Source organism: Hyla sarda, chromosome 3, assembly GCF_029499605.1.
Source record: "Hyla sarda isolate aHylSar1 chromosome 3, aHylSar1.hap1, whole genome shotgun sequence".
NCBI classification, from domain to species: Eukaryota; Metazoa; Chordata; class Amphibia; order Anura; family Hylidae; genus Hyla; species Hyla sarda.
In genome coordinates this window covers 424,137,098-424,209,186 of record NC_079191.1, presented here as the reverse complement: position 1 = coordinate 424,209,186, position 72,089 = coordinate 424,137,098, and positions in this window count along the sequence as shown.

The following is a 72,089-nucleotide window of genomic DNA, read 5'->3' as shown; positions in this document are numbered from 1 at the left end:
GTTGGGCAGACTGGAGGTAGGAGAGATTCTTGTGATCAGTGTATATGATAACTGGAAATTTTGATCCCTCCAGCAGGTGCCTCCATTCCTCAAGCGCCAATTTAATGGCCAGTAGTTCTCGATCCCCGATGGAATAGTTTCTCTCCGCCGGAGAGAAGGTCCTAGAAAAAAAACCACAAGTCACAGCATGCCCGGAAGAATTTTTTTGTAGAAGGACAGCTCCAGCTCCCACTGAGGAGGCATCTACCTCCAATAGGAAGGGTTTAGATGGGTCAGGTCTGGAGAGCACGGGAGCGGAAGAAAAGGCAGACTTGAGATGTTTAAATGCGTCTTCCGCTTGGGGGGACCAGGACTTGGGATTGGCATTTTTCTTGGTTAAAGCCATGATAGGAGCCACAATAGTGGAAAAGTGTGGAATAAACTGTCTGTAATAATTGGCGAACCCCAAAAAACGTTGGATAGCACGGAGTCCGGAGGGGCGTGGCCAATCTAAGACGGCAGAGAGTTTATCTGGGTCCATTTGTAGTCCCTGGCCAGAGACCAAGTATCCTAGGAAAGGAAGAGATTGACATTCAAAGAGACATTTCTCCATTTTGGCATAAAGTTGATTGTCACGAAGTCTCTGAAGAACCATGTGGACATGCTGGCGGTGTTCTTCTAAGTTGGCAGAAAAAATCAGAATATCGTCCAGGTAAACCACAACACAGGAATATAGGAGATCACGAAAAATTTCATTAACAAAGTCTTGGAAGACGGCAGGGGCGTTGCATAGGCCAAAGGGCATGTCCAGATACTCAAAGTGTCCATCTCTGGTGTTAAATGCGGTCTTCCATTCGTCCCCCTCCCTGATGCGGATGAGATTATAAACACCTCTTAAGTCCAGTTTGGTAAAGATGTGGGCACCTTGTAAGCGATCAAAGAGTTCCGAGATAAGAGGTAAGGGGTAGCGGTTTTTTACCGTGATTTTATTAAGTCTGCGGTAATCAATACAAGGACGTAGGGAGCCATCTTTTTTGGACACAAAAAAAAATCCAGCTCCGGCAGGAGAGGAGGACTTGCGGAGAAACCCCTTTTTTAAATTCTCCTGGATGTACTCCGACATGGCAAGAGTCTCTGGAGCAGACAGAGAATAGATTCTGCCCCGGGGTGGGGTAGTACCCGGGAGGAGGTCAATAGGACAGTCATAAGGCCAGTGAGGAGGCAAAGTCTCAGCTTGCTTTTTGCAAAAAACGTCAGAATAGTCCATATAAGCCTTAGGAAGACCGGATACAGGGGGAACCACAGGGTCACGGCAAGGAGTACTGGGCACCGATTTAAGACAGTCCTTGTGACAAGAAGTACCCCAGTTCTTGATTTCTCCTGTGGACCAATCAAGGGTTGGGGAATGGCGTTGAAGCCACGGTAATCCAAGAAGAATTTCAGAAGTGCAGTTGGAGAGGACCAAAAATTCAATTTTTTCGTGGTGAGGTCCCATGCACATTAGGATAGGTTCCGTGCGGTAACGCACGGTACAGTCCAATCTTTCATTGTTAACAGAATTGATGTAGAGGGGTCTGGCGAGACTGGTCACCGGGATGTTGAACCTGTTGATGAGAGAGGCCAAAATAAAATTTCCTGCATATCCGGAATCCAAGAAGGCCGTAGCAGAGAAGGAGAAGGTAGAGGAAGATATCCGCACAGGCACAGTAAGGCGTGGAGAAGCAGAGTAGACATCAAGAACTGTCTCATCTTTGTGCGGAGTCAGCATACGTCTTTCCAGGCGGGGAGGACGGATAGGACAATCTTTCAAGAAGTGTTCGGTACCGGCACAGTACAGGCATAGGTTCTCCATGCGGTGTCGTGTCCTCTCTTGAGGTGTCAAGCGAGACCGGTCAACTTGCATAGCCTCCACGGCGGGAGGCACAGGAACGGATTGCAGAGGACCAGAGGAGAGAGGAGCCGGGGAGAGAAACCGCCTCGTGCGAACAAAGTCCATATCCTGGCGGAGCTCCTGACGCCTTTCGGAAAAACGCATGTCAATGCGGGTGGCAAGATGAATAAGTTCATGCAGGTTAGCAGGAATTTCTCGTGCGGCCAGCACATCTTTAATGTTGCTGGATAGGCCTTTTTTAAAGGTCGCGCAGAGGGCCTCATTATTCCAGGATAATTCGGAGGCAAGAGTACGGAATTGGATGGCGTACTCGCCAACAGAAGAATTACCCTGGACCAGGTTCAGCAGGGCAGTCTCAGCAGAAGAGGCTCGGGCAGGTTCCTCAAAGACATTTTGGATCTCCGTGAAGAAGGAGTGTACAGAGGCATTGACGGGGTCATTGTGGTCCCAGAGCGGTGTGGCCCATGACAGAGCTTTCCCAGACAGAAGGCTGACTACGAAAGCCACCTTAGACCTTTCAGTTGGAAACTGGTCCGACATCATCTCCAAGTGCAGGGAACATTGCGAAAGAAAGCCACGGCAAAACTTAGAGTCCCCATCAAATTTATCCGGCAAGGATAATCGTAAGCCGGAAGCGGCCACTCGCTGCGGAGGAGGTGCAGGAGCTGGCGGAGGAGATTGTTGCTGGAGCTGTGGTAATAGCTGCTGTAGCATCACGGTCAGTTGAGACAGCTGGTGACCTTGTTGCGCTATCTGTTGCGACTGCTGGGCGACCACCGTGGTGAGGTCGGCGACACTGGCAGTGGGACTTCAGCGGGATCCATGGCCGGATCTACTGTCACAATTCGGCTGGCTGGAGGTGGATCCTCTGTGCCAGAGAGGGATTGGCGTGGACCGTGCTGGTGGACCGGTTCTAAGTTGCTACTGGTATTCACCAGAGCCCGCCGCAAAGCGGGATGGTCTTGCAGCGGCGGTAGCAACCAGGTCGTATCCACCAGCAACGGCTCAACCTCTCTGACTGCTGAAGATAGGCGCGGTACAAGGGAGTAGACAAGAGCAAGGTCGGACGTAGCAGAAGGTCAGGGCAGGCAGCAAGGATCGTAGTCAGGGGCAACGGCAGGAGGTCTGGAACACAGGCTAAGAACACACAAGGGAACGCTTTCACTGGCACAATGGCAACAAGATCCGGCGAGGGAGTGCAGGGGAAGTGAGGTATAAGTAGGGAGTGCACAGGTGAGAATACTGATTAGGCCTGCTGCGCCAATCAGTGGCGCAGCGGCCCTTTAAATGGCAGAGACCCGGCGCGCGCGCCCTAAGGAGCGGGGCCGCGCGCGCCGGGACAACACAGACGGGGAACGGGTCAGGTACGGGAGCCGAGATGCGCATCGCGAGCGGGCGCGTCCCGCATCGCGAATCGCATCCCGGCTGGGAGTAATATCGCAGCGCACCCGGTCAGCAGGTCTGACCGGGGCGCTGCGAATGAGAGAACGCTCCGAGCGCTCCCGGGAGGAGCGGGGACCCGGAGCGCTCGGCGTAACAGTGTGCAGTGTTCTATCCCCTATGGGAGCTATAACATTGCAAACAAAAGTGAAATAAAAAAAAGTTAATAAAGATCATTTAAAACCTTCTCTAATAAAAGTAAGAATCATCCCCCGTTTCCCATAAAATAAAAACAGTGTAAATAAATATAAACATGTGTGGTATCGTCGCATGCAGAAATGTCCAAATTATAAAAATATATGATTAATCAAACCGCATGGTCAATGGCGTACGCGCAAAAAAATTCCAAAGTCCAAAATAGCATATTTTTGGTCACTTTTTATATAATGATTTTTTTTTATAAAAAGCGATCAAAAAGTCCAATCAATACAAAAATGGTACCGCTAAAAACTTAAGACCACGGTGCAAAAAAATGAGCCATCATTCCGCCCCATACGCAGAAAAATAAAAATAAGTTTTAGGGGTCAGAAGATGACAATTTTAAACGTATACATTTTCCTGCAAGTAGTTATGATTTTTTTCCAGAAGTCCGACAAAATCAAACCTATATAAGTAGGATATCATTTTAATCGTATGGACCTACAGAATAAGGATAGGGTGTCATTTTTACCAAAACAATGTACTGTGTAGAAACGGAAGCCCCCAAAACTTACAAAATTTAGTTTTTTCTTAAATTTTGTCGCACAATTATTTTTTTTCTCCGTTTCGTCGTAGATTTTTTGGTAAAATTACTGATGTCATTACAATGGCGCAAAAAATAAGCCATCATATGGATTTTTAGGTGTAAAATTGAAAGAGCTATGATTTTTTAAAGGTGAGGAGGGAAAAACAAAAGTGCAAAAATGTAAAAACCCCGGGTCCTAAAGGAGTTAAGACCTCTGAAAAGAAGCGATCTGATTGGTTGCTATGGGCAACTGGTGAACTTTTCCTCTCCACAGGTTTTGATAAATCTCCCCGATTGTCTTCATAACTAGGCTGAGAATCTATTGACAAAGTGAGTAGCCAACCATTTATGGGCATAAAACTCTGTAAGAGACAGCAGTCTGGGGGGCGTCTGTGGTGGCCATGAAGGGGTCCAGGGAAATTTGTTTGCATTGGGGTCCGGTGGTTTCCAGCTACGCCCCTGCACAAACCCCACTCCGGATTATACACTTAGGCAAGGGCAGGACTTTGGAGACTCTTACAAACTTCAGGGCTACCGATCTGTCCAGTTAGGAGGCATAGGCTCCCATCTTTATCATACTCACATGAAGGTTTGCGGTGTCTCCCAGGTAGACGGCATGCGCTTCATTCATTTCTATGGGAGCGCCAATGATGCCTGAGAGCTCTACCCATGTCTTTTCAGCACTCCCATAAAAAATAATGGAGCGAGTACTGTCTGCAGCACGCACTTCTCACTGAGCGCTGCGTCTCATCCCAGAGATAGCAGGGGGCCCTTAGCGGTCAGAACCCCCCGCATTCAGCTACTTATCCCCTATCCCATGGATAGTGGATAACTTAATTATTTCCATGTATCTCCTTTAATTGGCCAGAACACACCCAAAATTGGTCCCAGCCAAACTCTGATTTGCATCCTTCCATTTCTCCCATCTGCTCTTTTTCTACCTGTAGGCATGCCTACAGTCCCTTCCTAATTTCTTAAAGGGGTACTCCACCCCTAGACATCTTATCCCCTATCCAAAGGATAGGGGATAAGATGTCTGATCACGAAGGTCCTGCTGCTGGGACCCCCGTGATCTCTGTGCAGCACCCGGAGCTATAACCAATATGTTTAAAATGCTGGGTTCTTGCGGTGTGGGTCATGACGTCACGCAATGCCTCCTCCATTCATGTCTATGGGAGGTGGTGTGATATCATGACCCCTGCCATGGGAACCCAGCGTTCAAAACATACTGTTTTGAATGCCGGGTGCTGCATGGAGATCGCTGGGGTCCATGCAGCGGGAAGCCTGCGATCAGACATCTGATCCCCTATTCTTTAGATAGGGGATAAGATGTTTAGGGGCGGAGTGCCCCTTTAAGGGCAAGTGCACATACCCAAAAGTTGATCCTTTGCAACTGTTATAGCCTGGGGGAGTTGGGTGTAGGGAGTGTAGCTGTGCAGTTACTAAAGGGTGTCTGGTTAACCCTTTCTATTCGTGACGCCTGGGTGAGGGCTCCTCTGTAATGCTTGTCCTACCGCCACCCTTCCCAAGAGCGATAGGGAGGTATTGAATAATTGAATGTCCACAAACAGAGAGTTTGCTGAAAACAGTTGGAACTTTTACTGAAGATTTTATGCAAGCTTCATAACTGGAACAGTCTCTATACATGCAAAGTCTCTTAGGGATTGACAGTGGTTGAGACCTTAAGCGTTTTAGAGTCCGTAGACTGATATGCGCTGTTCCACTGGATTTAGGGGTTTTAGTTGTGGTCCAGCAGTCACGCAAACTTTAGAGGGGAACTTGCCGGTTGTGCTACGGTTGCCACGGTAACTGTCCCACCCAGCATCAGCTGCCTCTCTCCGCACCAAATTGTGCAGATCGCGCAGGAGAGCAGCTTTGGACACATAAAATAGAAAAAAACTCCTGTCATCCATTTTGCTAACCTGATTTTTCGCACACAGAAATAAATAAATGAGTCAAACAAGTCAAAGAATGGTTTAAAAAAGGGGGAACTTTATTTATTATTTCTTACAATGTTTGTGTAGGGATTTTATGTAACCTCCATCACTCACTAAGAGCGAACAGTAACTAATACTCAGGACAGGAAAAACCTCCAGAGGGGAGGAAACCTGTAGGGAATCCATGGCTACTGTACTGCCCTTCCTCTGGGCATACTAAAGGAGGTTACCTCTAGAATTTGGGCAAAGTGTCTGTGTATGTGCGTGATTCCAGGGGTTATGTCTTCATCCAACTTCTTGCTGTAGGTCCGGAAATGCGACTCCACATGCTGGAAATACTGCATCTAAGATAGGAAAAGAAAAGATAGATTATCTACATGTTTATTATCGAAATGCACATGGAACTGCACTAAAGACCTTTAGGACACAACAATATGACACTTACCGGCAGTCACAGTCATGTGTATGAGTCTCCATTCCCGGGTACAGCGTCCAGCATCGGCCTCTGACTGATGAACAATGAGCAGGAGCCGTGTTATTTCTGCTCAGTGCTGCTCCCTGGTGGACAATGGTTATGACATCACATGTGTGACACGCTCCTCCTCCTGGGAGTTCTATTTGAGTAGTGCTGCTCTCTGATTGGCTGGAAGAAAAAAGAAAAAAAAAAGCTTTTTAACATATTCTGCTGTTATCCAAGGGATTTTTGGCAATTTTTATTAAAATGGCGCTACTCCCTGTGGGTGCGTTATATTTGTTTCTCCTAACTAGACACTCAGTATATGTAATATCATTTGGTGGCCTCAACAGCCTGGGCCTTCAGGAGGCTCAATGAGCAATGAGCATCGCTGGCTGCCGGGACATCTGACAAATGACGCCCCTGACGTTGCGGAGCAGAAGAACGTCAGTCGTCAGACGTCCAGGCAGCGCAGCCATCCACAGGATAGGGGATAAGTGTTTGATCTCGAGGAGTCCGACCGCTGGGACACCCCTTGATCTCCTGTAGCGGGCCCTGGCTCTGCCGTTACTCTCCCCGTGTAGGAGGCATGATGGCCGTGCCTCACGACCCCTCCATGAGAGATGGAGAGGCAGCTTTCGCGCATCCCCGCCTCTCCCATAGAACTGAATGGAGGGGGCAAGTCTGTCGACCTCAGTGAGATCGACGACACAAGCACTAGACGCGCAGAGCCGCAGCAGTGCCAGGTCCTGTATGGAAGATCGCGGGGGGTCCCGGCGGTCGGACCCTCAGCGCTCAAACACTTATCACCTATCCTGCGAATGGGGGATAAGTTATATGCCGCTGCAGTACTCCTTTAAAAAACACCACACGTAAATTGTGTTTAATCCCAGCCTAGGAACAGACACAATTTTAGTTTGAGGTCTTTTTGGCCAAAAAAAAAAAAACAAACACCTTAAAAAACTGCCCCCTCATTTGTTTTCTTCTTTAATTTTTAACCTCTTGGGGATGCAGGGCGTATGCATACCCCCTATCATTCAGGACATACCTGTACGCCCGTGGTAAATCTGGTCCCCGCTGCTAATTCAGCAGGCATCCCGTGCCAACGCCTGGAGGGGATTGTCGCAAATCGTCGCTCAATTCAGACCAACGATCTGCGGCGATTCTGGGTCATACGGGTCTCCAGTGACCCATATATAAGGAGGAACGTTGCTGTCCAAGACACCCCAGATTCCCCTGAAGGGATAGGAGTGAGGTGGCAGGGGTGCCACCCCTCCTATCCCTGCTATTGGTCGGTCAGAAGCGACCGACCAATAGCAGATCGGGGGCAGGGGGGGGGGGTTAAAGTTTGGTTCCCCCGCTCTGCCCACCCACGGTATTCCGGGCAGAGCGGGGGAACTGGGCTGGCAGCGGCGACGATCGGCGGCGGGTGGCTCCTCTGCATGCGGCGGCAGCGATCCTGCAACGGACGCGATGAGTTGTTGCCTAGCAACATTTGGAAGGCCACAGTTTGGAGACGACTGTACAGTGGTCTCTAATCTGTAGCCCTCCAGAAGTTGCAAAACTACAACTCCCAGCACTCTTACACAATCGTTTGCTGTTTAAGCATGCTGGGATTTGTAGTTCTGCAAGATTTAGATTTACTTCTTTACAAATTCGTAGCCTTTAACGACTTTGCATTGGTGTTTTCAGTCCAGCAGTTTGCTGTCTGGGCATGCTGGGATTTGTATTTTGGCAACATCTGGAGGGCCACAGTTTGGAGATCACTGTGTGGTGGTCTACAAACCGTGGCCCTCTAAATCTTGCAAAACTACAACTCCCAGCATGCACATACAAACGGCTGTCTCGGCATGCTGGGAGTTGTAGTTGCGTGCCTCCAGCTGTTGCATAACCACAACTCCCAGCATGCCCTTCGGCGATCAGTACATGCCACACTGGTTGGAAAATACTGAGTTAGGTAACAGTACCCAACTCCAGGTTTCCAACCAGTGCGCCTCCAGCTGTTGCAAAACTATAACTCCCAGCATGCACGGTCTGCAAGTGCATGCTGGGAGTTGTAATTTTGCAACAGCTGGAGGTTTGTCCCCCCCCCCCCCATGTGAATGTACAGAGTACAATCACACGGGTGGGTTTACAGTGAGTTTCCTGCTTTAAGTTTAAGCTGCGGCAATTTTTCCACTACGGCTCCAACTCCTATCAGGAAACTTACCGTAAACCCCCGCAGGTGTGAATGTACCCTAAAAACAATACACTAACACATAATAAAGGGTAAAACACCCCCCAATAAAAATGAAAAACATCTCGTACGGCACTGTTTCCAAAACAGAGCCTCCAGCTGTTGTAAAACAACAACTCCCAGCATTGCCGGACAGCCACTGACTGTCCCGGCATACTGGGAGTTTAGAGCAAAAGCTGGAGGCACCCTGTTTGGGAATCACTGGCGTAGAATATTTTTGGTAGTGGTGGCAATTGTAACGCTTGCATCCGAGTCCACCCCTATGTAAATCCCTAATTTAGGCCTCAAAATGAGCATGGCGCTCTCTCACTTTGGAGCCCTGTCGTTTTTCAAGGAAACAGTTTAGGGACACATACAGGGTATTTCCGTACTCGGGAGCTATTGAGTTACAAGTTTTGGGGGGCTTTTTCTGCTTTTACCTCGTATGAAAAGGAAACTTGGGGTCTACACCAGCCTGTTAGTGTAAAAAAAAGAAAAAAATGTTACACTAATATGCTGGTGTTGGCCCATACTTTTCCTTTTCACAAGAGGTAAAAGGAAAATTTGTAACACAATTCCTCTTGAGTACGGAAATACCCCATATATGGACTTAAAATGCTCTGCAGGCGCATAACAAGGCTCAGGAGTGAGAGCGCACCATGTACATTTAAGACCTAAATTGGTGATTTGCACAAGGGTGGCTGATTTTACAGCGGTTCTGACATGAACGCAAAAAAATAAATACCCACGTGTGACCCCATTTTGGAAACTACACCCTCCACAGAACGTAACAAGGGGTATAGTGAGCCTTAACACCTCACAGGTGTTTGACAAATTGGATGTTGGATGGGAAAATGAAAAAAAAAAAAATTTCCACTACAATGCTGGTGTTACCCTAAATTTTTCACAAGGGAAAATAGGAAAAAAGCCCCCCAATATGTGTAACCCCATTTCTTCTGAGTAAAGAACATACCCCATATGTGGATGTAAAGTGCTCTGCGGGCGCACTACAATGCTCAGAAGAGGAGTGCCATTGGGTTTTTGGAGAGAAAATTGGTCCGAATGGTGCCAGAACAATGAATCCTCCCAACCACACACACATGTGACCCCATTTTGGAAACTACACCCCTCACGTAATGTACAATGAGCATTTCCGCCCCACAGGTGTCTGACAGATTTTTGGAACAATTTGCTACTGTTCCAAAGATCTGTCAAACGCCAGTGGGGTGTAAATGCTCACTGCACCCCTTATTAAATTCTGTGAGGGGTGTAGTTTCCAAAATGGTCACATATGGGGAGTCCACTGTTCTGGCACCACGGGGGGCTTTGTAAACGCACATGCCCCCTACTTCCATTCCAAACAAATTCTCTATCCAAAAGCTCAATGGTGCTCCTTCTCTTCTGAGCATTGTAGTTTGCCAGCAGAGCACTTTACATCCACATATGGGATATTTCCATACTCAGAAGAAATGGGGCTACAAATTTTGGGGGGCATTTTCTCCTATCACCCCTTGTAAAAATGTAAAATTTGGGGGGAAAACAGCATTTTAGTGGGAAAAAAAATGTCATTTACACATCCTCTGACTTTAGCGAAAAGTTCTCAAACACCTGTGGGGTGTTAAGGCTCACTGTACCCCTTGTTACGTTCCTTGAGGGGTGTTGTTTCCCAAATAGTGTGCCATGTGTTTTGTTTTGTTTTTTGTTCTGGCACCATAGGAACTTCCTAATGCTGGATTCACACTGTGGAATTTCTGGGCAGAATTTCTGCCGGAGATCAAGGCGACGGCACTAGGACCGCGTGGACTACATTGCCATCCTCATAGATGTCAATGCATTTCTGAGCAGATCTCCCCAAAGATCCACCCAGAAATGCATTACCGTCTATGGGAACGGCAATGCAGTCCGTGCGGTCCTAGTGTTGCCGGATAAATCTCCAGCAGAAATTCTGCCCAGAGATTCCGTAGTGTGAACCTAGCCTAAATGCGATATGGCCCCCCAAAAACCATTTCAGCAAAATTCGCTCTCCAAAATCCCATTGTCGCTTCTTCTCTTCTGAGCCCTCCACTGCACCCGCAGAGCACTTTACATCCACATATGAGGTATTTCCTTACTCAAGAGAAAGTGGGTTACACATTTTGGAGGGATTTCTCCTCTTTTACCCCTTGTAAAAATTCAAAAAAATGGCTCTACATATGAGTGTAAATAATTAAGATTTTGAATTTTCTCCTTCCCTTTGCTTCTATTCCTGTGAAACACCTAAAGGGTTAACAAACTTTCTGAATGTCATTTTGGATACTTTGAGGGGTGTAGTTTCTATAATGGGGTCATTTGTGGGGTATTTATCACAGAAAGGCCCCTCAAATCCACTTCAAACTTAACTGGTCCCTGAAAAATTCTGATTTTGAATTTTTCGTGAAAATTTAGAAAACTGCTGCTATACTTTGAAGCCCTCTGATGTCTTCAAAAAGTAGAAACGTGTCAACTTTATGATGCCAACATATAGTAGACATATTGTATATGTGTATAAATATTACATTTATTTGGGATGTCCATTTTCCTTACAAGCAGAAAGTTTCAAAGTTAGAAAAATGCAAAATGTTCTTAATTTTCATGAAATTTGGGGATTTTTCACCAAGAAAGGATACAAGTAATGACAAAAATGTACCACTATGTTAACCCCTTAAGGACTGAGGGTTTTTCGGTTTTTGCATTTTCGTTTTTTCCTCCTCACCTTTTAAAAATCATAACCCTTTCAATTTTGCACCTAAAAATCTATATGATGGCTTATTTTTTGCGCCACCAATTCTACTTTGCAGTGACATCAGTCATTTACCCAAAAATCTACAGAGAAACTGAAAAAAGAATCATTGTGCGACGAAATTGAAGAAAAAACGCCATTTTGTTTTGGGGGCTTTCGTTTCTATGAAGTAAATTTTTCGGTAAACATGACACCTTCTCTTTATTCTGTAGGTCCATATGATTAAAATGATCCCCTACTTATATAGGCTTGATTTTGTCGTACTTCTGAAAAAAATCATAACTACTTGCATCTTCTGACCCCTATAACTTTTTCATTTTTGGCATACGGGGGGGATATGAGGGCTCATTTTTTGCGCTGTGATCTGAAGTTTTTAGCGGTACCATTAATGGATTGATTAGACTTTTTCATCACTTTTTATAAATTTTTTCATGATATAAAAAGTGACAAAAAATACGCTATTTTGGACTTTGGAATTTTTTTGCGCGTACGCCATTGACCGTGCGGTTTAATTAACAATATATTTTTATAATTCGGACATTTCCTCACGCGGTGATACCATATATGTTTATTTTTATTTACAGTTTTTTTTTTAAATGGGGTTTAATGATCTTTATTAACTTTTTTTTGCACTGTTATAGCTCCCATAGGGACCTATAACACTGCACACACTGATCTCTTACATTGATCAATGCTTTCTCATAGGAAACCATTGATTGATGATTCTGCCGCTTGACTGCTCATGCCTGGATCTCAGGCACTGAGCAGTCATTTGGCAATCGGACAGCGAGGAGGAAGGTAGGGGCCCTCCTGTTGTCCTGTAAGCTGTTCGGGATGTGGCGATTTCATCACGGCGATCTCGAACAGCCCCCTGAGCTAACCGGCAATGTCTTACTTTCACTTTAGAAAGGGTTAATGGTGCGCAGCACCGCGTTCAGTGCCGCGCGCTATTAGCCACGGGTCCCGCCCGTTGTTAGACGTTATAGAAAGGGAGTGGGCGGAGGGCGTATAGGTACGCCCTCCGTCCTCAACAGGTTAAGGTGAAAATTCTGGTATGGTGGTGTTATCCAGTCTTGGTATGGTGGTATTGTTCAGCCGTTATGGCGGTGTTATCTAGTCTTGGTATGGTGGTATTGCTCAGTTCTGGTATGACGGTGTTATCCAGTCATGGTATGGTGATATTGTTCAGTCATGGTATGGCATTGTATCCAGTCATGGTATGGTGGTATTTTTCACTTCTGGTATGGCGGTATTATCCAGTCTTGGTATGGTGGTATTGTTCAGCCCTGGTATGGCGGTGTTATCTAGTTATGGTATGGTGGTATTGCTCAGCCCTGTTATGGTGGTATTATCCAGTCATGGTATGCTGGTATTGTTCAGCCCTGGTATGGCGGCATTATTTAGTCTTGGTATGGTGGTATTTTTCAGCCCTGGTATGGCGGTGTTATCTAGTCTTGGTGTGGGGATATTCAGTTACAGTATTATTTAAGGTAGGGTAAATCTTTGTATACAGATTGGGGTACTGGAGCACAGTTCACATTAATGACCACCAAGAGGGGTTTGTGCGGTATATATATATATATATATATATATATATATATATATATATATATATATAGATACAGTGGTCCCTCAACATACGATGGTAATCCGTTCCAAACGGACCATAGTTTGTTGAAACCATCGCATGTTGAGGGATCCGTGCAATGTAAAGTATAGGACAGTGGTCTACAACCTGCGGACCTCCAGATGTTGCAAAACTACAACACCCAGCATGCTGGGTTTTGTAGTTTTGCAACATCTGGAGGTCCGCAGGTTGAAGACCACTGTTAGGGGAAGTTGTACTCACCTGTCCCCGCCGCTCCGGACCGTCACCACTCATCACTGCTGCTCGGGATGTTGCCGTCCATCGCTGACGCCGCGTCCCCAAGGTGTCCCCGACGCTCCGGCAAGGCCTCTGCTTCCCCGGCATCCTCGCTCTCCGTCGCCGCCATCACGTCGCTACGCACGCCGCTCCTATTGGATGACAGGACGGCGTGGACAGCGACGTGATGACGACGATGGAGAGCGCCGATGATGCAGGGGATCCTGAAGAGGACGTGCCGAAGCCCCAAGGACAGGTAAGAGACATCACCGGAGCTCACGGGGCACCGTAAATGGCTATCCAGTGGCAGCTGAAGCAGTCTGCGCTGCCGGATAGCCGTTTATGCGATGGCCCCGACATACAAAAGCATCGTATGTTGATGCTGCCTTCAACATGTGAAGGCCTCTGAGAGACCATCGTATCTTGAAATTATCGTATGTCGGGGCCACCGTAGGTCGGGGGGTCACTGTATATATATATATATATATATATATATATATATGTATTGTGTCAGTGTGGCAAGGAAAGGGTGTATTTCCCTTGCTAACCCTGGAGAATCCACCTGTGGCCTGATTAATGAGGTATCAGGAAGGGGAAGTGTGTTTAACCCCTTAAGGACAATGGACGTACTCCTACTCCCCCGTTTCCGAGTCCTTAAGGACCGAGGACGTAGGAGTACGTCCTGTCCATTCCCGGCCCCCCGCCGCTAGCCGGAGCGGAGCCCGTGCCCGATGCCTGCTGAAATTGTTCAGCAGGCATCGCGGCATATCGCCCAGGGGGGTAATTATGCCCCCCCATGTCGGCGATGGCCGCAGATCGCTGGACAATTCAGTGACCCGGTGACTCGGAATTACTGGCTGATCGGGGCCATCAGAGACGGGCCCGAACAGCCATAGCCAGCAGGGGTGAGGTGGCACTGGTGTCACCTCACGATCGCCCTGATTCGTCAGCCTGTTTACCAATCAGGGAGCCTGCTGCGGGTGTCACTCCCGCAACCCGCTCCGCCCCTCTTCCGGAGGACGTGAGCAGGAAGAAGACCACGGGGGCTGGGGACCCAGATCCATGGCGTCAATGTTGGGATCGGGGCCCCAGGAGCAGCGACGACGGCGGCGAGGGACTGACCTGCACGGCGGCGTGGAGCAGCAGCAGGAGGTGAGTGACAGCCTCCTGCTGTTGCTTAGCAACAGCTCCCAGCATGCAAAAAGGGCATACTGGGAGCTGTAGTTATGCAACAGCAGGAGGCAGACCACCACAACTCCCAGCATTCCCTTATGGGCATGCTGGGACTTATAGTTTTGCAACAGCTGTAGGCACATTTTATCTATGGAAAAGTGTACCTTCAGCTGTTGTATAACTACAACTCCCAGCTTGCACAATCAGCTAAAGTGCATGCTGGGAGTTGTAGTGGTGCATCTGCTGGTTGCATAACTACAACTCCCAGCATGCCCGTTGGCTGTCGGTGACTGCTGAGAGTTGTAGTTTTGCAACAGCTGAAGGCACACTGAGTTAAGTAGCAAACCAGTGTGTCTCCAGCTGTTGCATAACTACAATCCCCAGCATCCCCAGCCAAAGTAGTATCCCTCCAGCTGCTGCATAACTACAAGACCCAGCATGCCCTTCCGCTGTCCGTACATGCTGGGGGTTGTAGCTTTTGCAAAAGCTGAAGACACACTGGTTGCAAAACACTGAGTTTGTTACCAAACTCGGTGTTTCACAACCAGTGTGCCTCCAGCTGTTGCAAAACTACAACTCCCAGCATGCACTGATAGACCATACATGCTGGGAGTTGTAGTTTTGCAACAGCTGGATGTTCCCCCCTCCCCAATGTGAACGTACAGGGTACACTCACATGGGCGGAGGTTTACAGTAAGTATCCGGCTGCAAGTTTGAGCTGCGGCAAATTTTCTGCCACAGCTCAAACTGCCAGCGAGAAACTGTGGTGAACCCCCGCCCGTGCGACTGTACCCTAAAAACACTACACTACACTAACAAAAAATAAAATAAAAAGTAAAAAACACTACATAAACACATACCCCTACACAGCCCCCCTCCCCTCCCCAATAAAAATGAAAAACGTCTGGTACGCCACTGTTTCCAAAACGGAGCTTCCAGCTGTTGCAAAACAACTACTCCCAGTATTGCCAGATAGCCACTGACTGTCTAGGCATGCTGGGAGTTTTACAACAGCTGGAGGCACCCTGTTTGGGAATCACTGGCATAGAATACCCCTATGTCCACCCCTATGCAAGTCCCTAATTTAGGCTTTAAATGCGCATGGCGCTCTCACTTTGGAGCCCTGTCGTCTTTCAAGGCAACAGTTTAGGGCCACATATGGGGTATCGCCATACTCGTTAGAAATTGTGTTACAAATTTTGGGGGGTATTTTCTGCTATTACCCTTTTTAAAAATGTAAAATTTTGGGGAAAACAAGCATTTTAGGTAAAAAATATATATTTTTTTTACATATGCAAAAGTTGTGAAACACCTGTAGGGTATTAAGGTTCACATTACCCCTTGTTATGTTCCCCGAGGGGTCTAGTTTCCAAAATGGTATGCCATGTGGGCTTTTTTTTTTGCTGTTCTGGCACCATAGGGGCTTCCTAAATGCGGCATGCCCCCAGAGCAAAATTTGCTTTCAAAAAGCCAAATGTGACTCCTTCTCTTCTGAGACCTGTAGTGCGCCAGCAGAGCACTTTTCACCCCCATATGGGGTGTTTTCTGAATCGGGAGAAATTGGGCTTCAAATTTTGGGGGGTATTTTCTGCTATTACCCTTTTTAAAAATCTAAAAATTTTGGGAAACCAAGCATTTTAGGTTAAAAAAAAATGTTTTTTTTTACATATGCAAAAGTCGTGAATCACCTGTGGGATAGTAAGGTTCACTTTACCCCTTGTTACGTTCCCCAAGGGGTCTAGTTTCCAAAATGGTATGCTATGTGTTTTTTTTTTTTTTGCTGTCCTGGCACCATAGGGGCTTCCTAAAAGTGACATGCCCCCCAAAAACCATTTGTCGCTCCTTCTCTTCTGAGCCCTCTACTGCGCCCGCTGAACAATTAACATAGACATATGAGGTATGTGCTTACTCGAGAGAAATTGGGTTTCAAATACAAGTAAAAATTTTCTCCTTTTTACCCCTTGCAAAAATTCAAAAATTGGGTCTACAAGAACATGCAAGTGTAAAAAATGAAGATTTTGAATTTTCTCCTTCACTTTGCTGCTGTTCCTGTGAAACACTTAAAGGGTTAATACACTTACTGAATGTCATTTTGAATACTTTGGGGGGTGTTGTTTTTATAATGGGGTCTTTTATGGGGTATTTCTAATATGAAGACCCTTCAAATCCACTTCAAAACTGAACTGGTCCTTGAAAAATAGTGAGTTTGAAAATTTTGTGAAAAATTTCAAAATTGCTGCTGAACTTTGAAGCCCTCTGGTGTCTTCCAAAAGTAAAAACTCATAAATTTTATGATGCAAACATAAAGTAGACATATTGTATATGTGAACCCCCAAAATTTTTTTTTTGAATATCCATTTTCTTTACAAGCAGAGAGCTTCAAAGTTAGAAAAATGCAAAATTTTCATTTTTTTCATCAAATTTTGGGATTTTTCACCAAGAAAGGATGCAAGTTACCATAAAATTTTACCACTGAGATAAAGTAGAATATGTCACGAAAAAACAATCTCGGAATCAGAATGATAACTAAAAGCATTCCAGAGTTATTAATGTTTAAAGTGACAGTGGTCAGATTTGCAAAAAACGCTCTGGTCCTTAAGGTGTAAAATTGCCTGGTCCTTAAGGGGTTAAAAGGAAAGGAAACAGAATAGTTGGGGTTCTCCCTTGGAAACAGTATGCTGGCTGTTAGAGGGGGAGACACACGGACCCTGTTTAGGTAACACGCAGAAGGCGCTGCGAGTGGTCCAAGAAGTGGTGTGAACTGTGAGTAACAGGTTGCAGGAGTCATATGTTTAACTGGCTGAGGGTAGCTCACCAGTTCGTAGTCAGGGCATGCTGATATGTGTAGTCAGTGACCAGACGGTCTAGGACTTTATTTTGTTCCTGTTTATGTTTTGTTTTACCTTCAACCTCTGGAAATAAAGCTGGGAGGAGCCAGACTTGTATGCGGAACTGTGGTCTGTGGTGTTATTGTGAGGAACGTGTCCCGTGGCAAGTGACCAGGACGATCCCAGAGCTAATCCCCAAGACGCATCGTCACAATATATATATCAAACATTACTTTACAGCAGGGGAAGAACTGTGGTGTCACACTATGGTGGTATTGTTCTGTTCTGGTATGGTGTTGTTGTACAGTCATTTTGTGGTGTCCCAGTACCGCATTCTATACGGTACTTGTTTATTTATGGGTCCCCATAGCCAGAGTCCCTAGGACTTAGGGATCCCTATTAGTCAGTCTACCCCTAGTCGCCTCTATTCTAGTATATAATTAGTAATTTATGCATAGATTAATGTAAATAGAATAATAGATGTATATAAATGGTTAATTACTTGTTTCCATTAGCGTTGCAGGACCTGCGGATCATGTGACTAGGTGAACTCTATGGTATTTAGCTTAAGGACCTTTGGAGGCCCTGTGACGTAAGCAATCCCATCACACCATGTAATGGTGAATGGCAGACATTCGGACCAATCAGATTCGCCCTGCCCCCTGCCCATATAAGGGAGCGGCGGCCATGTTTCTCTCTCTTGCTCCTGTGCTCTTGATGAGAGAAGACCTGTACAGCAGTAATCGCAGTGAGTTAGGCCTGAGCCTTACGGCAACGGCTGAACAATATAATTATAGAGTGTATCAATTCCAAAAACACTCTGCAGCATCACCGGACCTAATAACTCCCCTAAATCCGGACGGATCTGCAAATCTCTTCCTAAATTCATAGACTTATTGTCTAGCTCAAGGTCCGCAACTACTGCCAGTCACTAAGCAACCAAAGGACTGTTTGTATGAGACTGTTACTGTGCCGTGAATATTGCAAGCACTTCAGTAAACGTTATTCAAGTTCAAGTTCAAATCTCCTTGTGGACCTTCAGTTATTTTATGCACCTGCCGTTACTGGGAAGGGCGGCGATAGGCCGGAACACTGATTCAGCATACCAGCCCTTAGCCTGGCGTCACAAACTCTTCTAGGGTTAACATTACCCCTTATATACCTCTACCATACCACCACTACCATACACCCCTCCAAGGGCTACCACAATGGTATGGCAGAATTGTTCTGTTCTGGTATGGTGTTGTTATTCAGTCATGGTATGGCAGTATTGTTCTGTTCTGGTATGGCTTTGTTATTCAGTCATGGTATGGCAGTATTGTTCTGTTCTGGTATGGTGTTGTTATTCAGTCATGGTATGGCAGTATTGTTCTGTTCTGGTATGGCGTTGTTATTCAGTCACGGTATGGCAGTATTGTTCTGTTCTGGTATGGCATTGTTATTCAGTCACGGTATGGCAGTATTGTTCTGTTCTGGTATGGCATTATTATTCAGTCACGGTATGGCAGTATTGTTCTGTTCTGGTATGGTGTTGTTACTCAGTTATGGTATGGCGGTATTGTTCTGTTCTAGTATGGTATTGTTCTGGTATGGCGTTGTTATTCAGTCATGATATGGCAGTATTGTTCTGTTCTGTTATGGCGTTGTTATTCAGTCATGATATGGCAGTATTGTTCTGTTCTGGTATGGTGTTGTTATTCAGTCACGATATGGCAGTATTGTTCTGTTCTGGTATGGCGTTGTTATTCAGTCATGATATGGCAGTATTGTTCTGTTCTGGTATGGTGTTGTTATTCAGTCACGATATGGCAGTATTGTTCTGTTCTGGTATGGCGTTGTTATTCAGTCATGGTATGGCAGTATTGTTATGTTCTGGTATGGTGTTGTTATTCAGTCATGATATGGCAGTATTGTTCTGTTCTGGTATGGTGTTGTTATTCAGTCACGATATGGCAGTGTTGTTCTGTTCTGGTATGGCGTTGTTATTCAGTCATGGTATGGCAGTATTGTTCTGTTTTGATATGGTGTTGTTATTCAGTCATGGTATGGCAGTATTGTTCCGTTCTGGTATGGCGTTGTTATTTAGTCATGGTATGGGGTATTGTTCTGTTTTGGTATGGCGTTGTTATTCAGTCATGGTATGGCAGCATTGTTCTGTTCTGGTATGGCATTGTTATTCAGTCACAGTATGGCAGTATTGTTCAGTATTGAAGGGCGGCGATAGGCCGGAACACTGATTTAGCATACCAGCCCTCAGCCTGGCGTCACAAACTCTTCTAGGGTTAACATTACCCCTTATATACCTCTACCATACCACTACCATACACCCCTCCCAAGGGCTACCACAATGGTATGGCAGAATTGTTCTGTTCTGGTATGGTGTTGTTATTCAGTCATGGTATGGCAGTATTGTTCTGTTCTGGTGTTGTTGTTCAGTCACGGTATGGCAGTATTGTATTGTCCTAGTATGGCGTTGTTATTTAGTCATGGTATGGCAGTATTGTTCTGTTCTAGTGTGGCATTGTTATTTAGTCATGGTATGGAGGTATTGTTCTGTTCTGCAGGTTACCTGGCCGTTTAGGCATAGGTAACCCTGACTGCGGGGACGGAAGGGTTAAGCTTGGGCAAAAGAAATATCCCTTCCACTCTAGCAGGCTATGGTGAGGGGTCAGAGGTGAACGCCCACAGGTTATATACATAGCCTCCCCCGGATATTCCCTCTCTTTGTTCACCAGTATTTGAGGTTAGCACTTACCCATAATGGCTGACGAGCTCTTTTGGTCGAGTTTCCGGGAGCGGGTGCTGGCTGATAGGTCCCTTATCCCCCGCATTCTAGCAAAGATCGGAGACATGTCTGCGCTAAGTGCTCCGGCTCTGGTTCATCCCCCTGCTGTTGTTGCTCCGGCCGTCTCCTTTACGGCCTCAAACGGTGCTATTCCGCCTCCTGCGGCTGTATAACGTAGCCGCAGGACTGCTCGCCAGTCCCGTCCTCCCTCCCGTCTCAGCCCTAGTCCCCCTCACCTTTCCGGCGGCTGCCGACGGGGGAGATCTTCGCAGCGGGCCCAGGCTGCTAGTTCGGCAGTAACACGGGATGGGGCGGTAGCTCCGCCCCTTCCTGTCCATGTGGGCCGGCTCTCTCAGCGCGGCTCTGTTTCCTCTGGACGCAGGATAGCTAGTGAGGCGGCAGGTAGTGCTACAATAGCTATGGGCATCCAGGCTTCACGTAACTCCCAGGCATCCTCATCGACTTCCCCTGTGTTTCCAGTCCCCATTGGTCTTCCAGTTGCCGGTAGCAGTAAGTCTGGGGCTACAAGTGGTTTGCCCCCTCGGCCTTCTCAGTCTGAGGACCAGAATAGTGACCCCTTGTTTGAGGATGCGGTTGAGGGTTTAGATGAGGGACAGGGTATTTTGACCAAGCCCCCCCCCCTTCCCAATTTCCGCCTGTAACCCCGGTGCTGCCCCATCAGGGCGCTCCTCACAGTGTAACTGCCCCCCTGCAACCACATCCTTTGTCTGCTGCTGCACAAGTGCCAGCTCGCCCAGTCAGCCAGCCACCGCACGACCGTGTCACTGGGTCGGTGTGTAGGTCCCATGGGCATAGATCTAGGTCGTCTTCCCGGGGTTCTGGCCACTCACGTCGGAGCAGAACCGCTGTGTCTCATCATGGGTGTGGTAGGAGATGTCGCCGGGAGTCCAGGAGCATGGCCCGGTCCCGTAGGTCCCGTTCCTCCCGTTGGCGTTCGCCTTCTTCCTCTGGGGGTAGTTCATGGAGCTCCGTAAGCCCGGACAGGAGGTCCCGTAGACTGTCTGTCTGGACGGAGGCATAGGTCCCGACCGGCACGGAGGTCTTCACGGGTGGCACGGCTGTGACAGTTCCTGCGCCAGCAGAGCAAGTGAACCCGGTTCCCGTCCAGCAGAGCGGTCCTTCCTCAACTCCGGCGGTGGTTCCTGCGCAGACCGGTGAGTTTAATTATGCAGGGGTGTGGGTCCTAAAGGAGTTAAGACCTCTGAAAAGAAGCGATCTGATTGGTTGCTATGGGCAACTGGTTAACTTTTCCTCTCCACAGGTTTTGATAAATCTCCCCGATTGTCTTCCTAACTAGGCTGAGAATCTATTGACAAAGTGAGTAGCCAACCATTTCTGGGCATAAAACTCTGTAAGAGACAGCAGTCTTGGGGGCGACTAGGGTGGCCATGAAGGGGTCCAGGGAAATTTGTTTGCATTGGGGTTCGGTGGTTTCCAGCTACGCCCCTGCACATACCCCACTCCGGATTATACACTTAGGCAAGGGCAGGACTTTGGAGACTCTTACACAAAGTCAAACTTCAGGGCTACCGATCTGTCCAGTTAGGAGGCATAGGCTCCCATCTTTATCATACTCACATGAAGGTTTGCCGTGTCTCCCAGGTAGACGGCATGCGCTTCATTCATTTCTATGGGAGTGCCAATGATGCCTGAGAGCTCTACCCATGTCTTCTCAGCGCTTTCATAAAAAATAATGGAGCGGGTACTGTCTGCAGCACGCGCTTCTCCCTGAGCGCTGCGTCTCATCCCAGAGATCGCAGGGGGCCCTTAGCGGTCAGAACCCCCCGCGTTCAGCTACTTATCCCCTATCCCATGGATAGTGGATACCTTAATTATTTCCATGTATCTCCTTTAATTGGCCAGAACACACCCAAAATTGGTCCCAGCCAAACTCTGATTTGCATCCTGCCATTTCTCCCATCTGCTCTTTTTCTACCTGTAGGCATGCCTACAGTCCCTTCCTAATTTCTTAAAGGGGTACTCCACCCATAGACATCTTCTCCCCTATCCAAAGGATAGGGGATAAGATGTCTGATCACGAAGGTCCTGCTGCTGGGACCCCCGTGATCTCTGTGCAGCACCCGGAGTTCTAACCAATATGTTTAAAATGCTGGGTTCTTGTGGTGTGGGTCATGACGTCACGCAATGCCTCCTCCATTCATGTCTATGGGAGGTGGTGTGACATCACGACCCCTGCATTGGGAACCCAGCGTTCAAAACATACTGTTTAGAATGCCGGGTGCTGCATGGAGATCGCTGGGGTCCATGCAGCGGGAAGCCTGCGATCAGACATCTGATCCCCTATTCTTTATATAGGGGATAAGATGTCTAGGGGCGGAGTGCCCCTTTAACCCCTTAAGGACCAGGCCATTTTACACCTTAGGAGCAGAGTGTTTTTTGAACATCTGACCACTGTCACTTTAAACATTAATAACTCTGGAATGCTTTTACTTATCATTCTGATTCTGAGATTGTTTTTTCGGGACATATTCTACTTTAACATGGTGGTAAAATTTTGTGGTAACTTGCATCCTTTCTTGGTGAAAAATCCCAAAATTTGATGAAAAAATTGAAAATTTTGCTTTTTTCTAACTTTGAAGCTCTCTGCTTGTAAGGAAAATGGATATTCCAAATAAAAAAAAATTTTATTCACATTTCCAATATGTCTACTTTATGTTTACATCATAAAATTGACAATTTTTTTCTTTTGGAAGACACCAGAGGGCTTCAAAGTTCAGCAGCATTTTTTCAATTTTTCACAAAATTTTCAAACTCACTATTTTTCAGGGACCAGTTCAGATTTGAAGTGGATTTGAAGGGTCTTCATATTAGAAATACCCCATAAATGACCCCATTATAAAAACTACACCCCCAAAGTATTCAAAATGACATTCAGTAAGTGTGTTAACCCTTTAGGTGTTTCACAGGAATAGCAGCAAAGTGAAGGAGAAAATTCACAATCTTCATTTTTTACACTTGCATGTTCTTGTAGACCCAATTTTTGAATTTTTACAAGGGGTAAAAGGAGAAAATGTATACTTATATTTGTAGCCCAATTTCTCTCACATAAGCAAATACCTCATATGTCTATGTAAATTGTTCGGCTGGCGCAGTAGAGGGCTCAGAAGGAAAGGAGCGACAAGGGGATTTTGGAGAGTACGTTTTCTGAAATGGTTTTTGGGGGGCATGTTGCACTTAGGAAGCCCCTATGGTGCCAGAACAGCAAAAAAAAAACACATGGCATACCATTTTGAAAACTAGATCCCTTGAGGAACGTAACAAGGAATAAAGTGAGCCTTAATACCCCACAGGGGTTTCACAACTTTTGCATATGTAAAAAAAAAATTTTTTCACTAAAATGTGTGTTTCCCCCCACATTTTTACATTTTTGCAAGAGTTAATAGCAGAAAATACCCCTCAAAATTTGTAACCCCATCTCTTCTGAGTATGGAGGTACCACATAAGTTGACCTGAAGTGCACTAAGGGCGAACTACAATGCTCAGAAGAGAAGGAGTCATATTTGGCTTTTTGAGAGCAAATTTTGCTCGGGGGGCATGTCGCATTTAGGAAGCCCCTATGGTGCAAGGACAGCAAAAAAAAAAAACACATGGCATACTATTTCGGAAACTACATCCCTCAAGGAACATAACAAGGGGTACAGTGAATCTTCACACCCCACAGGTGTTTGATAAATATTCATGAAGTGGGATGGGAAAATGAAAAATTGGATTTTTTTTACACCAAATTTTTCATTTTCACAAGTGGTAAAAGGAGAAAATGTCACCGTAAGTTTATAAATACATTTCTTTGGAGTAAGGACATACCTCAAGTCTGGGCATAAACAGCGTGCACACCGGTATGAGAGGAGCAGGTCGCATTCAGGGGCCTTGAGCTTCTGCGTTGCGGCCTATGGAGCCAGAACAGTGGGACCCCCCCTCAAGGGGCATTACATGGGGTAAATAACTGGGGTACACTAAATAACTAAAATGGGGTACAGTGGGACATAAAATTATAAAACAGGTTATGGTCCCAGAATGATGACCCAGAGCACAGCCAAAACTAAAAAATATGCCCACCCCAAACCCTATGCTCTGAATCATCATTCTGGGAATGTGACGTGTGTGGCCGTCCCTAACCTGTTGCCTCAAATGCGCACCCCGCTCAGGTGGATAGAGAGCGCTGCGCATTTGAGGCGACAAAAAAAGTCCCCGATGATAGTGACTCAGTAACCCATGACCCAGAGAAAAAAATACCCCCAGAGGTCTCATCATTTTTTTTTTTTTAGATGAGTTTTTTTTGCAAATTTAGTGGTTTTATTGTGTTAAAATTTGGAATGTACTCTGGACATGGTACATTGGGGTCAAATTATGGAAAATTAAAATGAAAAGGGAAAATTTAGTACTGCATGGAAGTGTGATACTCCCTGAAGCAGTTTTTAATGCAGAGGCCCGGATGATCGGGGCAAGTGTCACATTGAGTGGTGGTGTCCTTCCGAATCCCCCTCCTGTTACACACTCTGCATTTTTTCTGGGATCGTCCTTTCTTTCCAATGTGGGGTACTTCACCTGGAAAGTGTTGGCCTGGGACGATCCTGGCACCTATAACTCCAGTTCCTTGGGAAGTCCGGCCTGCTCTTTCCCGGTTGCCAAAGATCAGGACCTTTAGGACTTCTTCTTGGAACTATAGGAATGTCCCTGTGTTGCCAGCGTACTGGGACAGTACAAAAGCGTTGTACATGGCAACCTGTACCAAGTAGACCGCAACTTTTTTGTACCATACCCGTGTTTTCCGCATGGCCATGTATGGCTTGAGGACTTGATCAGAAAGATCAACTCCCCCCATATACCGATTGTAGTCCAGAATACAATCGGGCTTGAGGACCGGTGTTGTGGTACCTCGCACAGGGACAGGTGAGCTGCCGTTACCATGAATAGTGGTCAGCATAAGGACATCCCTCTTATCCTTATACCTGACCAACAACAGGTTTTCATGGGTAAGGGCACGGGACTCACCCTTGGGCATAGGTGTCTGCAGAAAATTTTGAGGGAGGCCTCTCTGGTTTTTCCGCACGGTCCCACAAGCGGACGTGTATCTGGCAGCAAGGGATGTGAACAGAGGGATGCTGGTATAAAAGTTGTCCACGTACACGTGGTAACCCTTATCCAGCAATGGGTGCACAAGCTCCCAAGCGATTTTCCCGCTAACACCCAGAGTGGGGGAACAATCTGGGGGTTCAATACGGGAATCTCGTCCCTCATACACTCTAAACTTGAGAGTGTACCCGGAGGTACTCTCACAAACTTTATAGAGCTTCACGCCATACCGCGCCCGCTTCGAGGGAATATACTGGCGGAAGATGAGTCTCCCCTTAAAACTGATAAGAGACTCATCAACAGAGAGCTCCCTGAGGGGTACGTAGGCCTCCAAAAATTTGGCCCCAAAGTGATCGATGACCGGCCTCACTTTGTAAAACCGGTAATGGGCGGGATCACCTCGGGGCAGACATGCCGCATTATCTGCATAATGCAGGCATTTCCGAATGGCCTCGAACCGCCTCCGTGCCATGGCCATACTGTACAGCGGGGTCTGGTAGAAGATGTCCCTGCTCCAGTACTATCTGACACTTGGTTTTTAACCAGGCCCATATGCAGCAAGAGGCCCCAAAATGTCCTCATCTCTGCTGCATCAATGGCGTACCATTCATTGGGCCTGGCCAAAACAGAATTAGGGTGATGGGTGATGAACTGCCTGGCGTACAGATTCGTCTGCTCCACCATGTGATTGACAAAACTGTCACTGAAATAATAACTGAAATAGTCAATTTCAGTGAATCCAGAATTGTCAATCCGGATTCCGGAGTCGTAAACAAACTCCGGAACCAGTGGATGATAAGCCTCTGGGGGTCTCCAGACAGGTTCACCGGAAGGGGGCTCTGGTAAACTTGTCTGGGGGGTCGGACTCCTAGTACGAGCAGCATCACCACTCGCACTAGTGCCGGCCACTGGGCCACTATCATGGGGGGTGCGTGGCCTCGCCTGGCGGCGTCTCCGCCGCCGTATAGGTGACTCATCATCAGTACTAGATGATGAGGAGGACGATGAAGAACACAGGAATGTTGGATCTTCATCGTCCTCACTGACAGATTCGGAGTCGGAGGCAAGAAAAGCGTATGCCTCCGCTGCCGATTATGCCTGGCTAGCCATCGCCTTTTTTCTACGGTGGTGGTGGTGGGGGGGGGGGGGGGGGGTTGGTGGCGGGGCTGGTGGATGTGTGTGTGTGTGGGGGGGAGTATGTAGTGTGTGTGATTGGTGTAACTAACTTTATGGGGGGGGGGGGGGAAAGCGCTGCAGGCAAAAAAAAATAAAATGCCCAAATGCAGCGCCCTGAATCCCTAATAGGGCCCGGGTCACACTAAAAAAAATTGTTGCGGACCCTTTAGGTCCCATTAGGGGGTCAGGGGGGAAAAAAAATTTAGACTTTTTTTTACACTTTTTTTTTTACTTTACTTTTTACTTTTTTTACTGGTTAACCCTACCTGTCCCTGGGGCTGTACTCTCTCCCTGCTCTAAGGGGGGGGTCTTCCACTGTGAGGGGCTCCGATCTTCTCGCAGCTCTGGCCGCTGAATGAACTCTTCTCGCAGCTCTGGCCGCTGAATGAACTCAGGGAGCAAGCAGAGCCACGAGAAGGGGCCGTTAACCCCTCCCCTGCCGGCTGCTATTGGCCGGATGATCGTCCGGCCAAAGCAGCGATCCTGGGGGTGACGAAATCGCCACCTCCCCACCTCCGCCACCTCCCCACACGTGACCCGCATCACCGGAATAGCCGAAAATCGCAAGTGTGAATTCATTTGCGATTTTCGGCGATCGCCTACATGTGGGGGTCTGATGACCCCCCTGGGCATTGGCGCGGGGTGCCTGCTGATCGATATCAGCAGTCACCCCGGTCCGGTCCCCGTCCGGCACGCGGCAGGGACCGAAATTCCCACGGGCGTACAGGTACGCCCTTGGTCCTTAAGTACCAGGGAGCAAAGGCAGTAGGGTGGATGAGGGTGAACATGGGTGACAGGAGGGTGGATGGGAGTGAAAGGGATGACAGGAGGGGGTGAACATGGGTGACAGGAGGGGGTGAACATGGGTGACAGGAGGGGGTGAACATGGGTGACAGGAGGGGGTGAACGGGAGTGAAAGGGATGACAGGAGGGTGAATATGGGTGACAGGAGGGAGGGCGGACTGGGTGACAGGGGGTGTGGACATGGGTGACAGGGGGTGTGTGAACATGGGTGACAGGGGGGGTGTGAACATGGGTGACAGGGGGGATGGACATGGGTGACAGGGGGGGGTGGACATGGGTGACAGGGGGGGGTGGACATGGGTGACAGGGGGGGGTGGACATGGGTAACAGGGGGGTGTGAACATGGGTGACAGGGGGGGGGTGGACATGGGTGACAGGGGGGGTGTGAACATGGGTGACAGGGGGGTGTGTGAACATGGGTGACAGGGGGGGTGGACATGGGTGACAGGGGGGGGTGGACATGGGTGACAGGGGGGGGGTGGACATGGGTGACAGGGGGGGTGTGAACATGGGTGACAGGGGGAGTGGACATGGGTGACAGGGGGGGGTGAACATGGGTGACAGGGGGGTGGACATGGGTGACAGGGGGCGTGGACATGGGTGACAGAGGGGGTGGACATGGGTGACAGGGGGGGTGGACATGGGTGAAAGGGGGGGAGTATACGGTGGACCCGGGTGATAGCGGGGGGGGGGGGGGGGGGGTTGGACAGGGTTGAGAAGGGGTAACAGAGGGGTGGAAAGGGTACAGTACCTTAAGCAAGCCGATCCGCGCAGCTTTGCAGGTCCACGGCAGGCATGGGAGTCCGGCGCAGGTGAAGATCGTTCCGCCCCAGGGACCATTTTCGGCCCACTGCACCACAAGGTAGAAGGGGGAGGGGGACGCAGGGGACGCAGTGGGGAGGGGGACGCAGTGGGGAGGGGGACACAGGGGACGCAGTGGGGAGGGGGACGATGTGTGCGCAGTGCGCACGCAGGCTTCCCTTCCCCGCTGTGCCGCCAGTCATAAGCGCGCAGGCCGGGGCGGGATATTTAAAAAAAAATAAAAATCACAGCAAAACCCCGCGGCACCACGGCCAGTGGCGAACGGCACACACGTGTGCCGCGGCACCGCGGTTGGGAATCACTGCCGTAGACTGATATGCGCTGTTCCACTCGATTTAGGGGTTTTAGTTGTGGTCCAGCAGTCACGCTAACTTTAGAGGGGATTAGTTTAGAACTGTTAGTTTAGGCTGAGGCCGGTAGGTTTTCTGGCCTAGCGTGTCTTTGAAAGTTGCGCAGAACCGTCCTGCTAGTCCGGCATCCACGACAGCAGCAACCCAAGAGAGCGATAATTGGCTACAGCTCCCTTATATGGGCAGGGGCTGGACTAGAGCTAATTGGTCCAAAACTTCTGTCAATCACCTTCACATAGAATTATGGGTAAACATGTGACCCAAGGACCTCCAAAGGTCCTCCTACATACCATAGAGGAATTAACATGGTCACATGACCGAAGGTCCTGCGACGCTAACAAGGTAAGTATACTATACATTAATAAATATACATTATTAAATATGTACATATAAACATTATAGAATTAGAGTAGAGGAGGCGACTAGGGACTGTCCCACCTGGGGGACCCTACCTGAATGTAACTATGACTTTGGGGACCACCATACATGGTACGGTATGCAATACGGTACCGGGACACCACACAACCGTATGACCCCTAGCAAGTTCCCTGCATGAGTCTCATTTATCAGAAAAAGCTTGTGTACTGTCCGGAACTTGCCGGGTGTGCTACGGTTGCCACGGTAACTGTCGCACCCAGCATCAGCTGCCTCTCTCTGCACCAAATTGTGCAGATCGCGCAGGAGAGCAGCTTTGGACACTTAAAATAGAAAAAAACTCATGTCATCCATTTTGCTAACCTGATTTTTCGCACACAGAAATAAATAAATGAGTCAAACAAGTCAAAGAATGGTTTAAAAAAGGGGGAACTTTATTTCTTATTTCTTACAATGTTTGTGTAGGGATTTTATGTAACCTCCATCACTCACTAAGAGCGAACAGTAACTAATACTCAGGACAGGAAAAACCTCCAGAGGGGAGGAAACCTGTAGGGAATCCATGGCTACTGTACTGCCCTTCCTCTGGGCATACTAAAGGAGGTTACCTCTAGAATTTGGGCAAAGTGTCTGTGTATGTGCGTGATTCCAGGGGTTATGTCTTCATCCAACTTCTTGCTGTAGGTCCGGAAATGCGACTCCACATGCTGGAAATACTGCATCTAAGATAGGAAAAGAAAAGATAGATTATCTACATGTTTATTATAGAAATGCACATGGAACTGCACTAAAGACCTTTAGGACACAACAATATGACACTTACCGGCAGTCACAGTCATGTGTATGAGTCTCCATTCCCGGGTACAGCGTCCAGCATCGGCCTCTGACTGATGAACAATGAGCAGGAGCCGTGTTATTTCTGCTCAGTGCTGCTCCCTGGTGGACAATGGTTATGACATCACATGTGTGACACGCTGCTCCTCCTGGGAGTTCTATTTGAGTAGTGCTGCTCTCTGATTGGCTGAAAAAAAGAAAAAAATATATTTTTAACATATTCTGCCTGACTGTTATCTAAGGGATTTTTGGCAATTTTTATTAAAATGGCGCTACTCCCTGTGGTGCGTTATATTTGTTTCTCCTAACCAGACACTCAGTATATGTAATATCATTTGGTGGCCCCAACAGCCTGGGCCTTCAGGAGGCTCAATGAGCAATGAGCATCGCTGGCTGCCGGGACATCTGACAAATGACGCCCCTGACGTTGCGGAGCAGAAGAACGTCAGTCGTCAGACGTCCAGGCAGCGCAGCCATCCACAGGATAGGGGACAAGTGTTTGATCGCGAGGAGTCCGACCGCTGGGACACCCCTTGATCTCCTGTGGCGGGCCCTGGCTCTGCCGTTACTCTCCCCATGTAGGAGGCATGTCGGCCGTGCCTCACGACCCCTCCATGAGAGATGGAGAGGCAGCTTTCGCGCATCTCCGCCTCTCCCATAGAACTGAATGGAGGGGGCAAGTCTGTCGACCTCAGTGAGATCGACGACACAATCACAAGACGCGCAAAGCCGCAGCAGTGCCGGGTCCCGTATAGAAGATCGGCGGTCGGACCCTCAGCGCTCAAACACTTATCACCTATCCTGCGGATGGGGGATAAGTTATATGCCGCTGCGGTACAACTTTAAAAAACACCACACGTAAATTGTGTTTAATCTCAGCCTAGGAACAGACACAATTTTAGTTTGAGGTCTTTTTGGCCAAAAAAAAAAACACCTTAAAAAACTGCCCCCTCATTTGTTTTCTCCCAAGATGCCATCTTTGTGAGATTTATCAAAACCTGTGAAGAGGAAAAGTGAACCAGTTGCCTATAACAACCAATCAGATGGCTTCTTTAATTTTTAACCTCTTGGGGATGCAGGGCGTATGCATACCCCCTGCATGCCCTATCATTCCGGACATACCTGTACGCCCGTGGTAAATCCGGTCCCCGCTGCTAATTCAGCAGGCCTCCCGTGCCAACGCCTGGAGGGGATTGTCGCAAATCGTTGGTCAATTCAGACCAGCGATCTGCGGCGATTCTGGGTCATACGGGTCTCCAGTGACCCATATATAAGGAGGAACGTTGCTGTCCAAGACACCCCAGATTCCCCTGAAGGGATAGGAGTGAGGTGGCAGGGGTGTCAGAAGCGACCGACCAATAGCAGACCGGACCAGGGGGGGTTTTAAAGTTTGGTTCCCCCGCTCTGCCCTCCCACGGTATTCCGGGCAGAGCGAGGGAACTGTGCTGGGAGCGGCGACGATCGGCGGCTGGTGGCTCCTCTGCATGCGGCGGCGGCGATCCTGCAACGGACGCGATGTGTTGTTGCCTAGCAACATTTGGAAGGCCACAGTTTGGAGACCACAAGTGGTCTCTAATCTGTGGCCCTCCAGAAGTTGCAAAACTACAACTTCCAGCACTCTTACACAATCGTTTGCTGTTTGGGCATGCTGGGATTTGTAGTTCTGCAAGATTTAGATTTACTTCTTTACAACTTCGTAGTCTTCAACGACTTTGCCGAACACCACGTGTTTTCAGTCTAGCAGTTTGCTGTCTGGGCATGCTGGGATTTGTAGTTTGGCAACATCTGGAGGGCCACAGTTTGGAGATCACTGTGCGGTGGTCTACAAACCGTGGCCCTCTAAATCTTCCAAAACTACAACTCCCAGCATGCACATGCAAACGGCTGTCTCTGCATGCTGGGAGTTGTAGTTGCGTGCCTCCAGCTGTTGCATAACCACAACTCCCAGCATGCCCTTCGGCGATCAGTACATACCAGGAGTTGTATTTTTTCAACAGCTGGCGGCACACTGGTTGGAAAATACTGAGTTAGGTAACAGTACCCAACTCCAGGTTTCCAACCAGTGCGCCTCCAGCTGTTGCAAAACTATAACTCCCAGCATGCACGGTCTGCAAGTGCATTCTGCGAGTTGTAATTTTGCAACAGCTGGAGGTTCCCCCCCCCATGTGAATGTACAGGGCACAATCACACGGGTGGTTTTACAGTGAGTTTCCTGCTTTAAGTTTAAGCTCCAACTCCTAGCAGGAAACTTACCGTAAACCCCCGCAGGTGTGAATGTACCCTAAAAACACTACACTAACACATAATAAAGGGTAAAACACCCCCCAATAAAAATGAAAAACATCTCGTACGGCACTGTTTCCAAAACGGAGCCTCCAGCTGTTGTAAAACAACAACTCCCAGCATTGTCGGACAGCCACTGACTGTCCCGACATACTGGGAGTTTAGAGCAAAAGCTGGAGGCACCCTGTTTGGGAATCACTGGCGTAGAATATTTTTGGTAGTGGTGGCAATTGTAACGCTTGCATCCGAGTCCACCCCTATGCAAATCCCTAATTTAGGCCTCAAATGCGCATGGCGCTCTCTCACTTCGGAGCCCTGTCGTTTTTCAAGGAAACCGTTTAGGGCCACATACGGGGTATTTCCATACTCTGGAGCAATTGAGTTACAAATTTTGGGGGGCTTTTTCTCCTTTTACCTCATATGAAAAGGAAAAGTTGGGGTCTACACCAGCCTATTAGTGTAAAAAAAATAAAAAGTGTTTAATATGCTGGCGTTGCCCCATACTTTTCATTTTCACAAGAGGTAAAAGGAAAATATGTAACACAATTCCTCTTGAGTACGGAAATACCCCAAATGTGGACGTAAAATGCTCTGCAGGCGCACAACAAGGCTCAGGAGTGAGAGCGCACTATGTACATTTAAGGCCTAAATTGGTGATTTGCACAAGGGTGGCTGATTTTCCAGCGGTTCTGACATGAACGCAAAAAAATAAATACCCACGTGTGGGCCCATTTTGGAAACTACACCCCCCACGGAACGTAACAAAGGGTATAGTGAGCCTTAACACCCCACAGGTGTTTGACAAATTTTTGTTAAAGTTGGATGGGAAAATGAAAAAAAAAAGTTTTCCACTAAAATGCTGGTGTTACCCTAAATTTTTCACAAGGGAAAATAGGTAAAAAAAAAAACAATATGTGTAACCCCATTTCTTCTGAGTAAGAACATACCCCATATGTGGATGTAAAGTGCTCTGCGGGCGCACTACAATGCTCAGAAGAGGAGTGCCATTGGGTTTTTGGAGAGAAAATTGGTCCGGATGGTGCCAGAACAATAAACCCCCCAACCCCACACACATGTGACCCCAGTTTGGAAACTAAACCCCTCACGTAATGTAAAATGAGCATTTACGCCCCACAGGTGTCTGACAGATTTTTGGAACAATTTGCACAGCCCACTGTTCCAAAGATCTGTCAAACGCGAGTGGGGTGTAAATGCTCACTGCACCCCTTATTAAATTCTGTGAGGGGTGTAGTTTCAAAATGGGGTCACATATGGGGAGTCCACTGTTCTGGCACCACGGGGGGCTTTGTAAACGCACATGGCCCCCTACTTCCATTCCAAACAAATTCTCTCTCCAAAAGCTCAATGGCGCTCCTTCTCTTCTGAGCATTGTAGTTTGCCAGCAGAGCACTTTAAATCCACATATGGGATATTTCCATACTCAGAAGAAATGGGGTTACAAATTTTTGGGGGCATTTTCTCCTATTACCCCTTGTAAAAATGTAAAATTTTGGGAAAAAACTGCATTTTAGTGGGAAAAAAATGTACACATCCTCTGACTTTAACGAAAGTCGTCAAACACCTGTGGGTTGTTAAGGCTCACTGTACCCCTTGTATGGACCTACAGAATAAAGAGAAGGTGACATTTTTACCAAAAAATGTACTGTGTAGAAACGGAAGCCCCCAAAAGTTACAAAATTTTGTGTTTTTTTAAATTTTGTCGCACAATGATTTTTTTTCTCAGTTTCGTCGTAGATTTTTTTGTAAAATTACTGATGTCATTACAATGGCGCAAAAAATAAGCCATCATATGGATTTTTAGGTGTAAAATTGAAAGAGCTATGATTTTTTAAAGGTGAGGAGGGAAAAACAAAAGTGCAAAAATGTAAAAACCCCGGGTCCTAAAGGAGTTAAGACCTCTGAAAAGAAGCAATCTGATTGGTTGCTATGGGCAACTGGTTAACTTTTCCTCTCCACAGGTTTTGATAAATCTCCCCGATTGTCTTCATAACTAGGCTGAGAATCTATTGACAAAGTAAGTAGCCAACAATTTCTGGGCATAAAACTCTGTAAGAGACAGCAGTCTGGGCGGCATCTGTGGTGGCCATGAAGGGGTTCAGGGAAATTTGTTTGCATTGGGGTCCGGTGGTTTCCAGCTACGCCCCTGCACATACCCCACTCCAGATTATACACCAAGGGCAGGACTTTGGAGACTCTTACAAACTTCAGGGCTACCGATCTGTCCAGTTAAGAGGCATAGGCTCCCATCTTTATCATACTCACATGAAGGTTTGCCGTGTCTCCCAGGTAGACGGCATGCGCTTCATTCATTTCTATGGGAGCGCCAATGATGCCTGAGAGCTCTACCCATGTCTTTTCAGCACTCCCATAAAAAATAATGGAGCTAGTACTGTCTGCAGCACGCGCTTCTCACTGAGCGCTGCGTCTCATCCCAGAGATCGCAGGGGGCCCTTAGCGGTCAGAACCCCCCGCGTTCAGCTACTTATCCCCTATCCCATTGATAGTGGATAACTTAATTATTTCCATGTATCTCCTTTAATTGGCCAGAACACACCCAAAATTGGTCCCAGCCAAACTCTGATTTGCATTCTGCCATTTCTCCCATCTGCTCTTTTTCTACCTGTAGGCATGCCTACAGTCCCTTCCTAATTTCTTAAAGGGGTACTCCACCCATAGACATCTTCTCCCCTATCCAAAGGATAGGGGATAAGATGTCTGATCACGAAGGCCCTGCTGCTGGGACCCCCGTGATCTTTGTGCAGCACCCGGAGTTCTAACCAATATGTTTAAAATGCTGGGTTCTTGTGGTGTGGGTCATGACGTCACGCAATGCCTCCTCCATTTATGTCTATGGGAGGTGGTGTGACATCACGACCCCTGCCATGGGAACCCAGCGTTCAAAACATACTGTTTAGAATGCCGGTGCTGCATGGAGATCACTGGGGTCAAAGTTCAGCAGCAATTTTTCAATTTTTCACAAAATTTTCCAACTCACTATTTTTCAGGGACCAGTTCAGGTTTGAAGTGGATTTGAAGGGTCTTCATATTAGAAATACCCCATAAATGACCCCATTATAAAAACTACACCCCCAAAAGTATTCAAAATGACATTCAGTAAGTGTGCTAACCCTTTAGGTGTCTCACAGGAATAGCAGCAAAGTGAAGGAGAAAATTCACAATCTTCCTTTTTTACACTTGCATGTTCTTGTAGACCCAATTTTTGAATTTTTACAAGGGGTAAAAGGAGAAAATGTATACTTATATTTGTAGCCCAATTTCTCTCGAGTAAGCACATACCTCATATGTCTATGTAAATTGTTCGGATGGCGCAGTAGAGGGCTCAGAAGGGAAGGAGCGACAAGGGGATTTTGGAGAGTACGTTTTTCTGAAATGGTTTTTGGGGGGCATGTTGCATTTAGGAAGCCCCTATGGTGCCAGAGCAGCATGGCCACATGGCATACCATTTTGGAAACAAGACCCCTTGGGGAACGTAACAAGGAATAAAGTGAGCCTTAATACCCCACAGGGGTTTCACGACTTTTGCATATGTAAAAAAAATTATTTTTTTTTCACTAAAATGTGTGTTTCCCCCCACATTTCACATTTTTAAGTTAATAGCAGAAAATACCCCCCAAAATTTGTAACCCCATCTCTTCTGAGTATGGAGGTACCCCATAAGTTGACCTGAAGTGCACTACGGGCGAGCTACAATGCTTAGAAGAGAAGGCTATTTGGCTTTTTGAGAGCAAATTTTGCTCGGGGGGCATGTCGCATTTAGGAAGCCCCTGTGGTGCCAGAACAGCAAAACCCCCCCACATGACATACCATTTTGGAAACTAGACCCCTTGAGGAAAGTAACAAGGAATAAAGTGAGCCTTAATACCCCACAGGGGTTTCACAACTTTTGCATATGTAAAAAAAAATTATAATTTTTTCACTAAAATGTGTGTTTCCCCCCAAATTTCAAATTTTTGCAAGGGTTAATAGCAGAAAATACCCCCCAAAATTTGTAACCCCATCTCTTCTGAGTATAGAGGCACCCCATAAGTTCACCTGAAGTGCACTAAGGGCAAACTACAATGCTCAGAAGAGAAGGAGTCATATTTGGCTTTTTGAGAGCAAATTTTGCTCGGGGGGCATGTCGCATTTAGGAAGCCCCTATGGTGCCAGGACAGCAAAAAAAAAAAAAAAAAAAAACACATGGCATACTATTTCGGAAACTACATCCCTCAAGGAACATAACAAGGGGTACAGTGAGTCTTCACACCCCACAGGTTTTTGATAAATATTCATGAAGTGGGATGTGAAAATGAAAAATTAGATTTTTTTTACACTAAAATGCTGGGGATGCACCAAATTTTTCATTTTCACAAGTGGTAAAAGGAGAAAATGTCACCGTTAAGTTTGTAAATACATTTCTTTGGAGTAAGGACATACCTCAAGTCTGGGCGTAAACTGCGTGCACACCGGTCTGAGAGGAGCAGGTCGCATTCAGGGGCCTTTAGCTTCTGCGTTGTGGCCTATGGAGCCAGAACAGTGGGACCCCCCCTCAAGGGGCATTACATGGGGTAAATAACTGGGGTACACTAAATAACGAAAATGGGGTACAGTGGAACATAAAATTATAAAACAGGTTATGGTCCCAGAATGATGACCCAGAGCATAGCCAAAACTAAAAAATATGCCCACCCCAAACCCTATGCTCTGAATCATCATTCTGGGAATGTGACGTGTGTGGCCGTCCCTAACCTGTTGCCTCAAATGCACACTCCGCTCAGGTGGATAGAGAGCGCTGCGCATTTGAGGCAACAAAAAAAGTCCCCAATGATATTGACTCAGTAACCCATGACCCAGAGAAAAAAATACCCTCAGAGGTCTCATCAGTTTTTTTTTTTTTAGATGAGTTTTTTTGGCCAATTTAGTGGTTTTATGGTGTTAAAATTTGGAATGTACTCTGGACATGGTACATTGGGGTCAAATTATGGAAAATTTTAATGAAAAGGGAAAATTTAGTACTGCATGGAAGTGTGATACTCCCTGAAGCAGTTTTTAATGCAGAGGCCCTGCTGATTGGGGCAAGTGTCACACTGAGTGGTGGTGTCCTTCCGAATCCCCCTCCTGTTACACACTCTGCATTTTTTCTGGGATCGTCCCTTCTTTCCAGTGTGGGGGACTTCACCTGGAAAGTGTTGGCCTGGGACGATCCTGGCACCTATAACTCCAGTTCCTTGGGAAGTCCGGCCTGCTCTTTCCCGGTCACCAAAGATCAGGACCTTTAGGACTTCTTCTTGGAACTGGAGGAATGTCCCTGTGTTGCCAGCGTACTGGGACAGTACAAAAGCGTTGTACATGGCAACCTGTACCAAGTAGACCGCAACTTTTTTGTACCATACCCGTGTTTTCCGCATGGCCATGTATGGCTTGAGGACTTGATCAGAAAGATCAACTCCCCCATATACCGATTGTAGTCCAGAATACAATCGGGCTTGAGGACCGGTGTTGTGGTACCTCGCACAGGGACAGGTGAGCTGCCGTTACCGTGAATAGTGGTCAGCATAAGGACATCCCTCTTATCCTTATACCTGACCAACAACAGGTTTTCATGGGTAAGGGCACGGGACTCACCCTTGGGCATAGGTGTCTGCAGAAAATTTAGAGGGAGGCCTCTCTGGTTTTTCCGCACGGTCCCACAAGCGGACGTGGATCTGGCAGCAAGGGATGTGAAGAGAGGGATGCTGGTATAAAAGTTGTCCACGTACACGTGGTAACCCTTATCCAGCAAAGGGTGCACAAGCTCCCAAACGATTTTCCCGCTAACACCCAGAGTGGGGGAACAATCTGGGGGTTCAATACGGGAATCTCGTCCCTCATACACTCTAAACTTGAGAGTGTACCCGGAGGTACTCTCACAAAGTTTATAGAGCTTCACGCCATACCGTGCCCGCTTCGAGGGAATATACTGGCGGAAGATGAGTCTCCCCTTAAAACTGATAACAGACTCATCAACAGAGAGCTCCCTGAGGGGTACATAGGCCTCCAAAAATGTGGCCCCAAAGTGATCGATGACCGGCCTCACTTTGTAAAGCCGGTAATGGGCGGGATCACCTCGGGGCGGACATGCCGCATTATCTGCATAATGCAGGCATTTCCGAATGGCCTCGAACCGCCTCCGTGCCATGGCCATACTGTACAGCGGGGTCTGGTAGAAGATGTCCCTGCTCCAGTACTATCTGACACTTGGTTTTTTCACCAGGCCCATATGCAGCAAGAGGCCCCAAAATGTCCTCATCTCTGCTGCATCAATGGCGCACCATTCATTGGGCCTGGCCAAAACAGAATCAGGGTGGTGGACGATGAACTGCCTGGCATACAGATTCGTCTGCTCCACCATGTGATTGACAAAACTGTCACTGAAAAAATAACTGAAATAGTCAATTTCAGTGAATCCAGAATTGTCAATCCGGATTCTGGTGTCGCCAACAAACTCCGGAACCCGTAGCTGATAAGCCTCTGGGGGTCTCCAGACAGGTTCACCGTAAGGGCGCTATGGTAAACTTGTCTGGGGGGTCGGACTCCTAGTACGAGCAGCATCACCACTCGCACTAGTGCCGGCCACTGGGCCACTATCATGGGGGGTGCGTGGCCTCGCCTGGCGGTGTCTCCGCCGCAGTATAGGTGACTCATCATCAGTACTAGATGATGAGGAGGACGATGAAGAACACAGGAATGTTGGATCTTCATCTTCCTCACTGACAGATTCGGAGTCGGAGGCAAGAAAAGCGTATGCCTCCGCTGCCGAAAATGCCTGGCTAGCCATCGCCTTTTTTCTACGGTGGTGGGGGGGGGGGGGGTGTTGGTGGTGGGGGTGGCGGGTGTGTGTGTGCGGGGGGGGGGGGGGTGAGTATGTAGTGTGTGTGATTGGTGTAACTAACTGTATGGGGGGGGGGGGGGGGGGGGGGGAAAGCGCTGTAGCCCAAAAAAAAAATGGCCAAATGCAGCACCCTGAATCCCTAATAGGGCCCGGGTCATACTAAAAAAATTGTTGCGGACCCTTTAGGTCCTATTAGGGGGTCAGGGGGGAAATTTGTAACTTTTTTTTTACACTTTTTTTTTACACTTTTTTTTTTACTTTACTTTTTACTTTTTTTACTGGTTAACCCTACCTGTCCCTGGGGCTGTACTCTCTCCCTGCTCTAAGGGGGGTCTTCCTCTGTGAGGGGCTGAACTCAGGGAGCAAGCAGAGCCGCGAAAAGGGGCCGTTAACCCCTCCCCTGCCGGCTGCTATCGTCCGTCCAATAGCAGCGATCCTGGAGGGGTGACGAAATCGCCACCTCCCCATAGATACAGAGGGTGATAGGGGGTGTATCACCGGAATAGCCGAAAATCGCAAGTGTGAATTCACTTGCGATTTTCGGCGATCGCCTACATGTGGGGGTCTGATGACCCCCCTGGGCATTGGCGCGGGGTGCCTGCTGATCGATATCAGGTACAGGTACACCCTTGGTCCTTAATTACCAGGGAGCAAAGGCGTACCTGTACGCCCTTGGTCCTTAAGGGGTTAAGGGCCAGTGCACATACCCAAAAGTTGATCCATTGCAACTGTGATAGCCTGGGGAGTTGGGTGTAGGGAGTATAGCTGTGCGGTTACTAAAGGGTGTCTGGTTAACCCTTTCTATTCGTGACGCCAGGATGAGGGCTCCTCTGTGATGCTTGTCCTACCGCCACCCTTCCCAAGAGTGATAGGGAGGTATTGAATAATTGAATGTCCACAACCGGAGAGTTTGCTGAAAACAGTTGAAACTTTTACTGAAGATTTTATGCAAGCTTCATAATTGGAACAGTCTCTATACATGCAGAGTCCGTAGACTGATATGCGCTGTTCCACTGAATTTAGGGGTTTTAGTTGTGGTCCAGCAGTCACGCTAACTTTAGCGGGGATTAGTTTAGAACTCACGGTTTAGTTTAGGCTGAGGCCTGTAGGTTTTCTGGCCTAGCGTGTCTTTGAAAGTTGCGCAGATCCGTCCTGCTAGTCCAGCATCCACGAGAGCAGCAACCCAAGAGAGCGATGATTGGCTACAGCTCCCTTATATGGGCAGGGGCTGGACTAGAGCTAATTGGTCCAATACTTCTGTCAATCACCATTACATAGAATTATGGGTAAACATGTGACTGTTGAGACCCAATTAGCTCCTAGCAGGCTATAACTACCCCTCCCCCTTACTACAATAATTAATTAAATAATAACTGACACAACAACAATTCAACTTTTTATGGGTGGGGATCGGCCACAGCTTTATTTATAAAATTACTTATATAAATAACAATTTAACTGTAACAAAGACCCCGCTTTCACCGTCTTCTTACCGCCAAGCTGTGACTTACAAGAAACAGAGATATAAAAAGGGAGGGAGGGCAAAACTCCGGGTCCTGGGCAGATTGAGGGGGGAAGGGAGGCACCACAGCTATAAATACCCAGGGGAGGGCCCCTGAAAGCCCGGGAAACTATTACACCCCTGATTGGTGCACTCCTTCCCTCCCACCCATGGGACATACCACTATAGTTACCAACAAGTTTTTACAGATGGGGGAGGGGGCTAAAAACCTTGCCTGTATATTTCTTAACCCCTTAACTGCTCACCAGTCAGGGGGCAAGCTAGTTATGCACAGCTTGCCCCTCCAGACTGTTGAGACCCAATTAGCTCCTAGCAGGCTATAACTACCCCTCCCCCTTATTACAATAATTAATTAAATAATAACTGACACAACAACAATTCAACTTTTTATGGGTGGGGATCGGCCACAGCTTTATTTATAAAATTACTTATATAAATAACAATTTAACTGTAACAAAGACACCGATTGGCTTCTTGTCAACCCGAGAGGTGCTGCCACACTGTCCTGTGTGGAGGTCTACCCCGGGTTGACCCCGCTTTCACCGTCTTCTTACCGCCACGGAGGAGACCAGTTAGCCCTACACTGGGCTCCGACCCCCACCCAAGAGATACTGGATAGCCAACACCTGGGGCCACCTCAGCCCCCCGGACACACCCAACACATTTCCTCTCCAGGAAATCCGCCCAACACATTTCCTCTCCAGGAAATCCGCCCAACACATTTCCTCTCCAGGAAATCCGCTCAACAGATTTCCTCTCCAGGAAAACCGCCCAACACATTTCCTCTCCAGGAAAACCGAGGTACCTGCCGCCAGGACCTATTTCTTATATAAATTTGTATTCATTAATTTTATTTATTAATCTTTTTTTTTTTAATAACTCTTGTGCGAACACATCTCTCAGACTCACCCATACATCGAAGAGAGCCGCAGCACTCGCACCACCTTGCGGAAAAACGCTCGCAAAACATAACACATATGGGAAACATCAAACTGGGCGAAAATAGCAACGCAACATGCAGATCGCCAGCGCCCCACGTGCTGCGCTACCCTCTCCGGAAACCAAGCCATCTCCACCGGCCCCGATACAAAAGAGGGCGAATCTCAAACTCACAACACCCCATCCTATCAAAGAAAAGCAAAACCCAAAACAGACAAAAAACTCGAAACTGAATAATCGGGGCATGGAGCAAAAAAGAAAAAAGGGGGGGGGGGGGGCGCCCCACAGCCGCCCCGTCAAGCAATAGGACGACAACCCGAAAAAACAGTCATTCGCTGACCCCCATGCAGCACAAGCTACGCTACCTGGATCGCCGAAGCAGTCTCGGACAAAAAAGGGGGCCTTTAATTTTTATAATATTTTTATTTTTTTTTACTGTGTCGCAAATTGCACAAAATAGGCACCCAAAAAACAGACACCCCAGTCCCAGATGAGGAGAAAGGAAGTGCCCCATCCACATAGCCCCGAAAAAAGCCAGCGCAAACCTCGGATGAGCAAAACGACGCAAAAGCGACAACCAAAAATCCGACCCGCAGCTGCCACCAAGTGACCCAAAACTGATAGGAAAAACCGGTCGCCGACAGCAAGGCCACCCACTCGCGGGCCCAGCCCCTAGGTACGCACCAACATCCCACCAACCACAAAGTAGAAAAGAAAAAATTACCCCCCGCCATGCGCCAACCGCACCCCACTGGGTCGCAGCACAGTGGGAAAGCCACCCACCTGTTTTCTCTTTTTTTTTTTGAATAGAAGGTGATTCACATGAACAGGTGAAGATACCCGGCGTCATGTACTAAGAATGTTATTTGGATGCACAGAGAACACAGCCCAAATCTCGAACCTCCTTGGAGAGGTGACACAGCAGTCAACTTCCGTCATCATATCCTATGAAAACGAAATAGGAATAAACATCAGAGCCCGGAAGGTTACTACAAAGGGCATTCCAGGTACGAAAAACAAATCCCCTATCCACAGACACATTTGGAACCTCCGGGACCCACCTCCACTGTAGACATCCCGGCCACCACACCACCAACCACTCGCAAACGCCTTACCGTGAGTGTGACCAAGTCGCAGGAGCCACCAAAGCGGACCAAGAAATACACACCAAACTCCACGATGACCCACGGGCCAGCCACACAGGCAAACCTTCCGACTCCGCTCAAGGGAGCAACCTCCGGAACCACTGCCAGAGAAAAACGAGACAAAGCGTCAACACCCAATACCGACCCCAGGGAGCACAGCCCCAAAATAAATAGTAAGTCCAAACAGCGAAGCACTAGGCACAACATGCCGAACACAAGAAGAAATCCGCAAGAGTAATATCAGTGACAACTCCCCGAATGTCAGACCGACAACACGCCACGATCACTCAAAGCACCCCAGAAAAGAAGAAAAGTAACACCAAATTAGAGCGCTACCAAGCGCAGGGGCCAAGCCAACCCACACAGTATCGTTACAAGTCCAGAACATGAGCTGCCGAAGCAAGCACCCAAAGTCCCACAACCAATACCTAGGCAAAAGCGCTAACAAAACCCAAGCATGGCAGAAACCCACTGACTACCAAGACCCAGGGCTAAACCACCCAGCAGCACCATTGGGAAACCAAACCACACCAACAACCAACCAAACCGGCCACATCCGGAAACAGAGCGAGCTTCCCGTGAGCTGCAACGGGGGACAGAAAGCAGGCCTGTCCACTGCACGACACATGAAAAAACCCCAACCAGCCGAAACGTCAGCCCTTAGTGCACCCGGGGCACATATGTGGGGGCACAGATACCACACACCCTCGGCGGCCAGAGACAACCTGGAGGAAAAAACTCCACCCGGAACCATATTCCACGTGGAACAATCAGGAAACCAGCAAGGACCGTAACCAGGGCACCTAGCGAGCCCCGAAGAAACCAAAACAGAGAAAAACGCAATCACACCCTGACCACAGGAAAGCAGCAGACCAACGCCAACGCGGCATGCGGAACCCATTCTAATCTACTCAGTATTGTTCCAATTTTAACATGTGCTGCCGAAGCGAGCACCAAATATGGAACGCTTCACAATTTGCATGTCAGCCTTGCAACAACAAACCACACCCCCACAAGCGCAGAGCACAGGAGAATCACCCTCCGGAATACCACCACAAACAGAAGAACTCACAAGGCAAGCAAACTTAGACTCAAGCGAACCTACCCCCGGAGACTCAAGCGAAACCTACCCACCGAACACATCAGCTAAAGCACCCAAAACGACATACAGAAGTCCCATGCCTACCAGAGATTGGGAAAATTCGGAGAGATAAACCAAACAAAAGGGGGAGAAAACCAAAAGAAAAAAAAAAAACTTAACTGGGCGGCACCCACCGAATCAGGAAAAGGAACAAGCCGCAGGAGCCAAGTCTGCCAAACCCGGCCACCCAGAGCGTAAGGCCAAAAGAGCACTCACCGCAGAAAACATTTATTTATTTATTTATTTTTTTATGATACCCTACCAAAGCACCCTGAAATAGAGGAGGAAAGCAGGATTAGAACTCTGGTCTCCCACACAATACACATTCAACTGATGGCTGCTCAGACCACTGACCTACAGCCAGAACCCAAGAAGAGATGTACTCAACTCCCAACCAGAGACCAAAGTCAACATACACACAGAAACAAAAGGACGAACACTGCACAGAACGCAGCCATAAGCACAATAACCGGGGAAGGGGCCAAGCCCCGCATCAGAACACCCACCAATTCCAGAAGATGAAGAAGCCAACAGCTGGAAGAACCACTTCACCACCGCCGCAGGCGTGGGACAAGGCAAGTCGGAGACCGCCGGGTCGCGGGCACTTCGCCACCACACTCACTACCCCTCCACGGGGGGCATTGGAGAGGCAGGAGGAAGAAGGGGGGGGGGGGAGATCTGGGAACACGGGGTGGAGAGGTGATGGGGGGGGGGCAGACGCAGTGGGCAGGGGGGTGTGGTAAGGGTAGAGGTGCCAGCGTGGGCGGAGTGAGAAGCTGGGTAAATGAGAGGGGACGATAGGAGATCTCAAATAGTTTGCGCCGTAATCCGAAAGAGCCCGCAGTACCCTTGCCCTTTTCTCGGATTGTTTTTTTTTTTTTTTTTTTTTTTTTTGTGAACGCCGTTTATTAATACATACAGTAGAAAAATTGATCGAATATGCTAAACAGAAATGTCATATGTGTATTAAATTACCAATATTATTTATTATGTATATCACGTGTATAATGAAATTTAATATTTATTTATTTCTTTTAATTTAAAATTATTTTATTTGAATTATTCATTTATTTATATTTGTGTGCACGCCATAGACGGAACACTTCAAACGACGACATATTGTTATACCCCAGACATGCACGCATGCGGAGATACCACATACATGCATGTCTGCAACACACATATTTTTTTATTTTTTATTTTTATTTATTTATTTATTTATTTCTAGTTATACCTATATATACATACATACACTTTTATTTATTTATTTATCGATTTTTTTTCATTTATTTACATATATATATATATATTTTGTATTATTTATTTATTTAATTTTTTTTTTTTTATTTATTTGTTTGGATGGGGAAAAGGGGGCAAACCAAACTTTTATTATTGAAGGGTTAAATGACCTTTATTGACTTAATTCTTTTTTTTTTGTTTTTTTTTTGTTTGCAATGTTATAGCTCCATAGGAGCCATAACCCTGCACACACTGCTCCTAACACTGATCACTTGCCATGTATTAACATGGCAATGATCGGTGCTATCAACGATTGATTAAGCCTGAATTTCAGGCTTGGAGCAATCAATCAATGAGCGGACGTGCAGGAGGCAGGTAAGTGACCCTCCTGCTGCATCCCAGCTGATCGGGACAAGGCGATTAGATCGCGATTGTCCCGGTCAGCCCGATTGAGCAGCCGGGATGCTTGAAAGTACACCTTCAGACGCGGCGATGAACTTAGATCGTCACGTCTAAAGATCTAATGCCAGACATCTGCCTGATCGGCGATGTCCGGCGTAGCATGGGTCCTTGTTGCTAAGAGCAACCGGGACCCCACGGATATAACGCGCGCTCACCTTGTGAGCGCGCATTATATCTGAAGGAGCGCAAATGGACGTTAATAAGCGTCCATTTGCACATAGGGAGTTAAAACAGCAGCAGCCCCCCAGGGGCCGCTGCCTCCAGAGCCAGGGGGGGGGGAACAGGGGGGGGGGGAGAGACGGAGGGGAACAGGGGGGGGAAGAGACGGAGGGGACAAGGAGGGGGATGGGGGGGGACAAGGAAAACAGCAGAGCATGCTCATAAGGAGCACGCCCTGAGGGAGGGATACAGGCAGGGGAGAGGGCTTTGGCCACGGGCAGGGAAGAGGGCAAAAGGAACGGGTGGGACAGGGCTCACAGGGGTCATAGTGGGTAGGAGAGCGGGACTGAGGAGAGGTCCGCCAGCCTCCCAAACCCGCCTCTGGTGCAACAGGAGGGGAGGCCAGCTCAGCCACAAGGGAGCCCTCACCCTCCTGCTCCATCCAGGCCACAAATAAAAGGAAGACACATACCAGCCAGCAGTCAAAACTCCGGGTCCTGGGCAGATTGAGGGGGGAAGGGAGGCACCACAGCTATAAATACCCAGGGGAGGGCCCCTGAAAGCCCGGGAAACTATTAGATCCCTGATTGGTGCACTCCTTCCCCCCCACCCATGGGACATACCACTATAGTTACCAACAAGTTTTTACAGACGGGGGAGGGGGCTAAAAACCTTGCCTGTATATTTCTTAACCCCTTAACTGCTCACCAGTCAGGGGGCAAGCTAGTTATGCACAGCTTGCCCCTCCAGACCCAAGGACCTCCAAAGGTCCTCCAACATACCATAGAGGAATTAACATGGTCACATGACCGAAGGTCCTGCGACGCTAACAAGGTAAGTATATTATACATTATTCAATATACATTATTAACCCCTTAAGGACTCAGCCCATTTTGGCCTTAAGGACTCAGACAATTTAATTTTTACGTTTTCATTTTTTCCTTCTCGCCTTTTCATCCACAGACTGGAGGGGCAAGCTGTGCATAACTAGCTTGCCCCCTGACTGGTGAGCAGTTAAGGGGTTAAGAAATATACAGGCAAGGTTTTTAGCCCCCTCCCCCGCCTGTAAAAACTTGTTGTTAACTATAGTGGTATGTCCCATGGGTGGGGGGGAAGGAGTGCACCAATCAGTGGTGTAATAGTTTCCCGGGCTTTCAGGGGCCCTCCCCTGGGCATTTATAGCTGTGGTGCCTCCCTTCCCCCCCTCAATCTGCCCAGGACCCGGAGTTTGCTGGCTGGTATGTGTCTGCCCCTTATTTGTGGCCTGGATGGAGCAGGAGGGTGAGGGCTGGCATGTTCCCTTATGGCTGAGCTGGCCTCCCCCTCCTGTTGCACCCGAGGCGGGTTTGGGAGGCTGGCGGACCTCTCACAGTCCCGCTCTCCTACCCACTATAGTCCCTGTGAGCCCTGTCCCGCCCGTTACTTTTGCCCTCTTCCCTGCCCGTGGCCAAAGCCCTCTCCCCTGCCTGTGCCTGTATCCCTCCCTATGGGCATGCTCCTTATGAGCATGCTCTGCTGTTTTCCTTGTCCCCCCCTGTCCCCCTCCGTCTCTCTTTCCTCTTTGCGGTCCCCTCCGTCTCTTCCCCCCCCCCCCTGTTCTGCTGCTGCTGTTTTAACTCCCTATGTGCAAATGGACGCTTATGTGCAAATGGACGCGCGTTATATCCGTGGGGTCCCGGTTGCTCTTAGCAACCAGGACCCATGCTACGCTGGACATCGCCGATTACATCTTTAGACGCGGCGATCTAAGTTCATCGCCGCGTCTGAAGATGTACTTTCAATCATCCCGGCTGCTCAGTCAGGCTGACCGGGACAATCCCGATCTAATCGCGTTGTCCCGGTCAGCTGGGACGCAGCAGGCGGGTCACTTACCTGCCTCCTGCGCGTCCGCTCGTTGATTGATTGCTCCAAGCCTTAAACCTTAAGTCAATAAAGGTCATTTAACCGTTAAATAATAAAAGTTTGGTTTGCCCCCTTTTCCCCATCCAAAAAATAACATATAAATAAATAATACAAATAAAAAAAAAAAAAAAAAAAAAAAAAAAAATATATATATATATATATATATATATTTAAACAAATGGAAAAAAAATTGATAAATAAATAAAAGTGTATATATGTGTATGTATGTATATATAGGTATAACTAAAAAAAAAAAAAAATTAAATAATAAAAAAAAAAAAAAAAAAAAAAAAAAAAAAAAATGTGTGTTGCAGACATGCATGTATGTGGTATCTCCGCATGAGTGCATGTCTGGGGTATAACAATATGTCGTCGCTTGAAGTGTTCCGTCTATGGCGTGCACGCAAATATTAATAAATGAATAATTCAAATAAAATAATTTTAAATTAAAAGAAATAAAAAAATATTAAATTTCACTATACACGTGATATACATAATAAATAATATTGGTAATTTAATACACATATGACATTTCTGTTTAGCATATTCGGTCAATTTTCCTACTGTATGTATTAATAAACGGCGTTCACAAAAAAATAAATAAATAAATAAAACAATCCGAAAATGCCAAGGGTACTGCGGGCTCTTTCGGATTACGGCGCAAACTATTTGAGCTCTCCTTTCGTCCCCTCTCATTTACCCAGCTTCTCACTCCCCTTACCACACCCCCTGCCCACTGCATCTGCCCCCCCCCCTATCACCTCTCCGCCCCGTGTTCCCAGATCTCCCCCCCCCCCTTCTTCCTCCTGCCTCTCCAATGCCCCCCGTGGAGGGGTAGTGAGTGTGGTGGCGGAGTGCCCGCGACCCGGCGGTCTCCGACTTGCCTTGTCCCACGCCTGCGGCGGTGGTGAAGTGGTTCTTCCAGCTGTTGGCTTCTCCATCTTCTGGAATTGGTGAGTGTTCTGATGCGGGGCTTGGCCCCTTCCCCGGTTAGTGTGCTTATGGCTGCGTTCTGTGCAGTGTTCGTCCTTTTGTTTCTGTGTGTATGTTGAGTTTGGTCTCTGGTTGGGAGTTGGGTACGTCTCTTCTTGGGTTCTGGCTGTTGGTCAGTGGTCTGAGCAGCCATCAGTTGAATGTGTATTGTGTGGGAGACCAGAGTTCTAATCCTGCTTTCCTCCTCTATTTCAGGGTGCTTTGGTAGGGTATCATAAAAAAGTAAAAAAAAAAAAAAATATATGTTTTCTGCGGTGAGTGCTCTTTTGGCCTTACGCTCTGGGTGGCCGGGGTTTGGCAGACTTGGCTCCTGCGGCTTGTTCCTTTTCCTGATTCGGTGGGTGCCGCCCAGTTACGGTTTTGTTTCTTTTGGTTTTCTCCCCCTTTTGTTTGGTTTATCTCTCCGTATTTTCCCAATCTCTGGTAGGCATGGGACTTCTGTATGTCGTTTTGGGTGCTTTAGCTGATGTGTTCGGTGGGTAGGTTTCGCTTGAGTCTCCGGGGGTAGGTTCGCTTGAGTCTCTGTTTGCCTTGCCTTGTGAGTTTTTCTGTTCGTGGTGGTATTCCGGAGGGCGATTCTCCTGTGCTCTGCGCTTGTGGGGGTTTGGTTTGTTGTTGCAAGGCTGACATGCAAATTGTGAAGCGTTCCATATTTGGTGCTCGCTTCGGCAGCACATATGTTAAAATTGAAACAATACTGAGTAGATTAGCGTGGGTTCCGCATGCCGCGTTGGCGTTGGTCTGCTGCTTTCCTGTGGTCAGGGTGTGATTGCGTTTTCTCTGTTTTGGTTTCTTCGGGGCTCGCTGGGTGCCCTGGTTACGGTCCTTGCTGGTTTCCTGATTGTTCCATGTGGAATATGGTTCCGGGCGGAGTTTTTTCCTCCAGGTTGTCTCTGGCCGCCGAGGGTGTGTGGTATCTGTGCCCCCGCATATGTGCCCCGGGTGCGCTAAGGGCTGACGTTTCGGCTGGTTGGGGTTTTTTCATGTGTCGTGCAGTGGACAGGCCTGCTTTCTGTCCCCCGTTGCAGCTCACGGGAAGCTCGCTCTGTTTCCGGATGTGGCCGGTTTGGTTGGTTGTTGGTGTGGTTTGGTTTCCCTGTGGTGCTGCTGGGTGGTTTAGCCCTGGGTCTTGGTAGTTAGTGGGTTTCTGCCATGCTTGGGTTTTGTTAGCGCTTTTGCCTTGGTATTGGTTGTGGGACTTTGGGTGCTTGCTTCGGCAGCTCATGTTCTGGACTTGTAACGATACTGTGTGGGTTGGCTTGGCCCCTGCGCTTGGTAGCGCTCTAATTTGGTGTTACTTTTCTTCTTTTCTGGGGTGCTTTGAGTGATCGTGGCGTGTTGTCGGTCTGACATTCGGGGAGTTGTCACTGATATTACTCTTGCGGATTTCTTCCTGTGTTCGGCTTGTTGCACTTAGTGCTTCGCTGTTGTGAGTTACTATTTATTTTGGGGCTGTGCTCCCTGGGGTCGGTATTGGGTGTTGATGCTTTGTCTCGTTTTTCTCTGGCAGTGGTTCCGGAGGTTGCTCCCTTGGGCGGAGTCGTAAGGTTTGCCTGTGTGGCTGGCCCGTGGGTCATCGTGGAGTTTGGTGTGTATTTCTTGGTCCGCTTTGGTGGCTCCTGCGACTTGGTCACACTCACGGTAAGGCGTTTGCGAGTGGTTGGTGGTGTGGAGGCCGGGATGTCTACAGTGGAGGTGGGTCCCGGAGGTTCCAAATGTGTCTGTGGATAGGGGATTTGTTTTTCGTACCTGGAATGCCCTTTGTTGTTACCTTCCGGGCTCTGATGTTTATTCCTATTTCGTTTTCATATGATGTGATGACGGAAGTTGACTGCTGTGTCACCTCTCCAAGGAGGTTCGAGATTTGGGCTGTGTTCTCTGTGCATCCAAATAACATTCTTAGTACATGACGCCGGGTATCTTCACCTGTTCATGTGAATCACCTTCTATAAGAAAAAAAAAAAAAAAAAAAAAAAGGAGAAAACAGGTGGGTGGCTTTCCCACTGTGCTGCGACCCAGTGGGGTGCGGTTGGCGCATGGCGGGGGGTAATTTTTTATTTTCTACTTTGCGGTTGGTGGGATGTTGGTGCGTACCTAGGGGCTGGGCCCGTGAGTGGGTGGCCTTGCTGTCGGCGACCGGTTTTTCCTATCAGTTTTGGGTCACTTGGTTGCAGCTGCGGGTCGGATTTTTGGTTGTCGCTTTTGCGTCGTTTTGCTCACCCGAGGTTTGCGCTGGCTTTTTTCGGGGCTATGTGGATGGGGCACTTCCTTTCTCCTCATCTGGGACTGGGGTGTCTGTTTTTTGGGTGCCTATTTTATGCAATTTGCGACACATAAAAAAAAATAAAAATAAATAAAAAATAAAAAAATAAAAAAATAAATAAATAAAATAAATAATAATAAAAATTAAAGGCCCCATTTTTTGTCCGAGACTGCTTCGGCGATCCAGGTAGCGCAGCTTGTGCTGCATGGGGGTCAGCGAATGACTGTTTTTTCGGGTTGTCGTCCTATTGCTTGAAGGGGCGGCTGTGGGGCGCCTCCCCCTTTTTTCTTTTTTGCTCCCCGCCCCGATTATTCAGTTTCGAGTTTTTTGTCTGTTTTGGGTTTTGCTTTTCTTTGATAGGATGGGGTGTTGTGAGTTTGAGATTCGCCCTCTTTTGTATCGGGGCCGGTGGAGATGGCTTGGTTTCCGGAGAGGGTAGCGCAGCGCGTGGGGCGCTGACGATCTGCATGTTGCGTTGCTATTTTTGCCCAGTTTGATGTTTCCCATATGTGTTATGTTTTGCGATCGGTTTTCCGCAAGGTGGTGCGAGTGCTGCGGCTCTCTTCGGTGTTTGGGTGAGTCTGAGAGATGTGTTCGCACAAGAGTTAAAAAAAAAAAAAAAAAAAAAAAAAAAAAAAGATTAATAAATACTGTAAAATGAATGAATACGAATTAGTATAAGAAATAGGTCCTGGCGGCAGGTACCTCGGTTTTCCTGGAGAGGAAAAGTGTTGGGCGGTTTTCCTGGAGAGGAAAAGTGTTGGGCGGATTTCCTGGAGAGGAAATGTGTTGGGCGGATTTCCTGGAGAGGAAATGTGTTGGGTGTGTCCGGGGGGCTGAAGTGGCCCCAGGTGTTGGCTATCCAGTATCTCTTGGGTGGGGGTCGGAGCCCAGTGTAGGGCTAACTGGTCTCCTCCGTGGCGGTAAGAAGACGGTGAAAGCGGGGTCAACCCGGGGTAGACCTCCACACAGGACAGTGTGGCAGCACCTCTCGGGTTGGCAAGAAGCCAATCGGTGTCTTTGTTACAGTTAAATTGTTATTTATATAAGTAATTTTATAAATAAAGCTGTGGCCGATCCCCACCCATAAAAAAGTTGAATTGTTGTTGTGTCAGTTATTATTTAATTAATTATTGTAATAAGGGGGAGGGGTAGTTATAGCCTGCTAGGAGCTAATTGGGTCTCAACAGTCTGGAGGGGCAAGCTGTGCATAACTAGCTTGCCCCCTGACTGGTGAGCAGTTAAGGGGTTAAGAAATATACAGGCAAGGTTTTTAGCCCCCTCCCCCGCCTGTAAAAACTTGTTGTTAACTATAGTGGTATGTCCCATGGGTGGGGGGGAAGGAGTGCACCAATCAGTGGTGTAATAGTTTCCCGGGCTTTCAGGGGCCCTCCCCTGGGCATTTATAGCTGTGGTGCCTCCCTTCCCCCCCTCAATCTGCCCAGGACCCGGAGTTTTGCCCTCCCTCCCTCCCTTTTTGTATCTCTGTTTATTGTAAGTCACAGCTTGGCGGTAAGAAGACGGTGAAAGCGGGGTCAACCCGGGGTAGACCTCCACACAGGACAGTGTGGCAGCACCTCTCGGGTTGGCAAGAAGCCAATCGGTGTCTTTGTTACAGTTAAATTGTTATTTATATAAGTAATTTTATAAATAAAGCTGTGGCCGATCCCCACCCATAAAAAAGTTGAATTGTTGTTGTGTCAGTTATTATTTAATTAATTATTGTAATAAGGGGGAGGGGTAGTTATAGCCTGCTAGGAGCTAATTGGGTCTCAACAGTCTAGTATGAGGACTTGTTTTTTGCGCGACCAGTTGTCCTTTGTAATGACATCACTCATTATATCATAAAATGTATGGCGCAACCAAAAAACACTATTTTTGTGGGGAAATTAAAACGAAAAACGCAATTTTGCTAATTTTGGAAGGTTTTGTTTTCACGCCGTACAATTTATGGTAAAAATGACGTGTGTTCTTTATTCTGAGCGTCAATACGATTAAAATGATACCCATTATTATATACTTTTATATTATTGTTGTGCTTAAAAAAAATCACAAACTTTTTAACCAAATTAGTACGTTTATAATCCCTTTATTTTGATGACCTCTAACTTTTTTATTTTTCTGTATAAGCGGCGGTATGGGGGCTCATTTTTTGCGCCATGATCTTTACTTTTTTTTGATACCACATTTGCATATAAAAAACTTTTAATACATTTTTTATAATTTTTTTTTAATAAAATATATTAAAAAAGTAGGAATTTTTTATTTTTATTTTTTTTCGTTCACGCCGTTCACCGTACGGGATCATTAACATTTTATTTTAATAGTTCGGACATTTACGCACGCGGCGATACCAAATATGTCTATAAAAAATGTTTTTTACGCTTTTTGGGGGTAAAATAGGAGGGGGAGGGGATTTTTCACTTTTTTTTAACTTTTACTTTTACATTTTTTTACATTTTTTTTTACACTTGAATAGTCCCCATAGGGGACTATTCATAGCAATACCATGATTGCTAATACTGATCTGTTCTATGTATAGGACATAGAACAGATCATTATTATCGGTCATCTCTTGCTCTGGTCTGCTCGATCACAGACCAGAGCAGGAGACGCCGGGAGCCGCACGGAGGAAGGAGAGGGGACCTCCGTGCGGCGTTATGAATGATCGGATCCCCGCAGCAGCGCTGCGGGCGATCCGATCGTTCATTTAAATCGCGAACTGCCGCAGATGCCGGGATCTGTATTGATCCCGGCACCTGAGGGGTTAATGGCGGACGCCCGCGATATCGCGGGCGTCGGCCATTGCCGGCAGGTCCCTGGCTGCGATCAGCAGCCGGGATCAGCCGCGCATGACACGGGCATCGCTCCGATGCCCGCGGTTATGCTTAGGACGTAAATGTACGTCCTGGTGCGTTAAGTACCACCTCACCAGGACGTACATTTACGTCCTGCGTCCTTAAGGGGTTAAATATGTACATATAAACATTATAGAATTAGAGTAGAGGAGGCGACTAGGGACTGTCCCACCTGGGGGACCCTACCTGAATGTAACTATGACTTTGGGGACCACCATACATGGTACGGTAGGCAATACGGTATCGGGACACCACACAACCGTATGACCCCTAGCAAGTTCCCTGCATGAGTCTCATTTATTAGAAAAAGCTTGTGTACTGTCCGGAACTTGCCGGTTGTGCTACGGTTGCCACGGTAACTGTATCACCCAGCATCAGCTGCCTCTCTCCGCACCAAATTGTGCAGATCGCGCAGGAGAGAAGCTTTGGACACTTAAAATAGAAAAAAACTCGTCATCCATTTTGCTAACACTATTTTTCACACACAGAAATAAAATAAATGAGTCAAACAAGTCAAAGAATGGTTTAAAAAAGGGGGAACTTTATTTATTATTTCTTACAATGTTTGTGTAGGGATTTTATGTAACCTCCATCACTCACTAAGAGCGAACAGTAACTAATACTCAGGACAGGAAAAACCTCCAGAGGGGAGGAAACCTGTAGGGAATCCATGGCTACTGTACTGCCCTTCCTCTGGGCATACTAAAGGAGGTTACCTCTAGAATTTGGGCAAAGTGTCTGTGTATGTGCGGGATTCCAGGGGTTATGTCTTCATCCAACTTCTTGCTGTAGGTCCGGAAATGCGACTCCACATGCTGGAAATACTGCATCTAAGATAGGAAAAGAAAAGATAGATTATCTACATGTTTATTATAGAAATGCACATGGAACTGCACTAAAGACCTTTAGGACATAACAATATGACACTTACCGGCAGTCACAGTCATGTGTATGAGTCTCCATTCCCGGGTACAGCGTCCAGCATCGGCCTCTGACTGATGAACAATGAGCAGGAGCCGTGTTATTTCTGCTCAGTGCTGCTCCCTGGTGGACAATGGTTATGACATCACATGTGTGACACGCTGCTCCTCCTGGGAGTTCTATTTGAGTAGTGCTGCTCTCTGATTGGCTGAAAAAAAGAAAAAAAAAAGCTTTTTAACATATTCTGCTGTTATCTTAGGGATTTTTGGCAATTTTTATTAAAATGGCGCTACTCCCTGTGGGTGCGTTATATTTGTTTCTCCTAACCAGACACTCAGTATTTGTAATATCATTTGGTGGCCCCAACAGCCTGGGCCTTCAGGAGGCTCAATGAGCAATAAGCATCGCTGGCTGCCGGGACATCTGACGAATGACGCCCCTGACGTTGCGGAGCAGAAGAACGTCAGTTGTCAGACGTCCAGGCAGCGCAGCCATCCACAGGATAGGGGATAAGTGTTTGATCGCGAGGAGTCCGACCGCTGGGACACCCCTTGTTCTCCTGTAGCGGGCCCTGGCTCTGCCGTTACTCTCCCAGTGTAGGAGGCATGTCGGCCGTGCCTCACGACCCCTCCATGAGAGATGGAGAGGCAGCTTTCGCGCATCCCCGCCTCTCCCATAGAACTGAATGGAGGGGGCAAGTCTGTCGACCTCAGTGAGATCGACGACACAAGCACTAGACGCACAGAGCCGCAGCAGTGTCGGGTCCGGTATGGAAGATCGCGGGGGGTCCCAGCGGTCGGACCCTCAGCGCTCGAACACTTATCACCTATCCTGCGGATGGGGGATAAGTTATATGCCACTGCAGTACTCCTTTAAAAAACACCACACGTAAATTGTGTTTAATCCCAGCCTAGGAACAGACACAATTTTAGTTTGTCGTCTTTTTGGCCAAAAAAAAAAAAACCACCTTAAAAAACTGCCCCCTCATTTATTTTCTCCCAAGATGCCATCTTTGTGGCATTTTTGTCAAAAACATTGCGGGAGATTTATCAAAACCTGTGAAGAGCAAAAGTGAACCAGTTGCCTATAACAACCAATCAGATGGCTTCTTTAATTTTTAACCTCTTGGGGATGCAGGGCGTATGCATGCCCTATCATTCAGGACATACCTGTACGCCCGTGGTAAATCCGGTCCCCGCTGCTAATTCAGCAGGCATCCCGTGCCAACACCTGGAGGGGATAGTCGCAAATCGTCGGTCAATTCAGACCAGCGATCTGCGGCGATTCTGGGTCATACGGGTCTCCAGTGACCCATATTTAAGGAGGAACGTTGCTGTCCAAGACACCCCAGATTCCCCTGAAGGGATAGGAGTGAGGTGGCAGGGGTGCCACCCCTCCTATCCCTGCTATTGGTCGGTCAGAAGAGACCGACCAATAGCAGATCGGGGGCAGAGGGGGGGTTAAAGTTTGGTTCCCCCGCTCTGCCCACCCACGGTATTCCGGGTAAAGCGGGGGAACTGTGCTGGGAGCGGCGACGATCGGCGGTGGGTGGCTCCTCTGCATGCGGCGGCGATCCTGCAACGGACGTGATGAGTTGTTGCCTAGCAACATTTGGAAGGCCACAGTTTGGAGACGACTGTACAGTGGTCTCTAATCTGTAGCCCTCCAGAAGTTGCAAAACTACAACTCCCAGCACTCTTACACAATCGTTTGCTGTTTGGGCATGCGGGGATTTGTAGTTCTGCAAGATTTAGATTTACTTCTTTACAACTTCGTAGCCTTCAATGACTGCCGAACACCACGTGTTTTCAGTCCAGCAGTTTGCTGTCTGGGCATGCTGGGATTTGTAGTTTGGCAACATCTGGAGGGCCACAGTTTGGAGATCACTGTGCGGTGGTCTACAAACCGTGGCCCTCTAAATCTTGCAAAACTACAACTCCCAGCATGCACATGCAAACGGCTGTCTCGGCATGCTGGGAGTTGTAGTTGCGTGCCTCCAGCTGTTGCATAACCACAACTCCCAGCATGCCCTTCGGCGATCAGTACATGCCAGGAGTTGTATTTTTGCAACAGCTGGAGGCACACTGGTTGGAAAATACTGAGCTAGGTAACAGTACCCAACTCCAGGTTTCCAACCAGTTCGTCTCCAGCTGTTGCAAAACTATAACTCCCAGCATGCACGGTCTGCAAGTGCATGCTGGGAGTTGTAATTTTGCAACAGCTGGAGGTCCCCCCCCCATGTGAATGTACAGGGCACAATCACACGGGTGGGTTTACAATGAGTTTCCTGCTTTAAGTTTAAGCTGCGGCAAATTTTCCACCACAGCTCCAACTCCTAGCAGGAAACTTACCGTAACCCCCGCAGGTGTGAATGTACCCTAAAAACACTACACTAACACATAATAAAGGGTAAAACACCCCCCAATAAAAATGAAAGACATCTCGTACGGCACTGTTTCCAAAACGGAGCCTCCAGCTGTTGTAAAACAACAACTCCCAGCATTGCCGGACAGCCACTGACTGTCCGGGCATACTGGGAGTTTAGAGCAAAAGCTGGAGGCACCCTGTTTGGGAATCACTGGCGTAGAATATTTTTGGTAGTGGTGGCAATTGTAACGCTTGCATCCGAGTCCACCCCTATGCAAATCCCTAATTTAGGCCTCAAATGCGCATGGCGCTCTCTCACTTCGGAGCCCTGTCGCTTTTCAAGGAAACAGTTTAGGGCCACATACGGGGTATTTTCGTACTCGGGAGCAATTGAGTTACAAATTTTGGGGGGCTTTTTCTCCTTTTACCTCATATGAAAAGGAAAAGTTGGGGTTAGTGTAAAAAAAAGAAAAAATGTTTAATATGCTTGCGTTGCCCCATACTTTTCATTTTCACAAGAGGTAAAAGGAAAATTTGTAACACAATTCCTCTTGAGTACGCAAATACCCCAAATGTGAACGTAAAATGCTCTGCAGGCGCACAACAAGGCTCAGGAGTGAGAGTGCACTATGTACATTTAAGGCCTAAATTGGTGATTTGCACAAGGGTGGCTGATTTTACAGCGGTTCTGACATGAACGGAAAAAAAAAAAATACCCACGTGTGACCCCATTTTGGAAACTACACCCCCCACGGAACGTAGCAAGGGGTATAGTGAGCCTTAACACCCCACAGGTGTTTGACAAATTTTTGTTAAAGTTGGATGAGAAAATGAAAAAAAAAAAGTTTTCCACTAAAATGCTGGTGTTACCCTAAATTTTTCACAAGGGAAAATAGGTTAAAAAAAAACAATATGTGTAACCCCATTTCTTCTGAGTAAGAACATACCCCATATTTGGATGTAGAGTGCTCTGCGGGCTTCACTACAATGCTCAGAAAAGGAGTGCCATTGGGTTTTTGGAGAGAAAATTGGTCCGGATGGTGCCAGAACAATGAACCCCCCCAACCACACACACATGTGACCCCAGTTTGGAAACTACACCCCTCACGTAATGTAAAATGAGCATTTACGCCCCACAGGTGTCTGACAGATTTTTGGAACAATTTGCACAGCCCACTGTTCCAAAGATCTGTCAAACGCCAGTGGGGTGTAAATGCTCACTGCACCCCTTATTAAATTCTGTGAGGGGTGTAGTTTCCAAAATGGGGTCACATATGAGGAGTCCACTGTTCTGGCACCACGGGGGGCTTTGTAAACGCACATGGCCCCCTACTTCCATTCCAAACAAATTCTCTCTCCAAAAGCTCAATGGCGCTCCTTCTCTTCTGAGCATTGTAGTTTGCCAGCAGAGCACTTTACATCCACATATGGGATATTTCCATACTCAGAAGAAATGGGGTTACAAATTTTGGGGGGCATTTTCTCCTATCACCCCTTGTAAAAATGTAAAATTTGGGGAAAAAAATGCATTTTAGTGGGAAAAATATGTCATTTACACATCCTCTGACTTTACCGAAAGTCGTCAAACACCTGTGGGGTGTTAAGGCTCACTGTACCCCTTGTATGGACCTACAGAATAAAGAGAAGGTGTCATTTTTACCAAAAAATGTACTGTGTAGAAACGGAAGCCCCCAAAAGTTACAAAATTTTTTATTTTTTTTTATTTTGTCGCACAATGATTTTTTTTCTCCGTTTCGTCGTATATTTTTGGGTAAAATTACTGATGTCATTACAATGGCGCAAAAAATAAGCCATCATATGGATTTTTAGGTGTAAAATTGAAAGAGCTATGATTTTTTAAAGGTGAGGAGGGAAAAACATAAGTGCAAAAATGTAAAAACCCCGGGTCCTAAAGGAGTTAAGACCTCTGAAAAGAAGCAATCTGATTGGTTGCTATGGGCAACTGGTTAACTTTTCCTCTCCACAGGTTTTGATAAATCTCCCCGATTGTCTTCATAACTAGGCTGAGAACTATTGACAAAGTGAGTAGCCAACCATTTCTGTGCATAAAACTCTCTAAGAGACAGCAGTCTGGGCGGCATCTGTGGTGGCCATGAAGGGGTCCAGGGAAATTTGTTTGCATTGGGGTCCGGTGGTTTCCAGCTACGCCCCTGCACAAACCCCACTCCGGATTATACACTTAGGCAAGGGCAGGACTTTGGAGACTCTTACACAAAGTCAAACTTCAGGGCTACCGATCTGTCCAGTTAGGAGGCATAGGCTCCCATCTTTATCATACTCACATGAAGGTTTGCCGTGTCTCCCACGTAGACGGCATGCGCTTCATTCATTTCTATGGGAGCGCCAATGATGCCTGAGAGCTCTACCCATGTCTTTTCAGCGCTCCCATAAAAAATAATGGAGCGAGTACTATCTGCAGCACGCGCTTCTCACTGAGCACTGCGTCTCATCCCAGAGATCGCAGGGGGCCCTTAGCGGTCAGAACCCCCCGCGTTCAGCTACTTATCCCCTATCCCATTGATAGTGGATAACTTAATTATTTCCATGTATCTCCTTTAATTGGCCAGAACACACCCAAAATTGGTCCCAGCCAAACTCTGATTTGCATCCTGCCATTTCTCCCATCTTCTCTTTTTCTACCTGTAGGCATGCCTACAGTCCCTTCCTAATTTCTTAAAGGGGTACTCCACCCATAGACATCTTATCCCCTATCCAAATGATAGGGGATAAGATGTCTGATCACGAAGGTCCTGCTGCTGGGTCCCCCGTGATCTCTGTGCAGCACCCGGAGTTCTAACCAATATGTTTAAAATGCTGGGTTCTTGTGGTGTGGGTCATGACGTCACGCAATGCCTCCTCCATTCATGTCTATGGGAGGTGGTGTGACATCACGACCCCTGCCATGGGAACCCAGCGTTCAAAACATACTGTTTAGAATGCCGGGTGCTGCATGGAGATCGCTGGGGTCCATGCAGCGGGAAGCCTGCGATCAGACATCTTATCCCCTATTCTTTAGATAGGGGATAAGATGTCTAGGGGCGGAGTGCCCCTTTAAGGGCCAGTGCACATACCCAAAAGTTGATCCTTTGCAACTGTGATAGCCTGGGGAGTTGGGTGTAGGGAGTGTAGCTGTGCGGTTACTAAAGGGTGTCTGGTTAACCCTTTCTATTCGTGACGCCAGGATGAGGGCTCCTCTGTGATGCTTGTCCTACCGCCACCCTTCCCAAGAGCGATAGGGAGGTATTGAATAATTGAATGTCCACAACCGGAGAGTTTGCTGAAAACAGTTGGAACTTTTACTGAAGATTTTATGCAAGCTTCATAACTGGAACAGTCTCTATACATGCAAAGTCTCTTAGAGATTGACAGTGGTTGGGACCTTAACCATTTTAGAGTCCATAGACTGATATGCGCTGTTCCACTGGATTTAGGGGTTTTAGTTGTGGTCCAGCAGTCACGTTAACTTTAGCGGGAATTAGTTTAGAACTCACGGTTTAGTTTAGGCTGAGGCCGGTAGGTTTTCTGGCCTAGCGTGTCTTTGAAAGTTGCGCAGATCCGTCCTGCTAGTCCGGCATCCACGATAGCAGCAACCCAAGAGAGCGATAATTGGCTACAGCTCCCTTATATGGGCAGGGGCTGGACTAGAGCTAATTGGTCCAATACTTCTGTCAATCACCATTACATAGAATTATGGGTAAACATGTGACCCAAGGACCTCCAAAGGTCCTCCAACATACCATAGAGGAATTAACATGGTCACATGACCGAAGGTCCTGCGACGCTAACAAGGTAAGTATACTATACATTATATTAAATATACATTAACCCCTTAAGGACACATGACGTACTGGAACGTCATGTGTCCACTCCCGATCTATAACGCGGGGCCACGGCGTGGCCCCGCGTCATAGCGGGTCGGGCCCGGCCTCTAACAACGGCCGGGACCCGTGGCTAATAGCGCGCGGCATTGATCGCTGTGCCGCGCGCTATTAACCCTTTAGACGCGGCGTTCAAAGTTGAACGCCGCGTCTAAAGTGAAACCGAAAGCATGCCGGCTAGCTCAGTGGGCTGTTCGGGATAGCCGCGGTGAAATCGCGGCATCCCGAACAGCTGACAGGACAGCGGGAGGGCCCCTACCTGCCTCCTCACTGTCCGATCGCCGAATGACAGCTCAGTGCCTGAGATCCAGGCATGAGCAGTCATGCGGCAGAATCATCGATCACTGGTTTCTTATGAGAAACCAGTGATCAATGTAAAAGATCAGTGTGTGCAGTGTTATAGGTCCCTATGGGACCTATAACACTGCAAAAAAAAAGTGCAAAAAAAAAGTGAATAAACATCATTTAACCCCTTCCCTATTAAAAGTTTGAATCACCCCCCTTTTCCCATAAAAGAAAAAACACAGTGTAAATAAAAATAAAAATAAACATAAATGGTATCGCCGCGTGCGGAAATGTCCGAATTATAAAAATATATCGTTAATTAAACCGCACGGTCAATGGCGTGCGCGCAAAAAAATTCCAAAGTCCAAAATAGTGCATTTTTGGTCACTTTTTATATCATGAAAAAATGAATAAAAAGCGATCAATAAGTCCTATCAATGCAAAAATGGTACCGTTAAAAACTTCAGATCACGGCGCAAAAAATGAGCCCTCATACCGCCCCATACACGGAAAAATAAAAAAGTTATAGGGGTCAGAAGATGACAATTTTAAACGTATTAATTTTCCTGCATGTAGTTATGATTTTTTCCAGAAGTCCGACAAAATCAAACCTATATAAGTAGGGTATCATTTTAATCGTATGGACCTACAGAATACATATCAGGTGTCATTTTTACCGAAAAATGTACTACGTAGAAACGGAAGCCCCCAAAAGTTACAAAACAGCGTTTTTTTTTAAATTTTGTCGCACAATGATTTTTTTTCCCGCTTCACCATAGATTTTTGGGCAAAATGACTGACGTCATTACAAAGTAGAATTGGTGGCGCAAAAAATAAGCCATCATATGGATTTTTAGGTGTAAATTTGAAAGAGTTATGATTTTTTAAAGGCAAGGAGCAAAAAACGAAAATGCAAAAACGGAAAAACCTCCGGTCCTTAAGGGGTTAATAAATATGTACATATAAACATTATAGAATTAGAGTAGAGGCGACTAGGGACTGTCCCACTTGGGGGACCCTACCTGAATATAACTCTGACTTTGGGGACCACCATACATGGTACGGTATGCAATACGGTACCGGGACACCACACAACCGTATGACCCCTAGCAAGTTCCCTGCATGAGTCTCATTTATCAGAAAAAGCTTGTGTACTGTCCGGAACTTGCCGGGTGTGCTACGGTTGCCACGGTAACTGTACCACCCAGCATCAGCTGCCTCTCTCCGCACCAAATTGTGCAGATCGCGCAGGAGAGAAGCTTTGGACACTTAAAATAGAATTAAAACTCATGTCATCCATTTTGCTAACCTGATTTTTCGCACACAGAAATAAATAAATGAGTCAAACAAGTCAAAGAATGGTTTAAAAAAGGGGGAACTTTATTTATTATTTCTTACAATGTTTGTGTAGGGATTTTATGTAACCTCCATCACTCACTAAGAGCGAACAGTAACTAATACTCAGGACAGGAAAAACCTCCAGAGGGGAGGAAACCTGTAGGGAATCCATGGCTACTGTACTGCCCTTCCTCTGGGCATACTAAAGGAGGTTACCTCTAGAATTTGGGCAAAGTGTCTGTGTATGTGCGTGATTCCAGGGGTTATGTCTTCATCCAACTTCTTGCTGTAGGTCCGGAAATGCGACTCCACATGCTGGAAATACTGCATCTAAGATAGGAAAAGAAAAGATAGATTATCTACATGTTTATTATAGAAATGCACATGGAACTGCACTAAAGACCTTTAGGACACAACAATATGACACTTACCGGCAGTCACAGTCATGTGTATGAGTCTCCATTCCCGGGTACAGCGTCCAGCATCGGCCTCTGACTGATGAACAATGAGCAGGAGCCGTGTTATTTCTGCTCAGTGCTGCTCCCTGGTGGACAATGGTTATGACATCACATGTGTGACACGCTGTTACCTCCTGGGAGTTCTATTTGAGTAGTGCTGCTCTCTGATTGGCTGGAAGAAAAAAAAAGCTTTTTAACATATTCTGCTGTTATCCAAGGGATTTTTGGCAATTTTTATTAAAATGGCGCTACTCCCTGTGGGTGTGTTATATTTGTTTCTCCTAACCAGACACTCAGTATTTGTAATATCATTTGGTGGCCTCAACAGCCTGGGCCTTCAGGAGGCTCAATGAGCAATAAGCATCGCTGGCTGCCGGGACATCTGACGAATGACGCCCCTGACGTTGCGGAGCAGAAGAACGTCAGTCGTCAGACGTCCAGGCAGCGCAGCCATCCGCAGGATAGGGGATAAGTGTTTGGTCGCGAGGAGTCCGACCGCTGGGACACCCCTTGATCTCCTGTGGCGGGCCCTGGCTCTGCCGTTACTCTCCCCGTATAGGAGGCATGTTGGCCGTGCCTCACGACCCCTCCATGAGAGATGGAGAGGCAGCTTTCGCGCATCTCCGCCTCTCCCATAGAACTGAATGGAGGGGGCAAGTCTGTCGACCTCAGTGAGATCGACGACACAAGCACTAGACGCACAGAGCCGCAGCAGTGTCGGGTCCCGTATGGAAGATCGCGGGGGGTCCCGGCGGTCGGACCCTCAGCGCTCAAACACTTATCACCTATCCTGCGGATGGGGGATAAGTTATATGCCGCTGCAGTACTCCTTTAAAAAACACCACACGTAAATTGTGTTTAATCCCAGCCTAGGAACAGACACAATTTTTGTTTCAGGTCTTTTTGGCCCAAAAAAAAAAAAAAAAACACCTTAAAAAACTGCCCCCTCGTTTGTTTTCTCCCAAGATGCCATCTTTGTGGCATTTTTGCCAAAAACATTGCAGGAGATTTATCAAAACCTGTGAAGAGGAAAATTGGACGAGCTGCCTATAACAACCAATCAGATGGCTTCTTTAATTTTTAACCTCTTGGGGATGCAGGGCGTATGCATACCCCCTGCATGCCCTATCATTCAGGACATACCTGTACGCCCGTGGTAAATCCGGTCCCCGCTGCTAATTCAGCAAGCATTCCGTGCCAACACTTGGAGGGGATTGTCGCAAATCGTCGCTCAATTCTGACCAGCGATCTGCGGCGATTCTGGGTCATACGGGTCTCCAGTGACCCATATATAAGGAGGAACGTTGCTGTCCAAGACACCCCAGATTCCCCTGAAGGGATAGGAGTGAGGTGGCAGGGGTGCCACCCCTCCTATCCCTGCTATTGGTCGGTCAAAAGCGACCGACCAACAGCAGATCGGGGGCAGGGGGGGTTAAAGTTTGGTTCCCCCGCTCTGCCCACCCACGGTATTCCAGGCAGAGCGGGGGAACTGTGCATGGAGCGGCGACGATCGGCGGCGGGTGGCTCCTCTGCATGCGGCGGCGGCGATCCTGCAACGGACGCGATGAGTTGTTGCCTAGCAACATTTGGAAGTGTTACGCCGAGCGCTCCGGGTCCCTGCTCCTCCCCGGAGCGCTTGCGGCGTTCCTCTCTCTGCAACGCCCCGGTCAGACCCGCTGACCTGGAGCGCTGCACTGACATTGCCGGCGGGGATGCAATTCGCATAGCGGGACGCGCCTGCTCGTGAATCGCATCCCAAGTCACTTACCTGTCCCGACCCCCGGCTGTCATGTCCTGGCGCGCGCGGCTCTGCTCCTTAGGGCGCGCGCGCGCCAGCTCTCTAAGATTTAAAGGGCCAGTGCACCAATGATTGGTGCCTGGCCCAATTAGCCTAATTAGCTTCCACCTGCTCCCTGGCTATATTACCTCACTTCCCCTGCACTTCCTTGCCGGATCTTGTTGCCTTGTGCCAGTGAAAGCATTTAGTGTTGTCCAAAGCCTGTGTTTCCAGATCTTCTGCTATCCATATTGACTACGAACCTTGCCGCCTGCCCCGACCTTCTGCTACGTCTGACCTTGCCTCTGCCTAGTCCTTCTGTCCCACGCCTTCTCAGCAGTCAGCGAGGTTGAGCCGTTGCCGGTGGATACGACCTGGTTGCTACCGCCGCAGCAAGACCATCCCGCTTTGCGGCGGGCTCTGGTGAATACCAGTAGCAACTTAGAACCAGTCCACCGACACGGTCCACGCCAATCCCTCTCTGGCACAGAGGATCCACCTCCAGCCAGCCGAATCATGACAGTAGATCCGGCCATGGATCCCGCTGAGGTGCTGCTGCCGAGTCTCGCTGACCTCACCAGGGTGGTTGCTCAGCAATCGCAGCAAATCGCCCAACAAGGACAGCAGCTGTCGCAGTTGACCGCCACGTTACAGCACTGCTACAGCAGCAACCATCTCCTCCGCCAGCTCCTGCACCTCCTCCGCAGCGAGTGGCCGCTCCTAGCCTCCGCTTGTCCCTGCCGGACAAATTTGATGGGGACTCTAGACTCTGCCGTGGATTCTTATCTCAATGTTCCCTAAATATGGAGATGTTGTCGGACCAATTTCCTACAGAACGGTCTAAGGTGGCGTTCGTAGTGAGCCTTCTTTCTGGAAAGGCCTTGTCTTGGGCCACACCGCTCTGGGACCGCAATGATCCTGCCACAGCCACAGTCCAGTCCTTCTTCGCTGAAGTCCGTAGTGTCTTCGAGGAACCAGCTCGAGCTTCTTCTGCCGAGACTGCCCTGCTGAACCTGGTCCAGGGTAATTCTTCAGTAGGCAAGTACGCCATCCGATTTCGTACTCTCGCTTCCGAATTATCTTGGAATATCGAGGCTCTCTGCGCGACCTTTAAAAAAGGCCTATCCAGTAACATCAAGGATGTGCTGGCCGCACGAGAGATTCCTGCCAACCTGCAAGAACTTATCCATTTGGCCACCCGCATTGACATGCGTTTTTCTGAGAGACACCAGGAGCTCTGCCAGGAGAAAGACCTTGATCTCTGGGAACCTCTCTCACAGTATCCTCTGCAATCTACCCCTGTGCTTCCCGCCGAGGAGGCTATGCAAGTGGATCGGTCTCGCCTGACCCACGAAGAGAGGACTCGCCGTAGGGATAACAATTTATGTCTGTACTGCGCCAGTACCGAACACTTCTTGGTGGTTTGCCCTATTCGCCCTCCACGTCTGGGAAACGCACTCACGCACCCAGCTCACGTGGGTGTGGCGTCTCTTGGTACGAAATCTGCTTCTCCACGTCTCACTGTGCCCGTGCGGATTTCTCCTTCTGCCAACTCCTCCCTCTCAGCCGTGGCCTGCTTGGACTCTGGTGCTTCTGGAAATTTTATTCTGGACTCTTTGGTGAATAAGTTCTGCATCCCGGTGACCTGTCTCGTCAAGCCGCTCTACATTTCTTCCGTCAATGGAGTGAAGTTGGACTGTACTGTGCGTTACCGCACAGAACCTCTCTTAATGTGCATTGGACCCCATCACGAAAAGACCTAAGGGGGGGGGGTACTGTTACGCCGAGCGCTCCGGGTCCCTGCTCCTCCCCGGAGCGCTCGCGGCGTTCCTCTCTCTGCAGTGCCCTGGTCAGACCCGCTGACCGGGAGCGCTGCACTGACATTGCCGGCGGGGATGCGATTCGCATAGCGGGACGCGCCCGCTCGCGAATCGCATCCCAAGTCACTTACCTGTCCCGGCTGTCATGTCCTGGCACGCGCGGCTCTGCTCCTTAGGGCGCGCGCACGCCAGCTCCCTAAGATTTAATGATTCAATGATTGGTGCCTGGCCCAATTAGCCTAATTAGCTTCCACCTGCTCCCTGGCTATATTACCTCACTTCCCCTGCGCTTCCTTGCCGGATCTTGTTGCCTTGTGCCAGTGAAAGCGTTTAGTGTTGTCCAAAGCCTGTGTTTCTAGATCTTCTGCTATCCATATTGACTACGAACCTTGCCGCCTGCCCCGACCTTCTGCTACGTCTGACCTTGCCTCTGCCTAGTCCTTCTGTCCCACGCCTTCTCAGCAGTCAGCGAGGTTGAGCCGTTGCCGGTGGATACGACCTGGTTGATACCGTCGCAGCAAGACCATCCCGCTTTGCGGCGGGCTCTGGTGAATACCAGTAGCAACTTAGAACCGGTCCACCGACACGGTCCACGCCAATCCCTCTCTGGCACAGAGGATCCACCTCCAGCCAGCCGAATCGTGACAGGAAGGCCACAGTTTGGAGACCACTGTACAGTGGTCTCTAATCTGTAGCCCTCCAGAAGTTGCAAAACTACAACTCCCAGCACTCTTACACAATCGTTTGCTGTTTGGGCATGCTGGGATTTTTAGTTCTGCAAGATTTAGATTTACTTCTTTACAACTTCGTAGCCTTCAATGACTTTGCCGAACACCACGTGTTTTCAGTCCAGCAGTTTGCTGTCTGGGCATGCTGGGATTTGTAGTTTGGCAACATCTGGAGGGCCACAGTTTGGAGATCACTGTGCGGTGGTCTACAAACCATGGCCCTCTAAATCTTGCAAAACTAAACTCCCAGCATGCACATGCAAATGGCTGTCTCGGCATGCTGTGAGTTGTAGTTGCGTGTCTCCAGCTGTTGCATACCCACAGCTCCCAGCATGCCCTTCGGCGATCAGTACATGCCAGGAGTTGTATTTTTGCAACAGCTGGAGGCACACTGGTTGGAAAATACTGAGTTAGGTAACAGTACCCAACTCCAGGTTTACAACCAGTGCGCCTCCAGCTGTTGCAAAACTATAACTTCCAGCATGCACAGTCTGCAAGTGCATGCTGGGAGTTGTAATTTTGCAACAGCTGGAGATTCCCCCCCCCCCCCCCACGTGAATGTACAGGGCACAATCACACGGGTGGGTTTACAATGAGTTTCCTGCTTTAAGTTTAAGCTGCGGCAAATTTTCCACCACAGCTCCAACTCCTAGCAGGAAACTTACCGTAACCCCCGCAGATGTGAATGTACCCTAAAAACACTACACTAACACATAATAAAGGGTAAAACATCCCCCAATAAAAATGAAAAAACGTCTTGTACGGCACTGTTTCCAAAACGGAGCCTCCAGCTGTTGTAAAACAACAACTCCCAGCATTGCCGGACAGCCATTGACTGTCCCGGCATACTGGGAGTTTAGAGCAAAAGCTGGAGGCACCCTGTTTGGAAATCACTGGCGTAGAATATTTTTGGTAGTGGTGGCAATTGTAACGCTTGCATCCGAGTCCACCCCTATGCAAATCCCTAATTTAGGCCTCAAATGCGCATGGCGCTCTCTCACTTCGGAGCCCTGTCGTTTTTCAAGGAAACAGTTTAGGGCCACATACGAGGTATTTTCGTACTCGGGAGTAATTGAGTTACAAATTTTGGGGGCTTTTTCTCCTTTTACCTCATATGAAAAGGAAAAGTTGGGGTCTACACCAGCCTGTTAGTGTAAAAAAAAGAAAAAATTTTTAATATGCTGGCGTTGCCCCATACTTTTCATTTTCACAAGAGGTAAAAGGAAAATTTGTAACACAATTCCTCTTGAGTACGGAAATACCCCAAATGTGGACGTAAAATGCTCTGCAGGCGCACAACAAGGCTCAGGAGTGAGAGTGCACTATGTACATTTAAGGCCTAAATTGGTGATTTGCACAAGGGTGGCTGATTTTACAGCGGTTCTGACATGAACGCAAAAAAATTAATACCCACGTGTGACCCCATTTTGGAAACTACACCCCCCACGGAACGTAACAAGGGGTATAGTGAGCCTTAACACCCCACAGGTGTTAAAGTTGGATTGGAAAATGAAAAAAAAAAAGTTTTCCACTAAAATGCTGGTGTTACCCTAAATTTTTCACAAGGTAAAATAGGTTAAAAAAAAACCCAATATGTGTAACCCCATTTCTTCTGAGTAAGAACATACCCCATATGTGGATGTAAAGTGCCCTGCGGGCGCACTACAATGCTCAAAAGTGGAGTGCCATTGGGTTTATGGAGAGAAAATTGGTCCGGATGGTGCCAGAACAATGAACCCCCCCAACCACACACACATGTGACCCCAGTTTGGAAACTACACCCCTCACGTAATGTAAAATGAGCATTTACGCCCCACAGGTGTCTGACAGATTTTTGGAACAATTTGCACAGCCCACTGTTCCAAAGATCTGTCAAACGCCAGTGGGGTGTAAATGCTCACTGCACCCCTTATTAAATTCTGGGAGGGGTGTAGTTTCCAAAATGGAGTCCCATATGGGGAGTCCACTGTTCTGGCACCACGGGGGGCTTTGTAAACGCACATGGCCCCCTGCTTCCATTCCAAACAAATTCTCTCTCCAAAAGCTCAATGGCGCTCCTTCTCTTCTGAGCATTGTAGTTTGCCAGCAGAGCACTTTACATCCACATATGGGATATTTCCATACTCAGAAGAAATGGGGTTACAAATTTTGGGGGGCATTTTCTCCTATCACCCCTTGTAAAAATGTAAAATTTGGGGAAAAAACTGCATTTTAGTGGGAAAAAAATGTCATTTACACATCCTCTGACTTTAACGAAAGTCGTCAAACACCTGTGGGGTGTTAAGGCTCATTCTACCCCTTGTGTGGACCTACAGAATAAAGAGAAGGTGTCATTTTTACCAAAAAATTTACTGTGTAGAAACGGAAGCCCCCAAAAGTTACAAAATTTTGTGTTTTTTTTTTATTTAGTCACACAATGATTTTTTTTCTCCGTTTCGTTGTATATTTTTTGGTAAAATTACTGATGTCATTACAATGGCGCAAAAAATAAGCCATCATATGGATTTTTAGGTGTAAAATTGAAAGAGCTATGATTTTTTAAAGGTGAGGAGGGAAAAACAAAAGTGCAAAAATGTAAAAACCCCGGGTCCTAAAGGAGTTAAGACCTCTGAAAAGAAGCGATCTGATTGGTTGCTATGGGCAACTGGTTAACTTTTCCTCTCCATAGGTTTTGATAAATCTCCCCGATTGTCTTCATAACTAGGCTGAGAATCTATTGACAAAGTGAGTAGCCAACCATTTCTGGGCATAAAACTCTGTAAGAGACAGCAGTCTGGGGGGCGTCTGTGGTGGCCATGAAGGGGTCCAGGTAAATTTGTTTGCATTGGGGTTCGGTGGTTTCCAGCTACGCCCCTGCACATACCCCACTCCGGATTATACACTTAGGCAAGGGCAGGACATTGGAGACTCTTACACAACGTCAAACTTCAGGGCTACCGATCTGTCCAGTTAGGAGGCATAGGCTCCCATCTTTATCATACTCACATGAAGGTTTGCCGTGTCTCCCAGGTAGACAGCATGCGCTTTGTGACACTCACCGGAGAAGACTGGAGGTGGATCCGCTGAGCACCGCGTGGCAGATGTAGAGAGCTGCACCAGGGAGCGGAATCTAAGACGCCGCTGGTCTTCACCAGAGCCCGCCGCGAAGCAGGATGGACTTGCTGCGGCAGGCGACGTCCAGGTCGCTTCCGCTGGTACGACTCGACCACGCAGGCGGCCGAGGTGGTACTTGGCACAGAGAGGAGTCACCGGGAGGTAGGGAGCGGGCAAGCTGTCGGGCTGATGGTAGGTCGTGGGCTGGGTAAAGCTAAGGTCTGAGGCTGGAGACTGGGTGCGTAGTCAGGGACGTAGCAGAAGGTCAAGGGCTGGCGGCTAAGGTACGAAGTCGGGGACGTAGCTTAAAGGTCAGGTAGCACAGGTAGTCAACAGTAGTGGTACGCTTTCTCTAGGGCAATAGCACAAAGATCTGGCAGGGAACAAGGGAAGTGAAATGCTTAAATAAGGTGGGACCAACTAAGTGACAAATAGAAAGGGTACTGTCCCTTTAAATCTCACAGAGTGGCGCGTGCGCGCCCTGGGGGAGAGACGCGCGCGCACCAGCACTGCAGGAGGATGCACGGGAGACGCGCCGAGAGAAGCCCAAGGACGCGGCTCCCGTGCGAGCGGGACGAGGATGCTGCCCAGCGGGAGTGACAGAAGAGGAAGGTAAGTGGCGGGGAGGAGAATGCCGGGGCACGGGCACACAGGAGCGGGAGAGGAGGCACAGACGGCCCCGCGCAGGGCACCGGGACACGGAGCGGGCCGTGACAGTACCCCCCCCCCCCCCCCCTTTGGCCCTCTCTTCCTTTTGAGTTGCAGGAACTTCTGGATTAAGTTCTTGTCCAGGATGTTCTCTTCGGGCTCCCACGACCTCTCCTCAGGACCAAATCCCTTCCAGTCAACCAAAAAGAACCGTCTTCCTCTGGAGAGTTTGGAGGCAAGAATTTGTTGCACTTCAAAAATGTCGGAGACACCAGAGATTGGAGATGGAGTCCAAGACTTGGTGGAAAATCGATTCAAGACCAACGGTTTGAGGAGGGAGACATGGAAGGTGTTAGGGATACGAAGAGAACGAGGCAGGAGCAACTTGTAGGCCACCGGGTTAATTTGACGTAGAACCTTGAATGGGCCCAGAAAACGGGGTCCTAGTTTATAACTGGGCTGTTTAAGGTGAACATGCTTGGTGGAAAGCCACACCTTGTCACCGGGATGGAAAATTTCTTCTTGTCAGCCTGGAGTTTCATACTGGAGGAAGCATGGGTTAATAAACATTGGGTGTCCAAATGGCCTGGAAATCTCGAACCAGGGAATCAACCGCAGGGACCTCGGAGGAGATGGGCAGTGGGAGAGGAGGGCGGGGATGGTGTCCATAGACAATGAAGAACGGGGAGTTGCCGGAAGAACCAGAGTCATGGTGATTATAAGAAAATTCGGCCCAGGGTAGAAGAGAGGACCAATCATCTTGTCGTGCAGAGACGAAGGGACAAAGATAGGTACCAAGGGTCTGGTTCACTCTTTCCGCTTGACCATTGGTTTGAGGGTGGTACGCAGAGGAGAAATCCAACTTGACTTTGAGGCGATTACACAGAGCACGCCAGAACTTTGAGACAAATTGCACCCCCCTGTCAGACACAATATGGAGAGGGAGACCATGGAGCCGGAAGATGTGACGGAAAAACAAACTTGCTAGCTGGGTTGCGGATGGTAGACTGGGGAGCGGGATAAAGTGGGCCATTTTAGAGAATCTATCCACTACAACCCAGATTACAGTGCAATTGGAGGACGGTGGCAAGTCCGTGATAAAATCCATGGCTATATGGTCCCAAGGAGATTCCGGAATGGGAAGCGGTTGCAGTAAGCCAGCAGGCCTCTGGCGAGAAGTTTTATTCCGGGCACAGATGACACAAGCACGAACAAAATCGGAGACATCGCGGGGTAGGTTGGGCCACCAATAGTGACGGGAAATGAGAGAGATGGAGTTCTGGACCCCCGAATGTCCTGCTAGGAAGGAAGAGTGGCCCCAGTTCAAGATCTTGGTTCTCAGGTGAGGAGGTACAAAGGTCTTCCCAGGAGGTACCTGAAGAAGGGAAGCCGGTGCTGCAGGAATGAGGCGGTCAGGAGGAATGATGTGCTGA